The sequence below is a fragment of the Hippocampus guttulatus genome, chromosome 7, assembly GCF_054856545.1.
Source record: "Hippocampus guttulatus isolate MCC_2025c chromosome 7, RoL_Hgut_1.0, whole genome shotgun sequence".
NCBI classification, from domain to species: domain Eukaryota; kingdom Metazoa; phylum Chordata; class Actinopteri; order Syngnathiformes; family Syngnathidae; genus Hippocampus; species Hippocampus guttulatus.
In genome coordinates this window covers 2,197,188-2,262,576 of record NC_141267.1, presented here as the reverse complement: position 1 = coordinate 2,262,576, position 65,389 = coordinate 2,197,188, and the positions used below count along the sequence as shown (strand labels likewise).

Sequence of the window (65,389 nt, the reverse complement as noted above, 5' to 3'; positions counted from 1 at the left end):
TAGAATAACCAATACTGTTTCATAATATTTTTCACAGCGATTAGCCTACAAATCTAATGACCAATTTGCCTCGTAATCGTGCCTCGCGTCGTATTTCGCTCTCGCGTTCTGTGCACACGTCACAGGTGAGTTTAGTGATACGCCCTTTGGACGATTCATACGAAAAATCAGACAAGCATTCCCATTTCTTAAATGTCGTAATTAGTAGACCTTGGTGAGTTTTTTTCGCCGCCATCTCAAACTTTCATCCGCGCGATTCCTCAGTTTGCGGACTAAAATAACAACCCGCATGCGCACATAACATCATCTGTTGTGTCCCCCCCCCCCCCCCCCCACACTGAAAACAAAACAAAACGAAAGTAAATTAGAAGAAACACACTCACGCACCACATCACATCACAAAAACACATACAGGCGCAGTGAAATCGCGTGGATCACACAGTCAATTCAAGTGCGGTGACTTTTATAATTAAACTATTTTTCGGTACCGTGAAAATGACGCCACGGAAACGACACGGTACCGGTCACGATTGTTACTGTGAAATCCTCAGGCTTGGCGTAGTTTATTTGTTTTGCCTGAGAAATTTCCCTGCGTCCCAAAAACGCACATTGTTTGGAACTGTGCGTCCCGTGGGAAAATTATGCGTCTAGAACGCGGGACGCGGAGGTAACGAGATGGCTGAATCTCTAACCATTCTCTGAGTACTACGATTATTACCACTACCACTAATACTACATTAAATTAATACCTTCAACTTCACAATAATAAAAATAAATAATTAAATCAACCATGATTTTTAAACTATGTATTATCAATATTCATTATTCCAAACATGAGAAAGCATTCAGCAAACATAACAGGAATCGAGCAAAAGGACTTCAAATCCCAACGGCCAAACCCAGAAGTGAACTGCCGACATTATTGACTCCAGCTGTAATGCAAATTACTTGGTTCAAACAAACATTCTAGTGCGACCGCACAAACGTGACGACTGTGCAAAAATAACTAAATAAAAGACACCACTGTTCCAGAAAGGCTTACACGCTATTTAAACTGCCGATCGCGAACGCAACAAACCGTGATTGAAACTAACTATGCCGCTCTTTATATCTTGCGCTAACTGTTACCTATCAGTGGCAGACCCGCCCCTGTTAAAGCGACAGCGTTAATCCATCAATATGGGTTTCTTACAATGGAATTTAATTGATTCCTTCGCGATTTTTGCGGTCCTTATGCAAGGGATTTAAGGCTCTAATCCCTCATTGTGTCCGAGGACCGGCAATCCAAGGCCAAGGACTTGACCCTCGAGGCCAAAGACCAAGGACTTGACTACGAGACCAAGGACCGCCCCTCGGTCCTCGAGCCGGTCCTCGACGCCAAGGACCGGCTCGAGGAACACATCTCTGTCACCATCCCATCGACATGTTCTGGAATGGTCCCCCCCCCCCCCCCCTGCTGGACAAAGAACACACACACCTTTCCATTTGACGCAAAAGATGTTCAATCGCGTTTGCGATTCTTTCTGTGGTGGACATGTTGAATTCCAAAAAGCCACATTCAAGTCAACCTGGGCTGTACGGCGGCGGAACAGTGGCTCGTGTTTTTGCGTTGGTCTGATTTTTGCTTTCACTTGCCTGGGTGAATATTTTGGGGTGAGATGAAAACCATCCATCCATCCATTTTCCGAACCGCTTGATCCTCACTAGGGTCGCGGGGGGTGCTGGAGCCTATCCCAGCCGTCTCCGGGCAGTAGGCGGGGGACACCCTGAATCAGTTGCCAGCCAATCACAGGGCACACAGAGACGAACTGTCCACGCCCACACTCACACCTAGGGACAATTTTAGATTTAGAGCGTCCAATCAGCCTGCCATGCATTTTTTTTTGGAATGTGGGAGGAAACCGGAGCACCCAGAGAAAACCCACGCAGGCCCGGGGAGAACATGCAAACTCCACACAGGGAGGCCGGAGCTGGAATCGAACCCGGTACCTCCGCACTGTGAAGCCGACGTGTTAACCACTGGACTACCGGGCCGCCCTGAGATGGAAACGTTTTGTTATTGTTCCAAACGTAAAAAGTACTCTTTTTCTTTTTTGAGCGAGGGGTAAAATGAGAAAGAGATTTGTCCGTGTCACTCTGTAAGAATGTCCATCTTAAATGAAATATGAAGCAAGTAAGTGACTCCCAGGATTGCTCTTCAAGTGAAAAAAACCTTTTTTCCGTCTTGTTTCCTTAATTGTAATCGCCCGACTTGATTCCTGCGGTGGTGTCATCATTTTGTTTAGCGTTTTTTTTTCTCCATTCCATATGACTTGCGGCGCGTGGGCGCTGGTTTGCGATTTTTGGCTCGGTGCCGAGGCGGCCTTGCGGGGCGGGGGCCGGGGGCTGCTGATTGCAGGCACACCCGCCGGTCCGGAGCACGCAGCTGTCTCGCATTTGTGGTCGCGCGCGATTGGTGGCCCGAAGCGCCCGGGCCGGCTAAAGGCTGCTCGCCTCGCGACTCGTCGTTACTTTACACGCAAGTTGTCACGATGCCGGCTCAGCTGTTGGCGGCGATGCTGTTTTGCGCCTTGGCTCCTCGAAGCCTCCTTGGGGAGTCGTCGTCGTCCTCGTCGGCGGTGGCGGTCACGGTCACGTGCGACCAGGGCAGCGCCGAGGCTGCGGCCAGCCTCGTTGTCCGACACGTCAACCGACATCACAAGCACGGTTTCAAGTTCAAGCTGCGCCAGGTCCAGAGCAGCAAATACCAGCAGGTGAGCGCGCACCGCCGACGGATCCGCTTCAACAGACTCTCTGGCAGAGAGGGGGGGGGGGATTTTATTGATGATCTTTTGTCGATGCAGATGCCCGGCGGTTGCCGCGTGGACGTACACGTGAAGCTGGTGCAGACCAAATGTCACTTCACCAACCCCAAACCTTTTGAGCAATGTCAGCCTTTTGAACGGCTCGAGCGGGTAAGACGTGGTTGCCTTGACGGCCATCTGTGCAGCGTTTGCCGTCGAGGTTTCATCAAGGCCTTTACTTACTTTTTTCTGCATGGTTTAGGGTGCAGTGGCCACCTGTTGGGCCAGTCTTCGGGTCACGTGGGGCGCGGCAACAGTGACGAGATACGACTGCGCCACCAGACCAGGTTATGACCCCCAACCGGTCCTTACGCGCAATCAAAATGATGGGGGGGGGGGGGGGGTGGAAGCGAAGTGCAGTGCTCAGTTTTTTTTTCCTTCTTTCCTCCTGGGGAGATTTAAAAAAAATTGGAATCCCCCCCCCCAAATTGAAGAAGCACTCTTGAGTTAACACTCGGCCGACTTGTGTGCAGACCCGACGAATGAGGATCTGCTTAAGACGTGCGCCAACTGCTCCATCTTGCTGCCGCTGAGCGAGCCGACGGCCGTCAAGGCGGCGCAGGAGGCGGTGGGCAAGTACAACCGGGGGGGCGGCCACCCCAGTTACATGGCCCTGCTGGAAGTGGCTCACGTCATGACTCGGGTGAGCGTCCGGCCGACCGGCTGCTTGGTTTGGTGGCACGACCGCTTGTCGCTCTCCGGCCGGGTGCGCGAGGCTAACCAGAGTGCCATTTGCGGGCGTTCCTCTTTTGTTTGGGCGTGCAGTACATGCCGTCGACGGGCTGGGTGACCTGGCTGGAGTTGGCGCTGGTGGAGACCAACTGCCCCCGAGAGGCCGCGCACACCTTTGCGCCCTGCACGCCCCTCTGCCCGGATCGAGCGGTGAGCTGGACTTCACGCTCGCGGCTGCTCCCCACTCGACTTTTTGATCGCTGGTTCTGGCTTTCTGCTTTTGGATTTTGTGGCGTGCTCTCAGTCCAAGCTCCAACGTCAACAATGAGCCGTGACTGCATTCTTTTTCTCCTTTTTCAGAGTCATGCCTATTGCAAAGTGGCCTATTACTACAAGCGGAAAGCCATGAGAGGCCCCGAGTGTGAAACCTATCCACGAAACGTAAGTTGACTGCAAAACCGACTCGGGCGCAGCGCACGCGTCGACCCCCTTTTGGTCCGCAGAATTCTCCTCAACTCCCGGCTGGCGCGGCGGAGCCCACGTGTAGCTTGTTGTACCACGAGAGTCCGGAAGCGAGGTCGTGCGAGGAGCGTCTGGCCGACCACCAGCCGGCCGTCCACCCGATTTGTCCCTTCCCGCCGGTGGGGCCGCTGCAGCGCCAGTGGTATCGGTGGCGGCAGCAGCAGCAATGGGTCAAAGGATGAAGGGGACGCCCTCAACTCATTTGTCGTCCAATAAATGGCTTGCTCTTGTTGAATCTTTCTCCCGCTCGATACCTTGACTTCAAAACGTGTTGGACTCTGGAATTGTTTTTCTTCCCAAATTTCAGTCTTGCAATTTCTTGCTTTCTTTGAGAACACATTTGAAATTCCCCTCCTCCAGGCTCTAACGTTCCCGTTTTAAAATGTTCATCTTATTTAAATCATCGAGGAACTATTTTTCAAGACTTTAAAACCAGAGGGGTTTTTTTTCCTTGATAGTAAAATGCCACAAGAGGTTTTACACAATTGCAACTTTTCTTCCCACATTGAGTTTCAACAGTGACCACCAATCTGGGTGTGCGTGGGCCCGCTCTTGTGACTATTGCATCGTGGGTACAATGAAAGTGGAATGCGTATCGGTTTCCATCCGCCTGACGGCGCTGCTGCAAGCGATGTCAACGCAAAGCCGAACAAGAGAAGAGGCGCCACATTTCTCCATCCGTTGTCTGAGCCGCTTCTCCTCAGGCGGGGGGCACACCGAACGGGTTGCCAGCCAGTCGCGCTCACAATCACCTCGGGACGTTTTTATTTTAACTGCTGTGTTCCATCAACGTATGATGCATGTTTCTTGGGGTGTGGGAGGAAACCGGAGGACCCGGGAAAAAAGCCAACCAGGTCGGGGATGGATGCGAACCCACCACGTCTGCCCTGTGAGGTGGACGGGCGAACTATTTGAGGTCATTTTCCATCAACAGCAGACAGGGTGTGGCCGGAGTGGCCAAATCTGCGCAACTCGTCGGCCAACATGGTACTCTTCGAGTACGATGGAGCCCCCTCACGGGTCACACATTTGCAGATTTTATTTTATTTTTGGGGTTGAAAACTTTGATTAAGGTTTGAAGCCAAAGAGAAAACTTAAATTCGCATTTCCAGATCGGATTAGGGCTCCGAATTATGTTTGAATCAAATTACATTTCAAATGAAGTATTTCATCCTCGATTTGCGTTTTGTTTCGGGCTTCAAGTCTGGGCTCGGGTTCCAAAGTGTTGGCGCTTAACCAGGATTTGAAAATAAAAGTTTGAAATCGGGTCTCCAAACCTAATTTTGCCCATTTGAAATGACAGTGAATATTGGGGTTGACGTCTTGAATCGAGGCTTGAAGCCAAGGTTGGGGCTTGAAATGTGGAGTCGGGTTTGCGTTTGGAAATACTGTCGTCGTCATGAATGTGCGTTTGAGCGCTCTCGAGACTTGAATGGGTTCCGGCAATCGACGGCTCGATTTTATTTTGGTGGGACGAGCCAGACGGAAGCGACGGCCAATCAAGGACCTCTGCTTTTTCTTGCGCCCACTGGAGAGCAGCGCACGAGACGAGACGCCAAGGTCCGCGAGCCAGCAGAGCAGACGGCGCGACAGGCTACAGGACCTCCTCCAAGGAAAAACTCGCCCAGGTTAGCTTGGCATCATCGTTCAATCCGTCGTGAACCTTTTGTGAGGGCACCTTCCGAAGAGAGCGCCGAGATTCGACTCAATTGCAGTTCGGTTAGCAACTAGCCACCTACGTCCCTCCATATTTTGTGTGTGGAGAGTCGAAATCTCGCAAATGAACAAGAGTGTTCTTCAAAGTTAGACAAGAAGCTTCAGTGTGAGTGAGTTGTTTTTCGTTTTTTTTTTATAAACCTTCAGTGTGCAACTGACTGATTAAAAGAAAAATGCAAGTCAGCATCACTTCCTCTTCCTGTCTCCCGCTCGTGGAAGGGTGTTTTTTTTTTTGGACCTGGTTGGACAAAGTGCATCATCTGGATTTTCCTTCCCTAAAACGGCTTCATGAACCGATTTATTTTCATATTCATTATCTTGGTTAATTGGCTTATTTTAAGTCACGTAACTACAAATCTAATCGTAAAATAAACAATTTGACATCGATTTTCCCAATGAAATAATTGCTTCATTTATTTGAAGAAATTCATATGATCATTCGTCTAACATTTGTGTCATGAATATTGCACGATACATTTGGATTGGGTTTCATTCTTCGGTCATCGACTCCTCTTTGTGTTTTTTGATGTCATTGCTTCATTAGAAACCAACCACCCCGCCCCAAAAACTAGAATGAGATGTTTTATATCAATAAATTATTTGACGTCAATTCAACATTTGCTGAAATTGGTCAGGCACGTAGAAGTCGATTTTTTTACATTTTTTTTCTTCTGCTGCTTCTTCCCAAGAAGAACATTGGCTCGCAAGTGTGGCTGTAGATCACATCTCTGTTGTGCTCTACGTTCCAAAAGATTTTGCAGATGACTCGGGTGACAGCGATGTGTCGATGACGATGAATGTTGTCATTGATTGTTTGTTTTTTTTTCTTCTAAATGTGAGGACGTTGTGGAGCGCAGCGCGAGGATGAGCCAGTTCGCCGTCCTCCACACAGGCCAGAAGATGCCGCTCATCGGACTAGGCACGTGGAAGAGCTCGCCAGGGCAGGTGAGGCCAACGCCCCGAGGGGGAACCGTCAGCTTTTTAACAATCCGGCTTTCAATATTCGACGAGGGTTTTAAATATGGCTCTTGAGACGGCCTTTCGAGTCCAAATGGCGGTTTGCAATTTCAAACCCGGGTTACGCTTTTGGAAATGAGGGTTGAGAGTTAGGATGAGGGCGTCAAACCCGGTTTGGGATTTCAGCACGGGGCTCGGCTTTCAGAGGATGGCCTGAAGGCGCGGGTCGGTTTTGGAGATGGCGCGAGGAGCTTGGCATGAAGGTTTCAGGCAATGACTCGCGCGCTTCCAAATGAGGAGTTAGCTTTCCAATTCCAGGGTTCCGGCCCAGGTTAGTGTTTGAAAGGAGGGATCCCGGACAGGGTTTGCAATGGGGCTTTCCAAACGGGCCGAGGGCTTCCAAGTGGCGTTTTGAAAGAAGACCGGGTTACCAAAGACCAGTTGCGAGAGCGGCTCGGGGTTTGAAACGAGACTTGGCCTTCCGAGCCTCCAAGAGTTGGGGCCTGATGAAATCGGGGAGTTCAAAAGCCTGCTTGAGAAAATATGGCCGAGCTGCTCAAATTGGGGCCGCAAGACAGGGCCGGGGATGGGAATCGGGCTTTTCGGCACCCGCTTCGGGGTTTTCCACGTGAGGGTCGGAGGGGCGGCTTCACACATTGTGCTCGGTCGCCTTGTGTCTGTCAGGTGAAAGAGGCGGTGAAATGTGCCCTGGAGGCGGGCTACCGCCACATCGACTGCGCCGCCGTCTACGGCAACGAGGCGGAGATCGGACAGGCGCTCGGCGAGACCTTCGCGCAGCCGCACGTGAGTCAATCGCGCGCGCCGGCGGAAAGCCGACATTGGCTCAGTTTGTCCCTTTTGTCAGGGCGTGCGGCGGGAGGACGTGTTCGTCACGTCCAAACTGTGGAACACGTGCCACCACCCCGAGGACGTGGAACCCGCCCTCCTGCGCACCCTGCGCGACCTTCGGCTCGACTACCTCGACCTCTACCTCATCCACTGGCCCTACGCCTTCCGGTCGCTCCCACGCAAACACATATAATGTTCTATTATTATGAAATCCAAAACCGGAAAAAAAAAAATCAGGAAACCAAAATAAAAACGAATCAATTTTAAAAAAAACTGCAAGAAAATCTTAAAAACATAAAAATAAGTACAATCAGAAAAACATATTTTTCTTCTTTTTGAAACAGGGAGGATTATTCAGACAAATTGAAAAACATGGTTATTCTAGTAAAAAAAAGCAGAACTAATGTGTCCAATAACTATTTAAAAAAAATGTAGGATCCCCAAAATAAACATTTAAAAATCGGATAAATATATATTTAAAAGACCACAGGCAAATTATTCAGAATAATTGAGAAAAAAAGGTTATTTGAAAACAGAAAAAAAAGTCCTAAACAGGGGAATATATTCAGAAAAACATTTTTTCGAGAAACTGAAAAAAGACTGGGGGGAGGGGGGGAATCCCAGAACAGGGAAAAACCGTGAACTAAAATTTCTGAAAAACAAAAAAGGATGACAGAAAGCATGGAAAAAAATGCACCCCAGTTTTGCAATAAAAGGGCATCACTTCCAGCCATATTTGACTGTTGGTGGGCTGGCCCGAGGCTGATTGAACACTCTAAATTGTCCCGAGGTGTGAGTGTGAACGTGGAAGGTTGTTCGTCTCTGTGTGCCCTGCGATTCGGTGGCAACCGATTCAGGGTGTCCCCCACCTACTGCCCATTGAGGCTGGGATAGGCTCTAGCACCCCCCGCGACCCTAGTGAGGATCAAGTCCTCCAACCTTTTGCCCCACCAAGAGCAAAAGGTTCAACTTTAGGTGAAAGAAAGGTCTGCAGTTCACCATTGGCTATCGGAAAGAGTCTGACTTTGTGACGTTGCATTTTTGTCGTTGTCGGTTGTCAGGCGCGGGGAGGAGGCCTTCCCCAGGGCCGGCGGGGACGGCCCGCTGCTCTACGACGTGGTGGACTACCGGGCCACCTGGGGCGCCATGGAGCAGCTGCTGACCAAAGGCCTGGTGCGCGCCATTGGCCTCTCCAACTTCAACAAGCGCCAGCTGGATGAGGTCGTGGCCGCCGCCTGCGTCAAGCCCGCCGTCCTGCAGGTCGCGTGCCGGCCCGGCTTATCGGCGTCAACCAACGGGGCGGGGGGGAAGGGAAAAAAAAAACAATGCGAATAATGGCCAGCATTTCAAAAAAAATGTGTGTAGGTGGAGAGCCACCCGTACCTGGCGCAGACGGAGCTGCTGGCGCACTGCCGCTCGCTGGGCGTGGCCATGTCGGCCTACAGCCCCCTGGGCTCCCCCGACCGGGCCTGGAAACGCCCCGACGAGCCCGCGCTCCTGGACGAGCCCGCCCTGGCCGCCTTGGCCGCCAAATACCAAAAGTCGCCCGCTCAGATCCTCCTCAGGTCAGCCCTCCCCACCGCCGATTTTGCGGGGGACTTTTGTTTTGTTGGCACCGTTGTCCAGCCCTGGCAGCTGAGCGCGCTTCCCCCGTGTGCAGGTGGCAGACGCAGCGCGGCGTAGTCACCCTTCCCAAGAGCGTCACGCCCTTGCGCATCCGACAAAACCTGCAAGTAGGCACCGCGCTCCGCACGCCCCAAATGGACATTGCGCTCAGTGCGCCCGCAAAAATGCTGCAGCCACGACGAGCGTGGTGCGAGGAGACGCGTGACTCAAAACCATTTGATCCGATACCCGAATCGCTTGAAATCCAGGAAAGCACAGAGAAGCTTTTCTTTCTTTCTTCCTTTTTCAAGATGTCCGCGTTACAGCGACGGCATTTGTGTCACCATGCCACCGTTATCCATCTTTGATGCATCTGCCGCAGCTGTCGGCGCGCTTTGCGCAACGCTTGACGTATGCGAAAGAATATGAAAAATCCACACGTGTTTCAGAAACATACAGTGACATTAAGAGAAAAGAACTTGGAAAAATACACTGCACAAATATAAAAATAGACAAATGTTCGCAACATAAATATTGATGAATGTTTTTGAAAAGAAATACACAAATAGTCCAAACAGAATTTGAGATGGAAAATATACAAACATTCAGCTGTGTGCGTTGAATGATGATGACGGAAATGTATCATTATTTATTGAGTGATCAACCGTCTTTTTTTCCTGGAGGTGTTTGACTTTACGCTGTCGGCGGAGGAGATGAGCGACCTGGCGGCGCTCAACAAAAACTGGCGTTACATCCTGCCCGTCATTCAAGTAAGTCAGCCGCAGCACTTTCCTCCCACCCGCCCCCCTTCTGTATGCGGACACTCGAGCCCAGAATAGCTTGCCGTGGTTCCGTCCCGGGCATCCCCATGTCAATGGCCGTCGGCGTTGCGCTCCCCGGCCACCAGGAAGCGCGACAACCTGTCGCGTTGTTCATAATTGGTCAGCCATCTGTTTTCGGATCCGCTTCTCCTCACTCAAAATTGGTCAGTTAAGACAATTTTCTTGTAACAACAAAAAGGAGGGCAAATTTCTGGTGTCAAGTGAAGACTGCCATTCTTTTATTTTCAGAAGCACAAGCTGACCAGCACCCGATGTAGTTTTTGATATCACCCCCCCCCCCCCCCCCCCATTTTCCCTGGCAAACATTTGCATCTGAATGGAGGTCAATAAGATGTGGATTTTCGCTTATTGAACGTTCCACTGTATTTGTGCAAATCGGGCCGGTGCGTCAATCGGCCCTGAAAGCAAACGAGCAGCTTGTCGAAGGCCTTCCTTTTGTTACAATCGGGTGCGCGTCGCAAAGTGACGTCACCTTGGCCTTTTGTTGCTCAGGTGGATGGGAAGCCGGTTCCCCGCGACGCCGGGCATCCTCATTACCCCTTTAGCGACCCCTACTGACGGGCCGCGTCAATGCCAACATTTGTGCCTTCGTCCAGCCCCGTCCAACCACAAGCAGCGGTGACAGCCTTTTATGTTTTGTTTTTTTCCTCCCCGAAATCAATAAACAGGTGGCCATCTGATTGCGTGTTTGAATTTTGAGTGAGGCACTTGGCTAACATTTGATTTTGGTGCCGCTTCCCACAAGCCAACTCTGCTCATGTTATGGTGTGGCAACGCTGCATCTCCGCTTGACCTTTTGGCTATACCACGATTGTATATCTCAGAGCGTCACTTGAAAAGGGCGGAAAAGGGCCTTAACCCCCAGGAGGGAAAACAAAAACTTGAAGGGGCCGCAGAGGGGAGGACGACCGGGCAAACATTGGACCCAACCTCGTACGATACGATGATATCAGAGTCCATTGAACAAGATGGAGCCGCCTTTGGAAAGACGGGGCTCCCTCTCAACCCGGCCGGCCCCGTTGGACGATGAAGAAATCTTCACAGCGGTCGGCCCGGCTCAGTCGGTAAGGCGATGATGATCTTCCAATTGAGAGTGGTCGTCCACGGCAAACAATCACGTGTGTGTCTCGCGCAATCTGGCCGCCTTTGTTTTACTGATGAGCTGTGTGAGCAAAAGAAGAGTTGAACGTGAGCAAGGGAGTGAAACTGCACGTGTGTGAAAGTGCGGGAGTTAGTGCGTGTGTCTTCTTGACCTCCATGGTTTGGCGCAGGGTGGCGTATGCGTAGGCGGGAGGCCCCAGGCTGCGGATGAGGCCGTCGCGGCGCCTGCGGCCGTTTCTCGCCACGCGGCGCACGGCGGCTAGCCGCTGCTTCAGCAGGTCAGTTAGCGGCAACGACGGGGGCGAGCCCCACGTGGGCCACGCGTCGGCGTCCGTCTGTGCCGCCGCATCTTTCAAGCGCTGGCCAGGCGGCGGCGAGGGGGAGGATGACGAGGACGCCCGCCCGAGAGATCTGGCGGGCGGCGTGGGGCGGCGGGACGGCCGCGAGGGCGCCGTGGACGGCCGCGGGGTTGCGTCCCCGCCTTCCGTCCAGGCCTCACGCGGCGCCGACCCAACCGCTTCTTCTTCCTCGCCGTTGCCCGGCAGGTGTTCCGACACCTGAGTGCAAGAGGGCGCGCATGACTCTCTGAGGGTCGAGGGATGTGTGTGAGTGTGAGACTCAAGGCCAGTTCACGCAGCAAGATTTTCAAATTGTTGGCCCACTTCCAAACTCTTCAAACAATTGTGCTAGTTTATGGATTATTTTTGGCGGGGTCGTGAGCGGCAAAACGGTAAAAGAGATGTTGGTCTAAAGGACGGAGACGGCGCCGCGACGGACAGCGCCTGCTACGGCCGTATGATGTTGCTTTGGTTCCCCCCATAGAAATGTCTTGGAATGTTGTGCAAAGATTCCCGCCGGTGCCACGTTTCACCGAGTTGTTCGTCCATCTCTGACGTCCATTGGGTGCACATCGCCGTCAACCGAAGTCGAAGCAAAGCAATCCGAGGTGTTGAATATCCCCAACCTGAGATGGGACGACCTCGCGAGCGGCTGGGATCAGTCGGAGCGCAGCGCTCAGGGCAGGATTATCTTTTTGGAGCAATTACGACAATGTGTCTGTGAGAGCGGAAGAGTACGTGAGTCCGTCGACATATGAGTGCGCGCGTGTTTGCGGGCGACCTGTCCGCTGCTACCGCAGCGACCGCTTTCCGTCCACCCGGCGCTCTCGAAGTCACTTTGGTAGTCGGCCGTTGGGACCCAGATGCCGCGTAGCTCGTCCGACCCCTGCGCGCACATCGGCACATGTCGTGACCACTTTGGGAGCCTCCCTCATCAGAAGGTCGGTTGGGATGGCAGACTTACAGAATTTGCGTCGTCAACCTGCGTCGGTTCTTCTGCTTCCGTCCTGCCGCCGGCCGAGCCAACATCTTCCAACGTCTTCACGTTGACCCAAAAGCGCTCTGTGACACGACGAGACGCATCAACAGGGTGCGCTGCGGGTGTCGCTGACTTTTGTCTCTCTCATTTTCGTGCGCGATCAATCGTCCCCTGATTGTCTGGTACCCGGGCGCGTGTCTCACCTTGTGAGGACGCTTGGCTGGCGCCGCATCCAAGCGGGAAAAGTTCTTCCAGCGAGAGGATCTCCTTCGGGGCCGACCCGGACGAGCACGTCGGACTGGGGGCGCGCCGGGGGGAGAATTGAGACCTCGGGGGGTCGAGCGGAGCTTCCGGTGGGGGGCTAGCACGGGCGGGGGAGGCCATGCGGGAGGAGGATGAGATGGGGGCGTCTCCGCGGGGCGGAGGGGACGCCGACCTCGGGCTTCTTTGGCTGAGCATCTGCCCAAAAAAAAAACCCTTCAAACAACAAAGCGTACGTAGGAATTGTTGTTAACAGTAGTTGTTGCAATTTTCTGGCATGCCAAACCAGGAATTGAATTGTCATCCCTTTTATTGGTGCGTTTTCCGCACTGCCAATTGCAAATAATGTGCTGTTTATGGATAAAGAAATGGACAGGGAATGTTTTTCATACCATCGAGAAGTAAAAGCTAGAGTCAATGATTTGAAATGGCTCTCAAGTCTGACGGCAAAAATAAAAGAAGAAGGTACCGAGCCCGCTCTGCTCCCGGACGACGACCCGCTCAAGTTGCCGTCTCCCACCAGCTTCATCACCTCCTCCTCATCGCTGTCCGCGCTTTGGCTCCATCCGAGCAGGGAGCCGGACCCCCCCCGGGGAGACCCCGCAGCTTTCTTCCTGACCGAGCGCGTTGCCTCCCGACCGGCCGACGACGGGGGTCGCGAGGCCGGCGACGGGTCCGAGCTCGGGCTTCGGGTCCAGGGTCCCGGCCCTCGCTGACGGTCGTGGACGCGGCTCTCGATCTGGGCCAGCCTCCTCAGGGCGGACGCTTGCGAGCCCGGCTTGGACCGCGACGGCAGCCTGAAGAGCCTAAGGAAGAGAATTGCCAAAGTTGACCAAAATCCAACCAAAAAAACAAAAGAGCCAGGAGAAGAGAAAGAGGAGAAGAGTCAACGAAAAACGAGGACAGGAGCAAGACGAGCAAACTCAACAAGGAGACAAACATTTGAGAGAGAGAGAGAAGGATGAAGGTGGGAACAATTAAGGAGAATGAGCAAAAGTGGAGGAGTGATGGAGGAGAGGAATTGAGGAGTGTCAAGAAAAAAAGCACAAGAAGAAGAAAGAGAAGTAAACGAGGAAGAGGAGAAGGAAATGAGGAGAAAGCGAGTTGAGAAACACACACAATTCAAAAGAGCGGAGTATGCCATGGAGGCGAAAGGGCAGAGCTCTTAGCCCCGCCCACCTCGACACACCTGTCCTCGCGCGACCCCGCAAACTTCTTCAGAAAACGCGACGGCGAGCGGGACCCTGCCGCGTCTCCTCGCTGTCCCCAAGACGAGTCGAGCGGGGACAGGTTGCTCGAGTCCGACGAGACGTCGCTGCCGCTCGGAGGAGCCGCTCGGCTTTGGGCGTCCTGTCGACGACACAGCAACGCACGCTTGACGAACAGAATCTCGGACGCCTTCAAACCCGAACCTTGTGTCGAGTCAGGGCAGGTAACCTTTCGCCATCCGTCCATCCATCCCACAGTGAGGAATACCGCAACTTTGTTCTCCAGTTGAAATCCTAAACCTTTTTTGAAACGCTTATTTAACAACCTCCGATTGAACTTGAACCCAAACATGAAACCTTGAACCTCGTTTCAGCCGTCGGATGTTGAAAGCCTAAACGCGACATTAGACGAGGTCACGCGAGGCTGATTGGATGGCGACGGCCGCCTGACTGACCGCATCGGCGCCGGCTGCTCGTCGGTCGCTGTGGTTTTTGTTGCTCTTGGCGGCCAGCAGCGCCCGAGCCCGGTCGAGAGCGTCGCTTGTGCCCGCTCGTCTCCACATCTCGTCGGAGCCCGCCTTGGCTAAGCTAACTTCTGCTAACTGTCGTCTTCTCGTCGCTCATTGATGACGTTGGCGCCCCATTGTTGCTTAGCCCGCATACTAAGATAAATGATTGCGTTTAAACACGTCATTTATCCTTTCGACCGCACCACCGCCGGGACACTTCCGTAGGATTTTTTTTCTTGATTTAATGAATTAAACGAGGACAAGTCCAAACGTTTGCCTCCTTCTTCGCCATCCAAGTTTTCTTCTTCGTCCACAACGAGACTGTTGTTGCGGTCGGCGGCTTCTCGCCACCGTCTGCTCCGGAAGGCGAATTGCACGATGGCCCATTGGACATTTGCAACCAAAACATTGTCTTGAAAGCTGCATTTCAGGATTGAGACCCCATTTTGAGAATCTGCTTTGACACCCCAACGCTATCCTTTCAACCCAATTTCAAACCCCTAACCCTATTTTCACACCATAATTTGAAACTGCATTTGATCCTGGTTTGAAACCCAATTGTGAAACCCTGACCTAGACTCGAGAAAGCCTAACCCTAGTTTGAGAACTACAATTTAACTTAAAATTCCAACTTTCTCGTCAAAAAATTCAATTCGGAACGTGAACCAGAGTTCTAAACCCACTCTTCGAAGCTTCATCCTGGCGACGATGACACCCCTCCCCCCACTCCCCACCCCGGTTTGAAGGTAAAACGTGTAAACTCACATCCTCCTGTGGTCTCGTTTGATAACTACGGAGCGGGTCATCTTGTGGTTCTCGCCTTCCCCTTCATTACATCGTCATGAGATTGCGGTGACGCTTGGACGCCATTGGGGCGCCCGTGGCCTTGGAAATTGGAATGAATGAGCGCATGCTGTCATGTCATGTTGCCGCTAATCTAATCCTGTGTAATCCCGGCCCCATCGACTCTGAGCCGTGGGGAAATATTGGCAAAAGGGGCGGGATTAGCAAGAGGAGCGTCTGTGTGTAGCAATTGAGAGAGAAAAAAAGCCATCCAAAAACAAAAAATACTTGCACACGATAACGTGCCGCTTGCGCAAGTCCGCGCGCGCACTCGCTGCCGTGTGGTGCGGCACATGAGTGTGATGCGGTCTTGCGTGTTTCGGGGGAGACCCAGGACGTCATTCCACCTCCACTTGTGCAACCTAACAAAAATAACTAACCCTCATACGACCCTCCCAACACACACACACACACACACACACTCTCTCTCTCTTTCTGTCTCCGTCTCTCTCTCTCTTTTGAAACCCTAACCTATGGTTTAAACCCTCATTTGAAACCATAGCCCCTGACTTGACATTGTAATGTCAAACCATCCATCCATTTTCTGATCTGCTTCTCCTCACAGGGTCTTGAGCCTATCCCAGGTGTCTTCGGGCATGAAGCGGGCAACTCTGAGCCGGTGGCCAGCCCATCGCAGGGCACAGATAGACGAGCAACCATCCGGGCTCACAATCGCCCCAAGGGACAATTTAATTAATGCGCCATGCATGTTTTTGGAATGTGGGAGGAAAGCGGAGTAACTGGAGAAAAGCCACGCAGGCCCGGGGAGAACATGCAAACTCCACAGAGCCGGAAGCAGACTCTGCACCTCTGCGCTGTTAAGTGGACGTGCTAACCATTTGACGCCTGTACCACCATTTTTGGAAAAGGCATACATTTGGAAAAATGTATGCCTTTTATTATTGCCCCTCGACATGTGTATCTGCAGCACTTATGTGTGAATATTTGTTAATTCAAGGAACGTCACTCCTGGAAGTCAAAGCTAATTTCCTACTAGCATGTCGATATCATTTTAAATTGACTTTAGCATTGGCACCGGTAACCATTCTTTTTGCTGTGGGTTTCATTTTACGGTCAACTCCAACTGGGATGTCACAAAACTGTTTCAAACATACCCCGGGGCGGCTGAGTCGCCGATAGCGTCTGATGCGCACTTGCTGCGCAAGCGACATGGCACTTTCACGCTGTCTTCGCAACATAGGAATTGAGAGTAAGGCGCAGTTTGATGCGCTCCTCCAAGTGCCCGTTCATTTGATTCATCCTTTCAGCAATCGAGCGCCTGTGTTGGGGAGTTAGGAATGAGGGAATGCTTGCACTCATCATTTGCGCATCCCCAATAGCTATACTGTACTGCAAAGACATTTTAAGGGAGACACCGGGAGAGTCCCAATAAGGCACAGTAGCCGGGCGAACCTCTTTGTCCGCTTCCGTTTATTTATTTTTTTGTCCACGCCATGTTAATCCATCCTCAGACCGTTGGCTACAGCGGCCGTATAACAGGATTGGACATGTTAACCCGCGCGGACGTGGCCGCCAGCTGTTGATGGATGGATGGAGCCCAGCCAGGCGGGGCTAGGGCGGGCGGGGATTGGTCGGCACGGGGTTAGCGCCCGGCTCCGAGAGCGCCAGCTTAGCGCAGAGTGGCGCAGCAGCCCGTGAGGATGCGCGGGATGCCGAGGCGGGACCTGGAGCTGTAGAAGCGCCGCGCATCAGCGGGAAGTCGCTTTTCTTCGCTTCCCGGTGGCGTTTGGGGACCACGTCGCTCGCGTCTCGGAACCTGCATGGCGGCCTGAGGGAGACGAAGGGCGGGGGGGCCAGGGGCGGGCCAGGTGAGCAGGCGACCATGGCGGTGGTGCTGGAGGCCGTTTGGCTGAGGGTGAAGAACGTCTGCAAACAAAATGGTCTCCTGATCATGTCCGTGCTGGCCGTGGTCGTCGGCTGCCTTCTGGGATTCTTCCTCAGGACCAGGCGGCTCTCCGAGCAGGTTGGCGCCGTGCACACAAACGGGACAGATAGTTTGAAAAACCTTCCTTCCTTGCTTCCTTCACTTTCCCAAGCGCTTGGCCTCACCAGGGTCGTTCATTGAAAACTTCCTCTTCATGTCATGACAAACATAACAAGATAGGGAATGAGAATGAAAGTCTCGATTGTGCCGAATGGAGCATTCGTATCCGTGACTCATCGATCATGCCAAACGCTGCCAATGGCACAACTGGGCTGAATGTCTTTGAACATGACATTGAATTTGAGTTTGTGACGGTCAATTCAGTCCCAACTTGACCGTTTCAAAGTAAATGCCAAACGCAAATGAAAGTCAAAGCCACATTGACGTCATTTGGAGAAATCATTTTGAATCAAAACATTTATTCGGACTGAAATGAATTTGGTTCAGTGAAACATTTTGCATTTCAACTTTGAAATGCTTTCAAATTCCAAATGAAATAGGTGTGTGTGTTTTGTGTATCAGGGTGTGTAAATATGCGTATTGGTCAAAATGTGCACGTGTGTGTGGGTCGCTGATCCGGCTGTCACACAGCAAAACTAAGCCGCCGGCGCTTAGTGGCTGCTGGCAAAGCGCTTTAGCAGCCATCCATTAGGCCTCCTCCTCTTCCTCATCCTCCTGCGCCAGCTCGTCTTGCCGTTTCCCTCCTCGTGTCGCACCGACTCCCTTGACGGTGGCCATGACTCCCAACGTTTCGCGGTTTCGATACGGTCCAGATGGCAGACGGTACCGGGGCGCGTCCTGGCTCAAACGGGAGGTAGAGGTGGTCCCGTTCTGACGCGCGTGTATTCGCCAAGTTCGACGGACTCTCTTTCTTTTACAGCAAACATACTTTCGGAGTGAAGAGTTCCAATGAGAATATGACTATGATCATGTTCAAGCATTTCAGGACTCAGACTTGCTCTCTCTTCGCAAGAGTCCGGAAACTCTTGGATAGGGATTCATCGAGTGCGTTCATAAAGTACCGCGAGGGGAGAAACTGCAGTGCGTGACACTAACGGGGCGAGACATCACCTGGCCGCGAATCAGAAGTGAGGCTCGTCGTCAGAGTTATCAATTAGACCGGTCCTGGGTGGTCAGTGTCCCGTATGTTTTCCATGTCTTCCTGATCCGAATGATCATCTCATCAGCAAGCTCTTTCGGAGCCCCGATCACGATTCTGATCATTCGGATCAGATGCGTCGCAGCCGGGGAGGTGGAAAACATGCAGGACAGCGGCTCTGGAGGATCGGACTTGGACACCTCTGAGTTAACGTCCATCGCGCCATCCTTGCGCCAGTTGCCACACATCTTCAACGTTGGCCCAAAGGACATCAGTGCCTCCACTGCCACATTGGCGAAGGATAGTTGCTGGTCGGTGATAAAAAGGTAAATTGTGTGAAGCTATATCAAAGTCAAAAGGAAAAGCAATTTTTGCTGCTCAAAGCGGAGAGGGCATCCGAAGGAGCATTTTGCCTTTGTGGCCGGCAGCCAGGACCTGCAGGCCAACCCCACCCCCTCCTCCCTCCCCCCGCCTGCCCCAAACTCAGCCAGCCGTCATCACGGCGTCGGTGGCGCCGCTTGGTCCAAGTCGAGATGGCAGCGGCCCAACATCATGAGGGCTGATAGAGAACAGCTGCAAAGTCACGTGACAATGCAAACAGAGGCCTGCATGTTGCGTGCGTAGCCGCAGTTTCCTGCTGGCCTGCCCCAGTAAAACGAGTGCGCTCATCTGAATGAAGGACCGGTCGGACAGAAACTTGTACTAGCTCCGATCTGGCGTACTTACTCTTGACTAGCCCTGCCACTCTGAACACTCAATGTCATGAACGATGCGAACCGTCCCTGCCGATACTAGTTGGTACTCAAACTAGTTGTGTGGTATCAACTCGTACTCGACTGGTATTAACAAGTACAGTACCGGTAAGTCACGTGATGTCACCGCGATGACTTGACGATGTCGATCCAGTGACGTCAAAGCGACGACGAGTCTCGTGGCTTCTCTTTCCCCAAGTTTAGTTTTCCTTGTTAGCCAGCTAACACTCGACTTGGGAGTTTTCGACGTATGAGGCACCGCTGTGCCGAAGTTTTGCTCTGACTTCCAAGCGCAAAGTTGAGACGCGAGCGCCGCGCGGTGGCAGCCAAGTCAGTTCGGTCGATGACAAGCGGCAGTTTGCCTTCGGAACGTCCCTGCTGGCACATCGTGTAACAAAAGCGTCGCTAGCAACGGCCAGAGATGGGAAATCCGGGTCCGTAAAGCCCCCGCTGCGATTTGGCTTCAGCCACCGGTGCTTCTCCTCAAGCGGCAGGTAAATGAGCAACCGGAGTAGAAGCAAACTCTGGCAGGCTTTTGACTTTCTGGACCCGAGTTTCCCGTCTCTGGTGGCGATGCGCGCAACCGCTCTTTCGAGACAGATGACGGAGCGTGACCAAGTGATGCTGCCCCCCGGTGGCCAAGACAGCCAGAACGAAAAGATTGGCACAACCAATCGAATGGCAGCATTCGATCAGGATGCAAACTGGTGAATTCTTCACATTCTGTAGAATTGTGTGACGCTTCCACCACGTTTTCATCAAATACGGAACATTTTTCTCATGACATAACACAAGCACATCATTTGGCAGCTGTGACGGGTGAATGGCGTTTGCATTGGCGGCCATTTCAATGGGGAAAGAGAATTGCGAATGCGAATCCTTGTCGTGTAGCACCTAGTTTACTTATCAGTCATTTCATGAAACATATCTTTGCTTGTCTGTCATCCGATTTTGGCGGGTGACTTGAAAGGCAGCCGTCTGCAAAGCCTTTTCGGACGGTCAAGTAACAGGAAATAGTGAAGGCACCTTTTCTGTGCTCTCCCCCCCCCCCCCCCCCCCTCCCCAAACAGGAAGTCAAATATTTCCAGTTTCCTGGCGAGCTCCTGATGAGGATGCTGAAGATGCTGATTCTGCCTCTGGTGGTGTCCAGGTACTCTTAGATTCTGTGTGCGTGCATGTGCGTTGTAGAGAGGGCCGTGTGCATTGAGAGCACACGCCACTAAGCCAACACCAGGACAAAATGTAGCCCCAACCGAGTCATCTTGCCGCCTTAGCGTCGCCGGCATGCGACGCCGTCTTCAGCCTGCCTTCCTTTGACTTTGTGTCGCCGCCTTCATGCTGCCAACGTGTTGCCTTCAAATGACCTTCACGTTACCCCCGCGCGCGGCGTCTTGCGTTTTGCCGTTGCAGTTTGATGTCAGGCCTGGCCGCGCTGGACGCCAAGTGCTCCAGTCGGCTGGGCCTGATCACCGTGTCCTACTACCTGTGGACCACCTTCGTGGCCGTCATCGTGGGCATTGTCATGGTGTCCGTCATCCACCCGGGCGGCGCCGCCCAGAAGGAAGACTCGGAGGACAGCGGCAAGCCCATCATGAGCTCGGCGGACGCTCTGCTCGACCTGATCCGGTGAGATTTCTCCCCCGTCACGGTTTGTTCCGAGCGGGTGACGAAGATGCGGTCGGCCGTGCGATCTTCTCGCAGAGGTTAGAAATCCCTGCGAAATTGGCTCCAGTCCCGCCTCGAGGGCAGAAGTTGGCCATCGTGTCTCGGACCAAATGGCTTTCGCCCGTGGAGTTCCCCGGCCGGGGCTCAAAGCCGGGACCGGAATTGTTCCGTCCATACGCGCCTCCATGACGCCAGCTAATACGCTCGCAATTATGCGTCTTACCACACGTGCGCACGGGTCCAGTCTCGCTCCCAAGTACACCTTTGAGGAGAACGGGATTTTTAATTGATCCCCTTTATCCCGCAGAAACATGTTCCCGGCCAATCTGGTGCAGGCTACCTTCCAACAGGTGACCCAAAGGGAAATCTTGATCACCATCACGTCTTTCGTCTCGTTGGCCATCTGTTCCACCACCGTGTTTGGCATCTGTGTCCAGCATCTTTTCACCGCCGTGTCACCCATCCACCCGCTCCATCAACTTGTTCACCATTCTGTCTCCTATCTTGTCGGTCACGCGGTCCCATGTTGGCTGCCGTCTTGTCGGATCTTTTGCACCCTAGCGTCTTTCGTCCATCTTGTGGGTCACCTGGTCTTTACGGTCGTATCGTCCATCTTTTTCATTCTCCGCTCCGTTGTCATGTTGGTCGCCTGCTCAATCTCGCTGATCATCTTGTTCACCCAAAGTTGGAAACGACAAAATCTGGCACCATGATGTTTCTGTTGCTGGTATGGCCTTGCATCACTCTTTGACGGTGGATTTTTGGCAAAATTGTTGCCGGGGCAGCTGCAACCTGCTGCCTCAGCCTGGCCACCCCCGAGCGAAAAGAAAAAAACACGCAAAGGGAGACGTGTGTGTTTGAGCTAAAGCCTATGTTCAGCAAATATGAATTCAAGCAAACCTCTGCATCATTCCTTTCACCGGATGAATAATCAATCTCTTTTGTGGGACGCGGGATGCTCACCAAAGCGCGACCGTATGTTGTGGTCATGTTGCGAGCCCATTTCTTTTCTAGTTCACGGCTTGGATTGTCATCAAATCTATGCCGTGCAGTTAAAAATATCCTTTCCGTACGCTACATGTTGGGAGCGTTTCCCAACATAATCGTCCGAATCACGCGACCTTGCTTTGTTAAGAGGAACAATATAGCGGCCCTCCCGTCGATGCCCAGACTTTTTTTTCTCCGGCTCCGTGTTTTCCATCGTGAGTTCCATCTCGTTGCACACACAGTCCATCCTTTCCGGCGTCGTGTCCGTGGCGGCGTCCACCATGGCGCGTTGCTCCGTGCTTTTGGACAGTATCGAACCAGCAGCCAGTACACGGTGCAGACCAAGCCCACGTCGGCCCGGACGGCGTCCCAGTCGGTCACGCGGCCGCCGCTCATCTATGGCATCCGGGACGACAACGGGAGCGACGTCCAGAACTTCTCGCTGGACCTGACGCCGCCCCCCGACCTGCTGGTCAAAACCAGGGAGGGGACCAGCGACGGGATGAACGTCCTCGGCATCGTCATCTTTTCTGCCACCATGGGTAACGCTTTCCAAGCTCGGGATTAAGATTCGGCAGCAAGATGGTGCGTGATGTGGTGTCGTTGCAGGCATCATGTTGGGCAGGATGGGTCCAAACGGCAGCGCCTTGGTCAACCTTTGCCAGAGCTTGAACGAGGCCGTGCTCAAAATAGTCGCCGTTGTCATTTGGTAAGTAGACGGCGCTCCTTCCGATTGGGGTCGACGCCTCAGACATCCTGGCGCATGCGCCTCCGTCCCCGAACTGACCCATGAGAGTACCCGGTGTGAGTACCGTCCCCACGCCGCAGGTACTTCCCATTTGGGATCGTGTTCCTGGTGGCGGGCAAGATCCTGGAGATGAGCGACCCGTCGGCCATGGGCAAGAAGTTGGGCTTCTACGCCGTCACGGTGGTCCTGGGCCTGGTGCTGCACGGCCTCTTCATCCTGCCCGCCATGTACTTCTTCATCACCAAGAAGAGCCCCATCGTCTACATCCGCGGAATCCTCCAGGCGCTCCTCATCGCCCTGGCCACCTCGTCCAGGTAAGCGTCGGCGCGCGGCCCGACTCGTCGCGCGGCGCTCGGGGTCACCGTCCGGGCGGCTGGTGTGGCTCTTTCGCCCGTAGCTCGGCCACGCTGCCTATCACCTTCAAGTGCCTCCTGGAGAACAACCACATCGACCGGCGGATCATCCGCTTCGTGCTGCCCGTGGGCGCCACCATCAACATGGACGGCACGGCGCTCTACGAGGCCGTGGCCGCCATCTTCATCGCGCAGGTCAACAACTACGAGCTGGACTTGGGACAGATCATTACCATCAGGTCAGTGGAACCTTCCTTGCCGCTCCCTCATGGCTCATTTCTTACCTCTCGGTGTGCCCGAGCCCACTTCCGACTTGCATGTTGTGCGGTTCAAGGCAAGGCTCGGTCCCCGGGACTGTTGGGACCGGTGTTACTGATGCTTCCTTCCTTCTTTGGCAGCATCACGGCCACGGCCGCCAGCATCGGCGCGGCGGGCATTCCCCAAGCGGGCCTGGTCACCATGGTAATCGTGCTCACCTCCGTCGGCCTACCGACCGACGACATCAGCCTCATCATCGCCGTGGATTGGGCGCTGTAAGTGGCTCGCGTGTAGAATGTCTGCGACGCCTCGGTGATCCGCGTTGCCTTTTGGCCTGCGCAGAGACCGATTCCGTACCATGGTCAACGTCATGGGCGACGCCCTCGCCACCGGAATCATGGCGCACATCTGCCGGAAGGACTTCATCAAGGAGGGAGGCGGGGTGAGCGCTCGCTCGCGCGACTTGCCGTCCTCTCACTTCCCGTTGCCGCCTGTCTTTCGTCTTGACTTCCTGCCTCAATTCTCACCGTCCTCGTTTGCCCTTTCTCCAATTCTTCTTTCCCGCTGCCGACGTCCGCTCGCTGTCCTGTTTACTCACTTCCCGCCTCCTTCTTTCTCGTGTGATGACGGCGTGGTTTCCTACTTTCCGCGTCCTTTTGCCTCACCTCCCATGTCCTTGCTTCCCGTTCGTCGGCCAAGTCTGTCATTTTCTTACCCCGCGTTTCCCGACTCCTTGGCGGTGCGCAGGTGCCACTGGTGTGCGAGAGCCACGCCGGCGTGGCGGCTTCGCTCATGAACTGCCACGACACCGACGGCGACCACCGGCCGCCGTCCAAGCACGCGCCAGTCCCGCCTGAGGTGGTGCGCCTCATGCGGCTGGAGGAGGGCTTGCGGCCGCCGCCCGACAGGAAGAAGCCGCGCGTCCCCCCGCGACATGCCAAGAGGAAAAAGGACCACTCTGCGGCGGACGTGAACGGCCTGGAGACCAACGTGTGAGGGACGGTGACGACGCCTTTGCCTTTGGCCCTCAGAATTCTTTCTGATCTGCGGGCGGACCGGAACTAGAACCGCGTCCGGACCCGTACCGCTGTTGCTTGGACGGAGCCTAAGAATTACTCGTTTGATTCTGCCTCAAGACTCCTGGAGCTGCGATTCACTCACCGGTCCCGTGGACTGTTGAACGTATGCCACTCATCCGCGGCCATGGGATGTCTCAACCGACCAAAAACAAAAAAAAACAGTTCAACGTCACGGCTTGAGGACCAAAACTCTTACCAAGCGCCCGATGGAATTGCTCCGTCAATGCATCCGCCCATCCATCCGTCCCTCGATGGCCTCCGGGAAGTCCGCGCATCGGCTTTCTGCCTCTGTGGATCACAAGCAGCTTAAAGCTAAGCTTTGAGCTGCCGCCAAAATGTTCTCCACGGTCAAATGGCAGCGGCCCGGCGGTCGACTGGTCCTCCTCAAAGTGCAGAGGTGAAAGGTTCGATTCCGGTTTGCGTGTTCTCCCCAGGCCTGGGTGGGTTTTTTCCGGGTACTCCGCTTTCCTCCCACATTCCTAAAACATGCACGGTAGGTGAATGGAACATTGTCCCTCGGTGTGAGTGTGGGCGCGGATGTGGTCGTTTGTCTATAATAATAATAATACATCACATTTGCAAGCGCCTTTCATAACACTCAAGGACACTGTACAACCAAGAGCAATAGTAAAACACAGATAAAATAATAGACAAAGAAAGAAAGATTTAAGGCGGGTAGGCAAGTCTGAATAGGTGGGTTTTGAGCTGGGTTTTGAATATGGAAAGAGAGTCAATATTACGAATGTTGGGAGGAAGTGAGTTCCAGAGTTTGGGGGCAGAGCGACTGAAGGCTCTGCACCCCATTGTACTGAGACGGGCAGAGGGTAGAAAACGGTGGAGGGAGGATGAGGACCTGAGTGAGCGAGAGGGAATGGAGATTTGAAGATCTGACAGATAGGGAGGCGCAAGGTTATGGATGGCTTTGAATGTATAGAGAAGTAATTTGAAGTTGATTCTAAGTTTGACAGGAAGCCAGTGGAGCTGTCGGAGGATGGGGGTGATATGATGGAAGGAGGGGGTTCTCGTGATGATCCGTGCTGCTGAATTCTGAACAAGTTGAAATGGAGGAATTTTTGATGGACACCGAAGAGGAGTGAGTTACAGTAGTCAATACGGGAAGTGACGAGACTGTGAACAAGGATAGCAGTGGTGTGAGGAGTGAGTGAGGGACGGAGGCGGTTTATATTGCGAAGGTGGAAATGAGCGGACCGGGTAATGTTATTGATGTGGGAGTGAAAGGATAGTGAACTGTCAAGGATGACACCCAGACTCTTCACCTGGGGGGAAGGAGATATAGTGGCATTATCAATTATGAGGGAGAAACTGTCGGCTTTGTTTAGAGTGGATTTGGTACCGACGAGTAGGAGTTCAGTTTTATTGCTGTTTAGCTTGAGGAAATTATGGGTGAACCAAGATTTGATTTCTGAGAGACAGTGAGAGAGGGATGAGGGTGGGAGAGAAGCGTCTGGTTTCCTGGAGAGGTAGAGCTGGGTGTCATCCGCAAAGCAGTGAAAGTGTAAGCCAAATTTGCGGAAAATGTTTCAGAGCGGAAGGAGGTAGACAATGAAAAGGAGCGGACCTAGGACAGAACCCTGGGGAACACCAGAAGAGACGGGGAGGGATTGTGAAGTAAAAGAATCAAATTGAATGAACTGAGAGCGGCCAGTGAGATATGAGTGTAACCAACGTAGAGGGTGTTGGTGATGCCTATGGTAGAGAGTCTGTTGAGGAGGATGGGGTGAGAGATTGTGTCGAAGGCTGCACTCAGGTCAAGGAGGATGAGGATGGAGATTAGGCCAGAGTCTGCTGCCATGAGAAGATCGTTTGTGATTTTTATGAGGGCTGTTTCAGTACTGTGACGGGGACGGAAGCCGGACTGGAATTGTTCATAAAGACTATTGTCGGTGAGGTGGGAGTGGAGCTGAGAGGCGACAGTTTTCTCCAGAATTTTCGAAATGAAGGGAAGATGGGAAATGGGGCGTAGGTTATTGAAGTCATTGGGATCTGAACCGGGTTTTTTCAGGATTGGGGTGACAGCTGCAGTTTTTGTCTACGTGTGCGTCCTGCAATTGGCCGGCAACCGATTCGGGGTGTACCCCGCCTACTGGCCGAAGACTGCCGGGAGGGTCTCCGGCACACCCGCGACCCACGTCAGGATAAACGATTTTTGTCAGATCATGGATGGTCGGATGGATGGTCAAATGGCTTTTTATTTATTTTTTGATTTTTTTTGAAGATCACAGCACTTGCTAGACCTGAGGTAGTCGTCAGCATTTTGGGAATACACTGATGCATATACAGTATGTCATGAGTTTTGATGTGAATGGTTTTTTTTACATTTTATGAAAGCCTCAATACAAAAGGAGCATTTTTTGGACAACGCTTGCAAGGAGCTGCTGTAGGCCACAGCTTACGCTTGGATGCTCACATGCAGATTAGCGCGCCTGATGTCAGGCCTCGCTCATTGAATGTGCAATTGTGATCCTTTCTCAATCAGGTTTATTTGTCTACATATGGTGCCGTTTTTCTGCATTCTATTTTGCACCCCCCCCCCAAAAAAATCTTTCTTTTCATGGCAGCTATACCTAGTGTCAACTGTTTGCAGCCAGGTGAGCAAATAATGGGAGTTCACTGTAATGTGTCCTTTGTAAATTTCCCCAGTGTGGGACAAATAAAGGATATCTTGTTAATGCAAGTAAACCGAGTGATGAGCTCGGTCGGGGTACTGTTGTAACATTGTAGTCGCTCATATCGCGTTAAAAAAAACAAGTGCAAGTGCGTGGCAGTGGTAAGTTGCCGTGTTGTTTATATCCTGCCAAACAAAAGCAAAGGCACAATACGTGATATACAGTTCATGCGAATGCATCCACTTCCACGTGGACATCGAACCAGCCCAAGCTAACTTTCATCCGGTATCCCGCACCAGGAATGTCTCGGGAGCGCCTCGCCGCTTCAAGTCCCGCAAAGTCACTCGGGCTGCTCGTCCTCCTGCTCCTCCTCCTCCTCCTCGCCGTCAGTGCCCGTTCTCGCGCCGCCGCCGATGTCCAGCACCTGGAGCTGGCTCAGGTGAGCCAGCGAGCTCTCATCCACCGCTGACGCCGACAGACGGTTGAACCTTCCGAGTCAGGTCAGACGCGTAAGCTGTCGTTCGTATAATAGACGGGAGGACGGCAGCTGGCCATACGAGCAAAAGTGTTGGGACACTGCAGATGCATAGCTGCGGCTCTTTAGCAATGCTGGAATGAGGTTGCTGCACTTTTGTTTGGGTGGAGAGGGAGTCACTTCCTAGTGTCCAAACGCCACTGATTCTTCATCATTTCCATTTCTTGCAATTATCCCAAAACATCTGGACAAACTCATTGCGTTTTCTTCAAATTCCGCTTCCTGTAGGTGTCCCAATACTTTTGTCACGACCCCAGATTTTTGGGGCTTGTATTTATTTCATGCAGGTGTCGCTATACTCTTGTCCAAACACCACAGTGCTCGCATTTCCATCCCAGTGTTGTTTCCAAACTTTTTTTCTCTCACTTTTCACTTCCCTTGATCCAAACTTGACACTTTTTTCACTCTTCACTTCCTGTCGGTATCCTCATACAATTCTCACTTACTCTACTTTTTTGTATGTCCTGTGGATGTACTTTGATCTCAACGAGACATTTTCATCACTTTTCCATGTCGCAAAACTTGACCAGGCGATCTCACCCCCCCACCCACTCCTCACTTTGTCCAAAGTCTGCATTTTCTTTCCATTCTTTTGTCGATACGGTGCCCGCGGTCAGATTCAATGCTAAAAACCGATCGCAATGCCAATTGACCTGCTCGGGATTATCTAGAATAGTTGCCATTTTTCAATCGACCAATAATGGAGCGACGCATGTGGACCGATCACGTTCATCTACGATTTATCCTCGACAAAATTGACTTATTGAGACACTTCGAGTTGCAGTCGTAGAAGAAGAAGTCGACCCTTCTTCCTTTGTCTGTATTGCGCTGCCTCTCGGTCGCCGGGATGGGCATCACAGAAGGAGCGGCGCAATGAATTTGATTGCGGCCTTCTCTCGCCGGGTGCCGGCTTTTCACTTGCTGACATTGGATTTATCTTGATGACGCTGCGTTTTTACAAAGTGCTCAAGCCACCCAAAGCGCTGGTGTTTGGGAGGCAAAGTCACGCGGTGATCGTTGCGAATGGTTTCATGCGGGCGTGGTCTTACCGCAGGTATATCCCTTTGAGATTGGGAGTGCCTTCAAAGGCGGAGACGGGAATGCTGGCGATACGGTTCCTCTGGAGGTAGAGGTACTCCAACGACTCGGGCAGGTCGGCCGGGACGTGCGACAGCAAGTTGCTGGACAGGTCCAATGTCTACAAGGATCATCAGAGAAACCACAACAAAAGCCTTGCGACCCTGCCATTTTTGGCCATTGTTCTGCGCGAAAGGGGAGAGCACAAAGCCAGGACTGCGGTGTGAAGCTTTTCACGCCAAGTACCCCACAATACCTTTTGTCAGCTCGCTGCGGTGAAAGCATTTGTCGGCTGCCAACATCTACTTGCTGTAAAAGGTACAGATATGGAATGGGGGGTAGCGGGGGGGGGGGGGGGTGATCGTTTTCTGGATTTTTGCGGTTGTGTGAAGAGGAGAGGCGGAAAGCTGGGACCGAGTTCTGAAGCTTCGATTACAGCAGGGGCGTCCAACCTTTTTGGACCAAAGATCCACTGTACTTTTCAAGCAGCCAATTTAGCGCTTCACAAGGGCTAAGGCAGCTGTGTGGATAACAGGGACTGCCCAATCATGTCCCGTGTTGCCCCCCCCCCCCCAATTGACACTCACCGTGAGCGCACCGAGCTCCATCCAGGCCCCCTGGTAGACGGAGTTCAGCCTGAGCTGGTTCTCGCTGAGGATGAGCTTCTGCAGCTTGCCCATGCCCGTCAGCGCTCCGTCCGGGATGGAGGCCAGCCGGTTGTTCTTCACCTCCAACACCTTCAGGCTCCGAGGGAGGCCGACGGGCAGCGAGTGCAGCGCGTTGCCCGACAGGTGCAGCGTCTCCAGGAGGCGCAGCTTGCGGAAGGCGTCGCGGTGCAGCTTGGCATTGCTCAGCTGGTTGTAGCTGAGGTTGAGCTCGGTCAGCGTGTAGAGGAGCGCCAGGTCGTTGCGGCCGATTTCCGAGATGGCGTTGTGGAGCAGCATGAGGGTCTTGGCCCGCCGCGGCAGGCCCCGCGGAACGCGCTCCAGCTGGTTGTTGTACATGTGAAGCGTGTGCAGCTTCTTCAGGCCCTAGGAGGGAACGGAGCGAAACCCAGTGGAGGAGGCGGCGGGCGGGGCAACTCTGATCGCGGCAGTGGGAGAAAGCCGGGTGCGCGAGTCCCACGCTGCCGTCGGCAAAATCGAGCGCATCGATGGCGACCCGGCCTAAATTTCAAGTCGCATCGGCGACCCGGGCCATGCGATTGGCATTCCCACCGGCCCCGGCTCAAGTTTACCTGGAAGGCGGAAGGGTGGATGAAGCGCGAGCGCAGCTTGTTGTTGTGCAGCAGGAGGTACTGCAGGTTGCGCACGGAACCGAGGGCGTCCGCCGGGATGCTGCGGATGGAGTTCTTCTCGAGGTGCAGCAGCACCAGGTTGCGAGGCAGACCTTTGGGCACCACGCTCAGGTTGTTGTTGGACAAGTCCAAGCACTCCAGGCTGTTGAGGTGGCTGGAAGACACCGGGACACCATCAGACCGCGCCTCTCTGGGGAGGCCGTGACCGCGCCGCGCTGCGCCCCGACCTGAAGGTCTCGTTGTCCATGCCGTCGTTGCTCAGGAGATTGTTTTGCAGGTAAAGCTCCCGCAGGTTCCGCAAGCTGTCGAAGGCTCCAGCCGGGATTTTCTCAAGCTTGTTGCTCTGTGAAGGGACACGGCGACGTCAGTGCGGCTCTCTCCGCCGATGACGGAAGGCGTCCCGCCGGCGACCTTCAGGTGAAGGCGGTACAGGCTGGGGGGCAGGTTCTTGGGTACGGTCCGCAGGAAGTTGCTGGACATGGTGAGGATCTCCAGGTTGTCGGAAGCGTTGAACGTGCCTTCGGGAAGCCCGCCGTCCGTCAACTTGTTGTTGTGGAGATAGACGGACCTGGAAACATTTTGGTTTGCGGGCGTCAGGGGCACCGTCGGACCAGACCTTGATGAAGAGGAACGTACTTCAGGTGGGGCTTGTAGCCAAACGTGTATGGGAAGATCTTGGTCAGCTGATTGGCGGCAAAGTCGGCACTGACCAACGAGGGCGGCAAGGTTTTGGGTGCCGAGGTGAGCTGAAAGAATGAGAGGACTCCTACGTCAAGTGGCTGAGGAGAGGACAGGACCACGCTGCGCGCGGTGCAAAGGGGAACTTCGGGGAAGCGCTTGCAACTACCTGGTTGTTGGCCAGGTACAAATACGCCAGCTCTTCTAACATCTCAAAACCTTCGTCTTCCAAGCCTGCAAAGAGAGCATCGAGTCGTTGCCTTCAAGGTTTCCACTTCTCACAGCCGCTTTCTACTGCAATTCTCCTCGTGAGGATTGCGGCCAAGGACCATAAGTCGCCGTGTCTGTCCATCAGTCAGTCAGTCAACGACTTGGAGTAGCCACCCATTTCATTCATTGGCTATTCAGCTGGTGGTCAATTACTCAGCCTGGTCAGTAACCCTCCCCTAAGCTTACCTAGCTAGTCAGTTGGTAGGAAGGTAGGTGAGCTCGGTCCATCTACTGGTCAGTCGCTTCGTTGCTTTCGAAGCCAGTTGGTTTGTCAGTTCGTCGGTGACTTTGCTAATAAATTGTCAGTTAGGTGGCGGGTCGGTCGCTTCATGAGTTAGTCGCTCCTTTGTTAGTTGTTGAGTTGGTCAGTGGGTTTGATGCTCAACAGGCAGTTCTTTCCGAGGTTTTTTTTCATTTTCAGATGTGACATTCCACTCTCATTGGGAGCAAGGCAGTGGTGCACCAGATCCGACAGATGGTGCTGTACCAGGAGGGAGGGGGGGGGGGGAACCCCTTGCTGTGTCAGTTTAGATCTGCTTTGTAACGCGCACTACTGCCACCTACTGGACTGGAGTGGAATGGGAAGTCGTCATTTCAATGTAAATTCCTGACCGTCTGTTGTGAGCCAGTTGTTCTGCAGGTTGAGGGTCTCGAGCAGATGCAGGTGTGACAGGTGCTCCGCCCGTATCGCCTCGATTTTGTTGTTCTGCGGTCGGGGGGGGGGGGGGGGACAAAAGACAGTCGGTGGTTCCGCCCACAGGCGCAGGTAGCTATGCTGACGGGTTTGCACCTGTAGCGCCAGCTGGCGAGTGGTCGCCGGCAGCCCCGCGGGGAAATCCGTGAGGTCCACTCCGGCACAGTCCACCGCCCCCTCGGCCGTGCAGCTGCAGTCCGCCGGGCATCGGCCGTGGTCCGGCTTGGCCGCGGCGATCTCCGGCGGCCCAATCGGCTCCTCCCCCCGTGCTCTCGCCGAGATCTGGCCCAGGACCAGCAGTCCGGCCAGCGCCAGCACAACACTGGCTGTCCGCGGGATGGAATGCTCGGAAAAGGCCATGCTCGCCACCCGGGGCCCCTGTTTGTTCAACATACTTTACTGGAAACCCAACTTTTTTTTTTTTTTTTTTGTCGTCCAACAAGACTCGTGTTCATGGGAATCATCTACGCGGTATGCTGATATCCACATCCTGATCCTGACTCACTGACTCCAGGCAGGCAGGCAGGGGGGATTTCCCAGCATGCACGACTCCAGAATCATCCCGATTGGCCAAGTATGTTAAAAACATACAAGGAATCTCTATTGATCCCCTACCCCCACACCCCCACCCCTGAAATGTTTTTTTTTTTTGTTATTAGTCATTGTAAGTTGCAGGCCGAGTTTTATTGGCGCAGCTGTCCCCAGATGTAAGGAAGCCCTTTTTCACAAATGACAGGCCAGTCATTCCGAATCGATATTTTTGCACCCCGGGTTTGAGAAGCACCCATTTAGGAGGTACGGTGACTGCCTATCACCTTCCATGGCGAAACCGTCGTACTACGTTAACGTGCTCAGATGATTTAAGAAGAGATTGGACCTGTCACAGCATGCCCGTAAACATGCAATCAGCCCCCTTTTGGGACCGTACTTCCGCTTGACACGTGACGTCACAAGCGCGTGACACGCAGGCACACACAAGACACGAGAAGAAATGGACTGACCCACGGCGGTAGTCTTGCGGCGGACGTCAGACAAACTTGCGCAAATGCTCCCGTCCGCACGCAGCAGCTCGTCCCATAGCAGCAACAGCAGCAGCGGTCTGACGAGAGCTGCGCAGCCTCCAGATGTCTCTCACACACACACACAGACACACCACAGGGTGGGCGGGGGGCTCACACACCCCCAAGCCGCCAACCTCACTGGGCAAAGTAAGAGGAGGAGACGTGGACACGGTCCTGTTGATTCAAGCGCTCCTTCTGGAGCCAATGAAAAGTCGGTGCGGTCCATCTTGGATCTTGTCGACAGTTGGACAGGAAAGGCGTGACGGGGATTATTATGGGATGGATGTGATTACGCGGCACATAGTGTGTGCCATTAGTCACGGCGCCCCGCCGCACGCTGAGAAGCTCACGCCGCCGCAGCCCATTATTTGCCTTTTCGAGCCGTTGTTTTGAACCCACGTAGCCTTTGGGAGCGACGGACCGTGGGAACACCCCACGAAGCAAAGTAACAAACGGCCATGATCGTGACCCTTTTCATTCTTGTTTTTGCTTCCGTCAGTCGTCACTCGGTCGGTGAATTCGATCCTTGTGGTCGGCTGATGGGCACATGGATGGTCGCACTCTTTGCTTTGTCCATTTCTGAGCCAGTTGGTCGCACGGGTTGGGAGAGCGCTGCTTACAAGCCTGGGAAAATTGTCGCCTGTCATGTCGCCGTCGCGTCAGTTTGGGCCACTGAACGCTGCAGCATCGGTTGTTGTTTGGCCAATTGTGCTGCTGAAAATCGGATCGGAACTGCGGGGATCATCCGGTCCGAGCTCAGGCTTCCAGTCGATGGCTGCTCTGGCTCCGTCATTTACGGCCCCGCGTGCGGATTCTATCGGCGCCTCAAACAACAAGGCGTGCGGCGGAACACTTGATGCCGTTGTACGATTGTCAATCTTTGACGGTGACCATAAAAAATCTGTACGAGACTTTCAAACATCGCTTGAAATGTCATCTAGACAAAAGATAAACTCTGGAATACGTCGCTAATTCGACTCGAAGAAAAAAAGAACCAAAAAATTTTGGCACAGACAGAAATTCCACCAAAGGTTTCTCGCCGTTTGGTCAAATCCGCAACAATGAATCGTGGGTCATCCGCTTGGGCCGAACTTTGGAAGGAGGACGCAAAAGGGGGCGACGCGGCAGAGACCCGGGGCGAGCCGACACACTCGCGACCTCAAAGGGAACGCGCAAGCGAGGTGCACAAAGGCAAGTGCGTCTGACGTCTCTGCCTGCTCACGCGCGTCTGAGCCAACGCTCGGCGCCAGAAGAGAGGAAGACCAGCGTGGCTTATTAGCGCTGCCGGGTCTGTCAAGTCGGCGCCAGACCAATCGCTGACGTGTTGCATAACGCACAATGTTACACAACTTGATGATTTATCATCTTTGTCTGTGGCGCAGTCGCAGGAAAGCGTTTTTCTGATTAGAAACAGATCTCAGGATGATGCAAGACAAGCTCAATCGCAAACATGTCGCCGCTGTTACATTTCGCCAGTCGCACCGTTTGTAAAAAGACAACTTTTCCATCTCGGTTGCCCGCTTTGGAATTACTTTGTCAATTGTTAGTTTTGGCAGCCAGCCGGTCAGTTTGTCAATTGGCTGGTTGCCCGCTCGATCGGCGGCCACGTGAGCCGATTCACATGGCCGTTTGTCCGTCGGCCGGTCCATTCGTCCGCGACTCACTTGGCCAGTCGGCGCAGCTGGTCGACTGGTCCTCAGATTCGTACGCCCGTCGTTTGATGGTCCCGGTCAGTCATTGGCCTGCCAGGTCCATTTCATGACTAGGTCGATTGGTTCGCAGGTGACGACGTGGCTTGGCCATGAGCTCGTCTGTCGCTCGGTCGCTTAGTCAATTAGTTGGCCACTGAGCGAGTCGGTTGGTTTCTCAGCCGGCGAGTTGGTCGGCTAATTGGTGGGAGGAAAGCGGAGTGCCCGGAGAAAAGCCGCGCAGGCACGCAGACAACTCCGCACGGGAAGGCCGCAGCCGCAATCGTCTCTGCAGCACGGGGCCGACGCGCCGCCTCAAAACAACCAGCCGCGATACGTTTCTTCGATTCCTGATTCGTATCAACGAATCTCAAGAGCACTTGGAAACAGTCCTTCATACCTTGGTCACATCTCGGCCGGGTGACCGGAACGCACTTTACCGTGGAGTCAGCCAATCCTCCACGAAGCATCTCGGGTTGGTCTAGAACGCTGCCGCTCACCTCTTGACTGGCCCCCCTCGCTGCCCATCATTTTCGGGCTTTGGCTTGGGACTCGGCCCGAGACTTGATTTTGAGTTGGACGGTTTTTGTGCTTTCGACCGTCTTGGTTGTTCTTTTGTTTGTTGATCGAATTCTATTTGCCCCGCGTACAGCACTTTGTGTACCGCGGTGGATATTTTCAAGTGCTCAAGAAACACACTGGAGACTTGAGTTGACAAACGCATGTCGACATTGTAAGCCGCTTTGATTTGTATTCATTGTGTGTGACCAGAAAAATGAGTTGAGTGTCCAAAGTCGGCCCCCAAAAATATTTCTGCGGCTGTTTACTGTCTGTGTCAACAGCAACTGTGGAGGCCACTTCACAGATCAAGAGCAGCAAGGGGATGGTTCAAGAAAAACAACCCAAAGCAGAATTCCAATGAAACCACACCAGTGTCCAAAGTGGCGCACTTCCAGACAACCGCGGTTACTTGCTCAACTTGAATGCCGATGCTGGGAAAGCAAACTGAGCGATTCAGTGAGTGACACACAGACACACACACACACAAAATCCAAAAAACTGCAGGTGATCTTACAAATGTGGGGATGTGAACATGTTGCGGTGTGTCCTCCGCACACGCTCACACCCTTTTTTGTTGTTATGACACAAATCCCGCTGGGCTCCAACACGAGTAATCCCGATGTGAGCACCGAGCAGAAAACTGGGTCACGTCAACAACACGAGTGCAGCGAGCGCGGCAATCTGGAAGCTTGTTTCAAAAACTGGCACGCAGAAGTGGCTCAAAACACAGCAAATTCTTTCTCGTGACGCACCATTCGGTGTGAGCTACAAAAAAAAACAAGCACCATCGCCCGTGTTGTCAGAGAGCCGAAAAAACGTCCAGATGATCAAAGGTGGAAAAGAAGTAAATTAATACGCCGCTCTGAAACGGAAAACACGTGTCAAAGTCCATCTCTGAGGCCCTCCTGCCTGCCTGAGGTGAGAGGAGGGCCGCATATGTGCAAGCCTCGAGAGGCTCAGCTGGCCCAAGTTACTACGGTTTTAAAAAAAAGCAGGTCAACTCATCATTTGGCTGAAGAAAGTCATACAGTCCTGCTCAGTCCCGCAAGCCATCTTCCTTAAGTACGACAACTGCTGGCCCCGCCCCACCAAAACAGAATGGGGGGGGGGGGTTAATTGACTTTTTTTAACAAGTCATTCTTCAAAGAACGCTGAAATTTCATCTGTGCTGTGTTACACATACGTACAGCACATTTGACAATAATAGAAATTTTACATTGTCATTTTTTGGGTATTATATATATATATATATATATATATATATATATATATATATAGATATATAGATATACAGTATATATATATATATATATATATATAGATATACAGTATATATATACACACATACGTGACTGTACAGTAATAGCTAGTTTATTTTCTCAATAGATAAAAACTGTAAAATAGCGACCATAGTAGGGTTGCAATTGTTAATGAATCAGATTCAAAGCACTTTTATTCACTTTATTGCAAAGAGGACATGATTTCAAATGGCCGGCGCATAAAATGCAAAAGCATGCATTCCGACGGCGTTAGCAAGTTGGTCGCAGTGGCACGCGCCCATCGGTTTTCTCAAGCGCCGCATCCTCACGAAGGGCCGCGGGCGCGCCGGCAATCACGAGGACGTGCAGGCCGGACTCTTCCATTCACCTCCCGTGCTTGTATTTGAAATCTGTCGGTCCTTGTTTTCCAGAGTACAGTTTGGATGACACCAACGATAAAGATGGTTGACACCTTGCAGACAACTGAGGCCCACGTCGTCTATGTACATTTTTGTTCCCTCCTCAAATGTGGCGGCTTTTATTCAGCTGGTACTCGTGGGACCGGAAGTGGAGTAGAGTCGCGTGACCGCCGTCCCTCCCCCGCCTGCGGGCGGCTACAGCTTGGCCTTGGCGGGCTGCAGCTGAAGGTTCTGCAACTTCATAGCCAGGCCCATGTTGCCGGTGATCTTCAGTTTGCCCTGGAAGAAGGCCTGCGCGCAAGCAAAACAAGGCCAGAAAATTGCCCGACAACCAGTAAACGGCCATTTACAGTTGGAGAGCAAAATGTCGACATCTATTTTTTTTTTTAGACGGATATCTTGACAGCTCTCCATAGTATATATGTCTGCACGCATACCGTCTGAGGGTTGATCTTTCCCGTCATCAAGGCGAGCAGGTCAGAGTCAGACATGGCAATGGTGCAGTCCGCTTTCTTGTCTGCCACACAAAGATTCATTCATGCGTTGTACTTATTTTCGCATTTTGAGTCAAAAGGCCATCTTTACGAGGTCAACTAGGCGGTGGTGGTGAGGGGCGGGGGCGGCACCTGTGTCGTTGTGCACGCATCCTTTGCCGTTCTTGACATCCACCAACCACGTCGCCTCCTTGCCGCCCGGACCATCCTTCACCTTGAATGCAAACACGCCGCCGATCTTCTTCACATACGCGTCGCCTTCCTGCTCAAACATCAAGTACACGTCACATCCTGGAGTGACCTTTCACCTTCACCGCCTTCCTTCTCACTTGCTGCAGCTTCTTGTTGATCTCCTGGAACACGGCGTGAGCCTTGAAGCCCTCCAGCCCGTCGCTGGCTCTGCACCACGCGGCCACAATCCTTCACAAAAGCGTTAGGAACAGAAAGAAACCGATTGCAATGAACTAAAATAAAATCACTACTCGTCATGCGCATGCCCACGCAGCACGGAGGGCTGGCACTTGAGTTCCAACAACCTCACGTCATGCAATGATAACCAAGAATTTCCAACAACTGATTGCAAACCAGTTGGATCGTGACAACTTTTCTTATCACCCGAGATCAATTAATGCCACCACCCTGTACGTAACAAGTGTGTTATAATACAGGTGATTTCGGTGAAGAACACATTCAAGCAATGTGTAACCTCGGCGTTCGTACCTCAGTGGTGGTAGTTGGTGGTCGGGCATTTTGGGGGCAAAAAACTACGTAATGCTGGCAAGAAGGAGAGTTAGTCAAAAGTCTCTGAAGCCGTCGGCGAACTTTGCTGCCGCAGTGTTTGCTAACTGCGCTTCCGGGTTGGCTCCGCTGTCTGACGGCGCGATAAATCGACGTCAGAGTAAGGTCACGGTCAGCGCAGTTTTCAACAAATGGATTAAGTGGTTCAAATAACGGATAGATGAATTTCGAATGTACGGGCCTCACATTGTCGGTTTGTACTCTCCGCGTCGCGATACAATAACGTCCCGCGATGGCGTCATGACGTCTTGGTGGATCCATTTGTTATTGAAAAACCGAAACTCGATCGACTCGAAATCCACGAGAATGGATCAAAAACCAGGCGCAGCGCGCACAAGAAACTGCAACAATGCAACCTACTGGCCAAAAGGTCGCACTGCGGTGGTCATATGTTGAACTCGTGCTCGCACGAATAAAGTCTAATTTGACGTAATTATTTTATTACTTATTCTATTTAAAGTTTTAAATGTGAGAATTCCGAGTTGACCGTTAACTCATCATCATCGTCATCAGACATGCGTCCATTAAACACCATTTCCAGACTCGATCCAGCCCGTTCCAGTGGGCTTCTTGGCAGCAAGTTTGTAGCTGTTAATGATCTGTTTGCCCGGTCTATTGTCTTGAAATTGAGTACTGCAACTGTTTGTTTTATGATGGCTCACCTATTTGGTTCTTATTTTTGTCATCGTTCTTTTAAAGTTTGATGTGTCTCACTGTGCTATTTTAGAAACCTGCCTTGGGACTACGGCTGAAAACTAACGTTTATGTTAAATCCGGGCATTCATTGTTTATTCTTGTGTTGATTAATGTGCACCGCCCCCCGCCCAAAAAAACCCCAACAACAACTCGGGTGTGGTCTTCGGAGCATGACGTGTTGGTTTATAAAGTCACGTGACATGAACGGACTCGTAACTTCCTGAATCTCATTCGTATCCCCTCCTTTTCCCCTCCAAAGTGTGAAGAAAGTAAATTTAAGAAAGAACATAAAATATGAGTGTCAATGTGGGTAGAGTCCAGTGTGGGAGTCATCTATGTGGCAAAGCTTTGCAACAACGTTAAAAAAAGCAACGAAAAGGAAACATTTGAGCGCTCGCAAGCACCCTACGGAAGCCGGTTGCTTGGGAAATTAGCCGTAGTTGCTAAGGAGTTAGCTTCAAGTGACAGTTCTCACGCGTCCTGTGAGTCTCTTTGTCAAACAGGTCTCTTCGTGTGTGTTTTTCCCTCCTTCACGTTATGGCCAAAGTGCTCTCCGTGGATACTTTGAGGAAACCAGCCGGTTTGATCCATTCGAGGTGGTTATGTTGGGCGCTGAGCAAGCGAAACTACGAGACGTCGTCGTCGTCCTCCTCGGAGTATTTGCACAGAAGCCTTGTGCCAACGATGCACTATCAGAAGAGTTTACCAAGGTGAGAACGTCACTTTAACTCCCCACAAGGTGATACGTTCAACGCTTTCGTTGAGTGTAGGTGAAAGTGCACATTGGAAATCACCCAGTGGCCGCTAGAGGGCCACTGGGTGAAAACAACAAAAAACATAACATTTTTTGCCTAACTCAAATTATCCGCAAAATGAGGGTAGTTCGAGCGTGTTTTTTTCTCCCCCTCTCCCTCCCTTGTGGTTTCTTTCTGACTTCCGTATTGAGTGAACGCTGGCGCGTTTTGGCTGCCGCTGCTCAACCCGTATTGTTTTGTGTTTTTTGTTATTGTAAAGTGTCCTTGGGTGTCTTGAAAGGCGCTTATAAATAAAATGTATTATTATTATTATTTGTACCTTCTCTGTGCCATTCCAGAGTTCGCCAGGGGTGCCCCAGTCCGGTCCTCGAACTACCTGTTTTAGCTCTCTCTCTCTCTCCTCGGATCGTTGTCAGACTTTTGCAAAGCTGGCCGATGAGCCGATCATTTGAATGAATACAATTAAAACAGGCAGGAGAGGGGCTCTCGAGGACCGGATTTGCGCAGGCCAGGTCTAAATGTTACCTTGAAATCGACCTGCTTTTGCCTGGTCCAGGTTGCCCGTTCCTAAACTGGAGGACACCATCAGGAGGTACTTAGCCGCTCAACGGCCTCTTCTGGACGACCGACAATACAGGTTAGGATCAAATGAAAAAGGTCATCAGCATGGACAGTTTTGGTGAAAATCCAAATGAAACATCGTCTTTGTTTTCCTTAAGCGACACAGAGAAGGTGGCCCAGGACTTCCTGGCCGGTGAAGGCGAGAGGCTCCAGGAGGAGTTGCTGGCTCAGGACAGAAAAAACAAGCACACCAGCTACATCTCAGGTGATGCTCCAGTGACCCTGGATTGAGAGGAAAGCAATCAACTCCAGTGGTTGAAAAGTGTGGCCTTGTGACCAGGCCCTGCCGCACCACTTAATGGATGAGAGTTAGGAATTGATGAGAAGTTGACGATCAAAATAACGGACAAATTGTCCAAGTCATCAGCACTTCAGCCTCATAACGGGAAATATTCTCTGATTTGTATTGCCCAAAGTGGCTGGGGAGAGGAAAGCCTGGGGGTGTTTTTTTGTAGCCGGCCCCTGCCCCCTGCCCCCTCACCCGCGCACGCCGGTGTGTGTTTCAGGCCCGTGGTTCGACATGTACCTGTCGGCGCGTGATCCGGTGGTGTTGAACTTCAACCCCTTCATGTCATTCAACGACGACCCTAAGCGCGAGTACAACCAGCAGCTGGTGCGCGCCGGCAACATGGTGTGCTCGGCCGTGCGCTTCATGAAAACGCTGCGCGCCGGGCTGCTGGAGCCCGAGGTGTTCCATCTGGACCCGGCTCGCAGCGACACGGACGCCTTCAAGAAGCTGATCCGCTGGGCGCCCGCCCGGCTCGCCTGGTACGGCGCCTACATTGTCAACGCCTACCCGCTGGACATGTCGCAGTACTTCCGCCTTTTCAACTCCACACGCCTGCCGCGGCCGGGCCGGGACCGGCTCGTCACCGACCCCGCGGCGCGCCACCTGCTGGTCATGAGGAAGAGCAACATGTATGTCTTTGACGTGCTGGACCGCGACGGCAACATGCTGCCCCCGGCCCAGATATGCGACAACTTGAGGTACGGCCGCTCTCCAACGCGCTGCGATGGCACCTGGCTCACACACAAAGAGCTCTCGCCTGTCCTCAAAGTCCATCGCGCTCTCTCTTGCGCACCTTTCTCCGCCCCGCAGCTACATTCTGTCCGACGCGATCCCGCCACCCGACTTCCCGCTGGGGGCCCTGACGACGGAGAACCGCGACGTGTGGGCGGGGCTGAGGGACAAGCTGGTCGCCGAGGGCAACAGCAAGGCCCTGACCACGGTGGACAGCGCCCTCTTCTGCCTGTGCCTGGACGACGTGGCGCTCAGCGACGCCGTCGCCGTGTCGCACAACATGCTGCACGGCGACGGCGTCAACCGCTGGTAGGCGCGCCAGTAGGCTCCTGCTCCTCATTCCTGAGCCGGTCCGACGCACGAGTTGAACAGCGACTTTTTCCTCCCGAACTCCTTCTTCAGCTAAATATCAGGCAGCTGCACGAAGCGCACAGACGGCTTTGAACTAGTTCCGGCACAACGCGCAAGACAGTTCGGCACACCGGGCGGTCTTTAGGCTCGCATGCCGAGTCGTCGTACTCGTGAGTGCGCCTTCACGACCGCTCAACTCCATTTGGTTTTCTTCCCCCGCAGGTTTGACAAGTCGTTCAGCATCATCGTGGCCCAAGACGGCCACGCCGCCATCAACTTTGAGCACTCGTGGGGCGACGGCGTGGCCGTGCTGCGCTTCCTGAACGAAATCTACAAGGACACCACCCGCAAGCCGCTGGTGCACCCCGGCTGCGCTACTAGCGCCCGCTCGGCATCCCAGGTGCGGCGGCTGAGTTTCAAGCTGGACGATGAGCTGCGGGCCGGCATCAAGCGGGCCAAAGCCGGATTTGACGCCGCCGTGTCGCAGCTGACCATCGGCGCCATGCACTTTACAGGTAACGCCCCCCTTTTATCAGGAACCAAATATTATCTATTCATTTGCTCAGTTTGGGTCCTGCCGCGGGCCTCCGAAAAACAGAGGCTGGGCTGCAAAGGGCCCCTGGGCCGTAGTTTGGACACATCTCACGGATAGTAGCAGCAGCGTGCCGATGTCAGTATTTCCTCACCTGAAACATGTTTGACTATTGTGCAGAAATGCACAACGATGAACTACAAACAGAACAAGGTGCCACTAGGATCCGCCTAAATAAAAGCAAAAATGTCCGGAGCACGACAATCCCGTACACAAGTCGACTGACGTGCTGGTCGCGTTTTTTGTGGATGGGCTGCAATGACACGAGTTTTCCCTTTAGGTGGCGGTAAGGAGCGTCTGAAGAAGTCCAAGCTGAGCCCGGACGCGGTGGCGCAGCTGGCTTTCCAGATGGCCTTCCTGCGGCAGTACGGCCAGACGGTGGCCACGTACGAGTCGTGCAGCACGGCCGCCTTCAGGCACGGCCGCACGGAAACCATCCGCCCCGCCAGCGCCTTCACTAAGCGCTGCGCGCGTGCCTTCGTCGGCGAGCCCGCCAGACACTCCGCCGACGGGCTGCTGGACATGTTGCGCCAGTGCTCCGCCTACCACGGGCAGCTGACCAAGGAGGCCGCCATGGGTGAGGTTGACCCCCGGCTTTGCAAATTCACTAGCACGCCACTCTGTGGCTCCTCCTGCCGCCGCCCCCTTTTGCTGGTGGCTGGGGTTCGTTTGTACGTCGCGATGATCCAAGTTGCTCAGTCGTCTGGGCCCCCTTGGCAAACGGGTCCGGGGTGAGGGACCAAAGGAAGCGCGGCTCCAAGGAGCCCACGGAGGAGGACAAACGTCGCGACGTGTTTCCCCACACCCGGGCGCGGGCCAGCCGCAGGTGGAGCTCGAAGGCAAGCGCCCGGTGGCCTCCGAAGTCGAGGCGGCGCAAGCCCTGAAACCGTTGGCGCAAACCGGTGAGAAGGCTTGCCGTCAAGCTGAAGAAGTCGTCCTCTGGGACCTTTATGGCCTGTGGAACTCCTGCGGCTAGCAAGTAGAATGTAGCTTTGTTTCACAAAGTAGCTGGGGGGCTCTGGGCTTCCCATATGGGGGGCAGCAAAAAGCACTTTGAACCGGAAAATTGGTTTTGATTGAAAAGATGCAAGCGCACCGAATCCAATTGTTCCACTTGGATCTTTAGCGTGAGATACGCACGGAATCGCCTTTGTGGGAGAGGTGTCTCCTCCAAGGAAGCGGCACATCGACTTTCCTGACTCGACTTGAAGTTTGCTCCAATATAAGCAAAAAGTCATCGCAGGGCACCGTCTCAAACTGAGCCGCACCACGTGGAACCCAATGCTCATCTCACTGAATCTTGAGACTTCCAAATCCAACCGTCCTGGAATTGGTTATGAATGTCAACATCTTTTGAGTCGAGATGCGCAGCGCCGCTTAGTCGGGATGAGCTCTACTGCTCGTCTTTCGGTGTCCCCACCTTGACCCCTCCCCGTTTGTTTTTCAGGTCAGGGCTTCGACCGGCACCTCTTCGCCCTGCGCAACCTGTCGGCATCGGCCGGGCGTCCGCCGCACGAGCTTTACGCCGACCCCGCCTACGCCGCCATCAACCACAACATCCTGTCCACCAGCACGCTGTCCAGCCCGGCCGTGCGGCTGGGCGGCTTTGCCCCCGTGGTGCCCGACGGCCTGGGCGTGGGCTACGGCGTCCACGACGACTGGATCGGCTGCAACGTCAGCGGCTACCCGGCACACGACGTCTCGCGCTTCTTGCGGTGCGTGGAGCGATCCCTCCGGGACATCTTTGCCGTCCTGGACGGGAAGGCGCTCGCGTGACGCTGCCGGCCTTCCTTCCTTCCTTCCTTTTCGAGCTGGCAAACATAACGGGGTAAGTGGAAATCATGTGATTGTATGTCCGGCCACGTTGCCACTTGTTACTGGCAACGAATCATGCCACCCAACGTGTGTGAATAAAATGTATCCATTGATTTGTATAAAAGACTGACAGGCGCAATAAAAAATGAAGCGAAAAGTATGTTCTATTGATTATGGAGGATTATTGGGGCCACTGTGAGCAGAAAAAAAAGACTCCTTGAAGTTTGTGTTGTTTCAAATTTAATGAGACGGAGATATTTCCCCCTCAAAAATTCTAGTCTTAAGAGGAGACATGGGAGGGACAAAGGCTCGCTTAAGATTTTCTGGTAAAAGGCCCTTTAGGTGGTCAATTTGAGATTCATCAGTCTACTTTTTTCAAAGTCTTATTGTCAGGGTAAATAGGTCATTGTTAAGGAGAAATTTTTGTTGTGTCATTTTGGGGGGGGTCTTTAAAAACAAATTGTTCTTTTTCAAGATGAGTCGGTTGTTTTCAATTAGTCATATCCCAGAGAAATCTCAGTGTAATTGTACATGTACAGGGGGGGGGGATATATTTGACAAAGTTGTTTCATTCAGAGGGGAAAAAAGTGCATTTTCAAAATCTTGCACAAGTGGTCATGTCACAAGAGCGAAGACAGCCAACATGAAGCCTCTCCTCTCCCTAAAACGTTGCTTCTTGGCTCCAAGATACGACTCGGAGGTGCCAAAAGGATATTTTCGATCTTGGATACGACTTTGGCCCGAGTGCAAAAACTAGTCGGGGCGTGAGCTTTTCCACCAATCGCCAAGCCACCACGTGTGCAAAAAGGGGCAAACCTGCAACTCTGCGGGGAAACGCCACCCTGCCTTGTCTTGTGTGTGTATTTGCAGGACCAGCTGGATGACGATGCGGTTCCCGCCTTGAACTCCTGCGCTGATGAAAACGGCGGCGACGCGGCGGAGGAGGCTCGTTCTGCAGACACCGGAATGGTCCAAGGTTCAAGCAAATTTGCCTCCTGTAAGACAAAGTACCACCTATAGTGCTGACCACTTTTCGGACGAGATCTCATCGTGGTTTTTTCCACACACAGGCGCCACCTTCATACTTGACAGTTCGAAATAGTTCAAAGTAGAGGAAGCGGCAGCGGCGTCGTGACCCGTCTTCTCCTGTGCACCATAGAAGGAGGCTGTGCGGACCCAAACTCGGCGAGCAGCTCGGGCGCCCTCGCCGACGCCAAGAAGGGCGCCGGGGAGGCGGAGGTGACGCCGGGGACCCACGGGGCGTGTCTGACCCTCGGTGACCACGACCCCATCCGCCAGTTCGTCCAGGAGTTCACCTTCCGAGGCCTGCTGCCTCACATAGAGAAGAACATCAGGCAGCTCAATGACCAGGTGCTCAACACGGGCGCTCAGCTATTGTGTAGGCCGCGTTCCCTCCTCCGGGGCTCACCGACACGTTGAACCCGAGAGCTGCTTCTTGGGTACTGAATAGGGCCACCGGTTTGATACGCGCTTGAGGAAATGGCAAACATGCTTTTATTGTGAAACGTCAGCCGGGAAAGCTGCTGCGGGAAAGCTGACGAATTTGCGAGATTCAGCTTAGTCTTTGAACTGAATCCAACGTTACAAAGAAGAAGAATGGTTGCTCATTCCTGAAAGCTCACGCCAAAATGCACTTGGAAATGCTGCTTGCGCCGGGCCCTCTCCTTCCTCCGCGCTCGCCGGTCCTCCTCCTTTTTCTATATACTGTAGCTATCTAGATCTACATATTTATAGATAGATAAAATGTGTGCATGTATATGTGTTTAAATATCTAGATGGATGTGTTAGTCTCTCGCAGATTTTCACCAATTGCATGTTGGTCTTGAACACATTTTTTTACTATGGGAGAAAATTTTGCGAGGATGAGAGATTAGCAAACGGCGAAGGCAAATCACGGCGGGTTCAACGCGGCGTCGCGTCATAGTCCTGCGTCCCGCCACGAGTCCGAGGGGCTGTCTTCTTCTTCAGATGATCTTGCGGCTGTGTCCCTCCCAGGAATATGGTGCTGGCCGAGCGCTGCGCTCTTGTCAGCACAGAGATTCTCAAGAGTCAGGGGAAATATTCGGAAGCTGCCACGCTGCTTATCAAAATGACCAGCGAGGTAAGGAATCCTCAAGGTTGTCATCAAGTAGTGTCGCAAAATGAAACGGGCTTCAGTTTCACGCGGGATTACTTTTGCTTTGTCCTTCCCGACCAGGACTCGGACCTGCGCAGCGCCCTGCTGTTGGAGCAGGCAGCCCATTGCTTTATAAACATGCGCACGCGCATGCTGCGCAAGTTTGCCTTCCACATGATCCTGGCGGGTCACCGATTCAGCAAGGCGGGCCAGGTGAGCCACCGATGCAGTCACATGAAATCGACTCGAGACGCCAGTTGTGGGACTTTGTACTTGCTAGGCTAAAGGGTCCGAAGGGCTCCGCTTGAGTGTCGCTTGAGCTATTTGACGAGGCGAGTCTCGCATCCATTTGAAAATCTGTCATCGGATCGTTCACTTCACAGACAAAGAAGCAAATGTGTCAATATATGTTGTGGCTTGGCAAGACTGGGAGACAACCTTCAAATGTAGGGGAGGGCTCCACCTGACTTGGATGATAAACATTAAAATAAACAAAAAAAATCGACACACCCCTGGCCAAATGGTAACTTTAGATCAAGTTTAATAACAGAAATGAGACCAAAACCATTCAACTTTTTTTTTCTCCTGGACCATAAATTCCTTGGGGGGGAAAAATTCTTCTCCTGAAGCAAAGTGAGGGTTAACACCAGTGTGAAATGAATGGTGTGGTTGTCCTTGTGTGGAAACTGGCACGTGGTTGTGTGCAGGATGAGCCAATCACCATTCAAATTCATGTAAAACAGGTCAATGTTCACACCTGCCACCATTTAGAAAAAAAAAAAAAGTTTGGAATGATTGATCTCGGTTGTCTTATTTTACAAACTTGACGTCAAACAATAGTGCATGCATGCGTGTGTGTGTGCGTGTGCGTCGACTTGCTTGACTCCCCCTGTGCTTCCTGCTGCGTTTGACTTGGGCCACAGAAGCGGCACACGCTGCGCTGCTACTGCCAGGCCATGCAGGTGTACAAGGGCAGGTCGTGGTCCCTCGCCGAGGACCACATCAACTTCACCATCGGCCGCCAGTCATTCACGCTGGGCCAGCCCGAGAAGGCCGTGCAGGCCTTCAAGCAGATCCTGACCAACGACAGTCGGCAGACGGCCACGCAGCAGGGCGCCTTCCTCAGGGAGTACCTCTACGTTTACAAGGTGACCGCTCTCAGTCGGCTACGTGTTCTTTCCCCACAGCGAGCGCCGTTTGACACGGGCTACATTCGGTATCTCCGCGTCTGTCATTTTGTTTCCCGTTATCCTGATTCGGGCTGCTGGCCGATTAAAACGATCGCGATCAATTTCAGGTTGATTGCGGTGGTCAGCCGCGTTGACTTGAACAAATGTGCGCAACAGCAGCCGGTCACAGTTGACCTATTCCTGCTCCACTTTGGTGCGTGTGATGTGACATGAAAATGTTATTTAATTTGACACCAAAATCGAATATTTGTTCATAATGTCACATGGCGTGTGGCTCTTTGCTTTGAGAACGCCAGCGAGCCTCTTGTATGGCAGAAAATGCTGCCCTCTGTCAGTCGGAGTTAGACATTACAACCAATGACACCTTGTAGCCAAACTCCCCTCCCGGCCATGCCCGCAATCAAGTCAAATTCGCCATATAGAAATACGCCGTGTACCCCGTCCCGAGGCAGGCTTTTTAAAACATTAATTGGCACACACTTTTGATACAATTCAAAGACATTTAAAAGGCAGATCATATGTTGAGAGAGTAATAAGAATGGATAAGAAAAACAGGACTGTAAACGAGGCGTTTACAGTCAACAAATCCCGTTTCTTCCAAACAAACTTCTCTGACAACACACTGTACATCAGTCCTGCCCAAAGATGTACATGACAAAATGAACCTCTAGCCATTGCTTTCAGGAGGTGTAAAAAAAACAAAACAAAAAAAAACAGGGCTTCAACTTCAATAATCGTCAGCGGAGGCTGGGCCGAGCCATGCCATCGGCACTACACGCGGGCCCATCGCATCACACATGCCGGCTTTTGAACTTTTCTGTTGTTGTTGTTTTTCAATGTACAGTACTTTGTAGCTTTACAAACGGTCGAAGTGCAACAAGCACGTCCTCTGACGACGCTTGCCCTTTGTGTGTGTTCTGCAGACCGTGATCAGCCGGAGTGGCGTGCGCCTGCCTCACCTGCCGCTGCCGTGCATCCACAGCGCCGCCACCAGGGTCTACTTCGGACACGAGCGCCGCCTGGCCGAAGGTAAAGCGTCGCCCGGCAGCCGGCTCCAGCGGGAGCTGGCGGACTGCTCGTGATGTGGGCTGGCCCGGCGTTCGCAGGTGAGAAGCAGGCCGCCACCCACGTGTCGCTGGACCAGTAGTATGACGCGGAGCAGGCGTCCATGTGGTGCAAGCTGGAGGAGCAGCTGGTGGCTGCCGCCAATCGAGGGGGGGTCCCCGCTAACTTCCAGCCTAGCCAGTGCTACCTCAACAACCAGACGACAACCAGCGCCACCCGCCGGCCGTTGTAGAAGGTACGGCAGGGATAGATTGACTCGCCAGTTGAATTGCTCAAGGAGCGTGCTCGCAAAGCGGAAGCGGTTAGGAAATAACGTCAATCCAAATAATGATGGCGAGGACGGCAGGGAGGGGAGAGAGGGGGGCAGCACTTCCCTGAGTTCTATCGACAATTTGGAGAAATAGCGGCTTCCCATTGCCAAAAGTCATGCCTTCAACATAAAAGCATGCTTTGACCACACTTTTGTTTGGCCGGCTGTTGGTCTATGGAGCAGCCGCACTCAATTCTGTGCTTCTTGAGGTGTGACTGCCGAGGATGCCGCCCCCGCCATGTGGCCTTAGGAAGTGTGCCCAAACTCTTTTTGTACTTTGTACTTTTGTTTTGAAGGTCTGACTTTCGACAGGTTACCCATAGTTGCCGTCAGTAGAAATAATAACGATTTCATCACCGTGAGCCAATGAAAGAAACGGGTACCTCAATCGGACCAATAAACAGAGAAAAACGAGGTTCCGCTCTGAGTCGTCTGTTGCGGGGGTGGGGGGGGGGTCTGGAAAGTAACCCCCGCTGGCAGATGGGAGATTACCGCACGGCTGACTTTCCGCCGCTCGGTGAAAAAGTGCTGACGCTCTTGCGGCTTGCTGGTGCGCAGAGCCGGTGGTGGTGGAGGTGATGTTCAGGAACCCTCTGAAGGTTCCCCTGGCACTCTCCCGCCTCTCGCTGCTCTGGAAGTTCGCGCATTACGGCCACGCCACTGACGGCGGGGAGGATGCCAGAGAGGAACTCGTCAACAACCTGGACGCCTCGGAGCAGGAGGTGGGCATGCCTTTGTCCTCACGCGACGACTTGTCCAGGACAAGATGTTTGTTTCGTGTCTATTTGCGTGTTGGGCTGCATCTTTGTGTTTTTTTCTGCCTTGTTTGTTTCTTCCTGTGTATGCGCTTGACTGTGCTAGTTTGACTTTCTGTATTTGCTTGTTTCCTCTTTTTGTTGGCGCATGTGCGCGCGCACTCATTTTTGTTTGTATTTTTCTATGCGCGTCGTATGTGTTGCTGTTATCCGTTTGTTTTTGTGTTTCTGTGAAGGTGTGTTTGTTTTGTTTGTACTATATTTTAGTTTTGTGGTTGGTTGGTTAGGCGCATTTATAACAGTTTGTGTGATGGACTCTTTCGCCGCGTTTGCCTTTCCAGACGACGCAGAGAGACGACCTGGTCACCACCGAGACCATCCTGGACTTTCACTTGGCTCCTGAAGAAACCAAAACGGTGAGTGGACGGACGCCACCCGCTTCGCAGCATTAGTAGCTCGGTCAAAATCTTGACAGGCTCGCGTTCAAAACACCAATTATCTTCAGTAGCGTCTTCGGTAGCATTTGTGTACGAAACATCTCGAAGGTAGCAATCACTGTCAGCGCCTCGAACATGCGAATCTTGCCGAGGCCTCGAGCATCACACGGTTTGCGACGTCTGATCTCAGGCTCGGCTCAGGCTGCTGCCGCACCGGACGGGCTGCCTGAGTATCACGGGCGTGGTCTACGACCTGGCCGCCGCGTCCTCGCCAGAGACGCCCGACGACGACGGTAACCAGAGCGGGCCTGCCCTCGCCCATGTCCACCGTCAGTTACCTGACGCCTGGCGCGCCGCTCCTCTCGCAGGGCTGCAGAAGGCCGAGCTCGTGGTCGTTAGTGGGAAACAGGACCTGAAGATTCGAGGCCCGCGACTCAATCACACCAAAGAGGACAAAATGTTTGTGCGTTACGGACCCGACCGGCGCTTAGAGCCCATCATCACGCCGCCTATGCCCCTTATGGAGGTAATTTGTCTGCACGCGTGGACAAAAAACGGACTGGTCGCCAGCCCCCGTGACGCGTCCCGACTTTTGTGGGCGTCAGGTGTTCTTTCTGCAGTTCCCGACGGCCCTGCTGTGCGGCGAGATCCGTAAAGCGTACGTGGAGTTCTGCAACGTGAGCGACGTGTCCCTGTGCGGCCTCCGCGTGGCGTCCACTCACCCCGACTTCTTCACCTTTGGGAGCCCGTCGGCCGGCACGCCGCTCAGCCCCGCCTCGGCCGAGAACTGCTCGGCCTACAAAACCCTGGCGGCGGCGCCCGGGTCCGTAGCGGCCCATGAGACGCTGGTGTCGGCCGATGACTTCGGGCCTGCGTCGGACGTGGTGGACATCCCCGTCAGCGGCGTGCTGCAGCCGGGACAGTCCGCACAGCTTCCCCTCTGGCTGCGAGGACCCGACCAGGAAGGAGTCCACGAGATCAACTTCTTCTTCTACTATGAAAGCCCCGAGAAAGAAACCAAGATCAGGTCGAGACCGCACGTTGGCCTTTGCACTCGGGACCTCGGTTGCTAATTGACATTGATCTGTGGACTGTCTACTTCCACACTTTGTCACCTCTCGCTGACTGCACTTTAATTATTCGAGTCGCATCGCAACCTCCCTGTCCTTTTGTTCTGGCGTTCCCCACGGCTCGATCCTCGGTCTCATCCCGTTCTTAACTCATTGACCCCGGTGGACGTTTGGTCGTCAACTGTTTACTGCCAAGTGTGACGTTCAACACGTCAACATGGAAGAGGGTCTCATTGGGCCCTTGTCTGTCAAATTCCGGTTTAGAAACCACAGAGCTGACGAACAGAGGCCAGTACATGGCGACGGCAGAATAAACTGGACCAGACGCAACTAGAATTAGTCTGGTCCAGTCCAATCTCGTCAGGCCTAAATTGTTCACCTCATAACTCTGACCGTGCGCACTCGATTCAATTCTTTGCCCCCCCCCCCCCCCTGCATTTTTTCCCAAAGGTTCTATCCTCGATCCACTTTTGGAACATTCACCATTTTTTTTTCTTATTTGGTTGACTTTGGCCTATTTTATTTCTTCAGTCAAAAGTGGTGGTAGTAATAGTCGTGATGGTGGTGGTAATGATGAGTGCACGGCGCTCTTTCTCCTCAGCCACTGGGTCGTTCGCCACTCGGTGTTCATCTGCGCCAGTCGCTCGCTGAGCATTCAGGCTTCAGCCCGTGCCAGCACCATACCGCCTCAGCGAGGATCTGATCAAAATGGTGGCGGCACGCTGGTCTTCATCGATGTGGAGAACATCAATACGGTGAGCGTCCCGGCCCGCGGCGCTCGGGCTTGGCTCACCCCGCGATGCCACCGCTCACATCCGGGTTTCTTTGGCCTCCCAGAGCGAAGCTGGCGTGCGCGAGTTCCACATCGTCCAAGTGTCCAGCGGCAGCCGACACTGGAGCCTCAGCAAGTGCGTCAACCCGGCCAAGGAGAAAGGTAGGAAGTGGCGGCTGGCGCCCGCGCGCCCCTCGCGACGCCGACTGGCTAATGTTTAGCAGACAGCTGCTAACTCGAAACCAGGGGTCAGCAAAATTCAGGTCCCCGAGGCCCCCCTATCCTCCCGTGTTTTACACGTTTCCCTCGTCCAATACACCCGATTCAAATGACGAGCTGAGCATCTCAACGCTCATTTGCTGACTCCCGCCTCAGCAGCAGGCCAGGCGCCGCCTTCGACAGCCACACGAAGTCAGTCACGATGTGGAAAGTGAGAATGACAACTCCAAGTGGATATTAATCATCATCATAATACCTGCACCTTGCACATTTGGTTTGGCTAATTGGTAGAATAATCCATTTGAAAAAAAGTATCGGGGAGCTGCTGTCCGATATCACTTCCTGGTTTACGTGAACATTGATATCCTGTACATTGCTACACGCAGTTCTAAACATTGGCTTCTTGTTAGCATACATGTTAAGGTTTGGGTTGAATGCGCTTCTCTGGTAGATTTGGTCAACATGTTGGGCAGCTTTGTGTATTCTTGACTTTTTCAGACTGCAAAGTGAGCAGCAGAGAACGAGCCAAGCTTTGTTTCAGAGCCATGCCGTGCAAACCTCACCAAGGTGCGCCACCGCCGCCTCCGTGCGCGAGGCCGACAACACACTTGGGTCATTTGACTGTTTCTTGCGTTTGTGTCTGAAGCTACCTCGGAGGACGCCGACATGTTCACTTTTGCGACGTCCACCTGGGCGGCGAGCGGGTATGATGCCGACTTTGGTGCACGTACTGTACACGCAACTCCGTTTAGGCTGCCGGCGTAGGGTCCACACTTGCCCACGATGTTGGCCGCCTGGCCCGTCAATCCAGATAGAATGCAAAACGTTATTTGAATGCTAAATGGTGTTGTTGATGTGGCTGCAGATCGTCAGTTCGGCCACGCCGTGCGGCGACTTTTTCTTCCGCTGCCGTCGGACATCCGAGTCTCGGCGAGCCGACGCCTGCCCCTCGGGGCCGAGGACGCCATCGGGCGCCAGGAACCCCAGCCTGGACGCGAGCAAGGACCTGCTCCGCACGGTCGACGAGTGCGACCGGCTGGACCTCGACATCATCGTCATCTGGAAGGTCAACTCATCTGTGCTTGTGTACGCGCGTGTCTGTTAATGTGTGCGCTTGTACGAATGAACATGTTGTTCGTGTTTGTTTTGTCATCTTTTTTTGTTGTTGACGTCGAGTGTGTGCGTGCAGGCATACGTGGTAGGGGACAACAAGCAGCTGATCCTGGAAGGTCAACTCCACGTGGCGCTGCAGGCGGTGGGGAAGGAAGCCACTTCCCTCGCGCCAAAATAGGTGACATCTTTTGATGCCTGTTTTTTTTTTCTTTCCCCCTCCCTCTTTCTCTCTATGACAATTCAGTGTGCTCTTCAAACAAAATGTAGAAACAAACCATTTTGTGCATGAGTGCCGCTTGAGGTGATCTGTCTGCTTCTGCCCTGCGCACCTTTGCGAGTTTGAGCCTAGCGGGTCTGGCTTGCTTTTTGCTTGCTGCCTTGACCCTGATGCCGCAGTCGGTCTTTCAATGGAGTGATGTCGCACACGCCCACGTCTCGTGTTGCTGTTGTGTTGTCAGGAAGCTCAGGAGATGGTTCTACTCAAGTTCGAGTCGGACCCGCCTCCTGCCGCCGTGTTGCCGGCCACCCAACTGTCGCGACTCATCAAGAGTAACCTGCACTACTCGGAGACATACGCGCACAACTTCACGCGCGACAGGTTGCACGCACACACAGATAATGCAGACGAGTGCAGTTGTAAATTATTTACGTCTTTATTTGTTTATTTATTTGTGTAGTGTTTGTGTGGTTCCTGTTTCTTTGGTTTTGTCCAACTGCTACTGGACTGACGTGGACGTCACCGTAGACCTCAGGCACAAAACCAGCAGGTGTGCGCGCTCGTGCGCCTGTCAAACATACAAGAACGTGCAGGCTAATCTTTCTCTCCTCCTTTGTCGCCTGTGCATTTTTTCCCCTCTTTTGTAGTTCAAAGTGGAGCGAGTGCGCATGTAGCTTCGCTTGGGTGGGCCAGACTCGCTACCGGCTGTCGCTTTGTCCCCGTCAGACACGTCACCTTGAGCTGCGAGCCTGCTTCCTCGCTCCCGGCGTCTACAACATCAACACGCATGGCGTGTGCGCCGCGCCCACTCCACGTCAAAGACCGCGACAGCGCCACCCAGGCGGAGGTTGCGCAGCACAGCGCCGGACCGGCGCTTATTGTCATCGCAGACAGCGGCCATTGACTTTGCCGTGGCGCGCGCCACAAAGACAAAAGAAGAAGAGACCAAGGAAAGCAAAGATTGAGGCGCCACCAAGCCGGGAAGAGCCAAAGCGCAACACGGCACCACAGCCAACAGGTGAGCCGCCATCTTGAACAGAACACGTCAGTCTAAAGCTCGTGCACGGGCCTTCAGCAGGCTGAGGAGCTCGGCGACCAATCGCAGAGGACAACTAACTGACACCTGGCTGCTAATTGGCGCTGGGCCGGCTTTCAATCGGTCACCATGGCGACCCCTCTTTCGCCTCAGCTGAGCCAAGGAAATGAACCGGGCTCTGATTAGGAAAAAGAACCTTTTCTGAGTGAAACTTCTTTTGTAAAGACGGCATCAATACTTTTTCAGAAAGAAATAACAGCCCTGAACAACAAAAAATAGCCCAAATTGGAAAATAACCCATGCCCCCTCTTAATGAATAGTCTTTAAAAGCTAAAAAAAATCTGCCCCTCCACGTGATCCCAAACATTGATTTGACATACTTGAGGGGGGGGGGGGGATCAAAAACAAATTCAGACTTCTGAAAATTTCAGTTTTGATATTTCACTCAAGTTGTCAGATGTGTGCTCATGCATGACAGCTAAAGTTGCAATTGAGGTGAAAAAAATCCAATGAATTGCAATGGGGGTGGGTGGGCTGTATAAACCCTAAAATAATGCAAACACTGAAAACATAAGCTGGTTGAAAAACTGGCTTCTCCCAAATTAAAAAAAAAAAAACAATTTAAGCCAGACCTGCATACAGGCAGGGCTCAGCTTTAAAAGCATATTTCCAGTTGGGGGGTGGGGGGAGAGAATCGGGTGGCATCAAACGCAGCACACTTCCTGGCACCCTCTCCTTATCCTGCCTAAATTAACTTGGAGTTTCAAACTCTCAGCCCCATGCCGAGTGGAAAAATAAGGGTGGAGCTGGTCAGGAAATAGTTGCCCAACCTCAAATTTTGGGTTAGAGTGTAATGTACCCCAAAAAACCCCAAAACACAAGATGAGCAGCATTATGGTTTTTTTATTTCTGCAGGAGTCACTTGAGCGGGAAGGGACAAATGTGGTGGAGGGACGGCTCGGGACTCTTCAGCCTGTCCTTGCAAACGCAAGCTTCCGGACTTTGGTGGAACAGCGGCCTGCAAACGGGCTCCGGCTCGCCAGCTGGGAGGGACTCCAAATTCTGTGGAGACCCGAGAGGAACGGTGAGGCGCTCCACCGCCTAAACGGATGCGGTGCTGTAGCTGCCGACTTACCTTGGGCGGGTACGTTTCGCACTCGAGTTCTCCCACTTGTCTGTGGGAATTGTAATAGGAGGTTCGGCAGTAGACGTGATACTTAAAGGAGAGAGGAAAAAAATATTAAGTACCAGCCGGGTCAAGAATCAATTGCCAGAAAGCCGTCAAGCGTGGCAAAACTTATGCAACCCCCGTGGAAGAAAGACAGTCAAGCAGCAAGTTGCAACTCACAGCTCGGTCGGGGCAGCGAGGCGTGCAGGCGGCGAAAGTGGCCGCGGCCTCCCAGGGACACGCGGTCTCCACCAGGGCGAACTTGAGCTGGGTGATGGTGCCGATGGTGACGACGTTCTGTCACAGGAGAGCGAGCAAGCGTTTAGAAAGAAGGCGGACGCCAGGCGGCAAGCCAAACAAACACTCGACAAAGGATCTTCACCGCGCTCGTGAGCTGAGCCACTTCCAGCAAGGCGAAGTAATTGGGCCGCTCACTCTCCCGGTTGAACTTGAGCACCGCGTCCCGCACGGCGCCGACGCCCGTCGGGTCATCCAGAGGCAACAGCTTGGGGCACGACGGACAAATCAGCAGCAGCTCCTCGTCGGACGGCTCTGCAAACAAGGCGGCGGCGGCGGCGCCCGAGCTTCGCCATCAGCTCTCACCGCAACAAAGCATTTCACAGACAAGCACCAAAGCAGCGGGGCTCTCACGACCTGGTCGGGTGGTGCATTCGTGGCGGGTGACTTTGGCCGCGCCCCACATGACCCAAAACTCCACGCTGCAGATGGCCACCGCGCCCTGAGCCACCCAAAAACAACACTGTTTGCACATCAGACAGAAGCAGGACCCAAAGGACGCTCACCCGCTCATTCTGCCGCCACAGCTCGCACAGGGCCTCGGGTTTGGGGTTGCTGAAGTGACATTTGGTCTGCAGCAGCTTCACGTTGATGTCAATATGGCAACCTCCCGAGACCTGCGTGGGCAGAGCCGCCAGACGAGCGCATCTCGATCATCTCCCAAGGAGCAGCTCGGCCGGCCGACTTGCTCACCTGCCGGTATTTGCTGCTCTGCACCTCGTGCAGCCGGAACTTGAAGCCGTGCTCGTGATGTCGGTTGATGTGCCGGACGGCCACGCCGGCCGCCGCCTTCACGCTGTCCTCGCCGCACGTGACCGAAGAAGGCAAAGACTGAGGCGACACCAAGCCGGGAAGAGCCAAAGCACACCACAGCGCAGCAGCCAATAGACGAGCCGCCATTCTAACCGGTGACGAAGGGTTGCAAATTGAACACGGCGCGCTTAAAACCTCCCGCGCGGGCTTTAAAGCAGGCTGAGGCACTCCGGCGACCAATGGCAGAGGAACACGAAGGGCTGACACCTGGCTGCTCATTAGCGCCGGGCTGGCTTTTAATCAGTCACCATGGCATGCCTCTTTTGCCTTTGATCAGATATATTTTTGAGGAGAAAATATGTCATTGTTTAAAAAAAGGGGGGTGATTATTTTTCTATTTTCACATTTGGGGGGGGGGGGGAGAACATTTTACAGTTCTTGAGGAATGTGTTTTTCAACCAAAAAATAACTAGGAGAAATAAATATTTCTGGAAATTCAACCTGTGACTTTTGATGAATCACTAATTATTGTGTGTGTTTTTTTAAATCCATCAATGAATCGGGCGAAAAACACCTTTTATTTTCCATAACTTTATGTAACCAGGTGAACCTTACTTAGACGCTTGTAGTGAAGGCTTCCTTGTTTAACAAATGTAGCACTGTCACTTTAAGAGCCACACTAGATCAAAACACGCGGGAACATATGCAGCGTGTGAGAATCAGACCTGTAAGGGTGACATGCACGTGAAGGAGGGTCGTCGCTGAACTGTGCCCACTGCTTGTCCCAACTTCATACACCCATGATCGTCGTCGTAACCCTGGCGATATTCAGGTAATTGGTAACTAGTTTACCATGACGCATGTTAGGTGTTAATTTTGGACAGATGATTAATTAGTTGAATGGTATTAGTAGAGCACAATATCTGGAGTGGTTTGGTTTGGAGTTTGAAATCTACCACTAGTGAGTCGTGTGAACAGCTGTACAGCGTAAGTGTTCGCAATGTTATAAGATGTAAATATGTTTTTTTTTGACTGTGAAATTATATGAACTGTGTTATCTGTTCTTTAGAGGGGAGATCATTTGTGTTTGTCCACGTGCTTTGTACACACCCAACACACCGGAACATATCGAGTAAGTGTGGCTGCATCTCAAAACATTGGGTTGTAATGATTATTTGTTCTGCACTAAGAAGTATTGTGGCTTGGAAATAATGTATTTTTATTTCTGTTTCCCTCTGAAGCAAGCCACTGGTGTTGTCTATTGTGGCGTAATTGTCTTTAATCTGTTAGATGATTTTCTTTGATCTCTTAGATCCCTTTTCGAACTCTTTTAAAATTCAGTTTACATCTCAGACTTTCATCTTAAAGCTGTACAATTCCTCATTGTTCAGTCGGGAATAAAGCCCACATAAAAATTATTTTGTGTCCAGTCTAGTCCTTCCAGAGACTCGGCTACATTTATTCAAAAACAGAAGATTACTTGAAATTGACAGTGCAGATAATGCACAAACTTCATTTGAGTATGTGAGATGAAGTTCCACCCGAGGGATTAAAATGAGTGTACAGTACTTTATCAAAAAGAATGTCAACTCACTCAACACGTGCCTTTCCTCAAAGACACACGTAAACATCATTTTTCTACTTTCAGCCCGACAACAGCGAGTGCTCAGCTGGCAAGAAAGAGCCCGAATGCTCCACTCCCAAGGAGTTCGCCACAACACAGTGGCGCACCCGCGGGTCTCTCCTTAGGCGGGCGATCACGCGCACTTTGCCGACAGAGCGCCGAGGAAGCAGCACGACGAAAAAGAACATCTCACCAACGAAGAAGAAATACGATTCGTTTGGGCGCTCCACCATGGAAGCGATTTTCAGCGAAGTCCTCAAAGTCGTCATTAAATGTCGACACTGCGACGAAAGGTACTCGGCAACTGTGACTCCGGACGAGACGTGACTCAACACGATGAAGTTCCGATTTCAGTTTGCCATCAGAAGCCCTTTACTGTGCCTGTTTTGGGAATGAAATCTTTGAGATGGAAGCTCATTGCCAATTGAATTGATTCGTATATTTGTCTTGATTAAATGGAAACGAATTACTAACTTCGCCGAACCGATTCTGAGAGTGCCACGTTCGAAGTCGGATTTATGCCATTCGATTTGGCCCGGTTGCGACTTCATAGCCCTCAAGGCGAATGAGGACAACAAAGACGGCTGATTTCGATCAATTGTTGTTCTGGTTCACCACAACATATTTTGACCGCCAGTGAACGTCTTCACAATTTCCTCCCTGTATAGAAAGAAAGGAATTTCACCTCATTTCATCCGTTTCGCCAAATAATTTAATGCGGGGAGATGGACGGCACGTCTTCGTGCAGTCATCACACGTCACGTTATGGTACAGTACGTGTTTTTTAAAAATCGCTGAACGAATACAATCATAAACAAATAGAGCTGAATCTACGGTGCAGAGGTGCAGGGTTCGATTGCGGCTCCGGCCTTCCTGTCTGGAGTTGTTGTGTTGTCATGGTTTCCTCCATTCCTGCCTCACAATCAGCCGAAAGAACAAGTTGGGAGCTCAAAGGAGCGTTCCCTTGCTCATACTGTAGTGCACCGAGCAACCCGTGGTGTAAAAGAGAATCCTTTCTCAAAGGCCTGACCTGGATGAATAAAGATGACATCAAAAACGGAAAAGATTGGAAAAAAAACCCCCCACAATGGTTTTATCTGTATAATGACGTATGTTTTCATTTTACAGAAAAGAACACATCCGCGTCACGATTGAGCTTTATTCGAGCACTGGTGCCATCCGCAAACGAGTGAGTATGGCCTGCGGCCTTTTTTTGCCCCTTGCAGTTTCCTGTCTTCACTCCTTCAAGTGGTCTCGCAGGCAGACATGGCCCTCTTCCGCCGCTCCGTCCGCGACCTCGGTACCCTTCCGTCATCGTCCCTCCGTCCTTATTCATATCATAATTGTCCTCCGTCCGCGTCCGTCCTCATCCTTTATGTTCTCTGACTTTACGCTAGGTGTCAATGTTGCTCTAAAAATACTATTGAGATGAACGAGCCCGTTAAGAGAAGGCAGTGTTTGGCTACTCTCTGGCTTTGTTATTTTGCCTCCCGACACCACTAGGGACGAGTAAAGGGATGAACGAAAACCCACTTCCATCCTTGCTTAATATGTCCTTTCCAAAAAAAGCTTCTCGTCCTCCGTCCCAAAATGGGCGTCCGGACAGACGGACCGTTCAGTCCAGGGACGGATTGCCCATCTCTGCTCCCAGGCATTCATGTCTGCCATCGTCACTGTGTTCTGCGGGAGTAATGATCACTGGAGATGAGTTGGGGACCCCTTCTCTGCCTCTTCTTCCCGGAGACAGGCTGAGTCAATTTGGCGGGAGGTGTCAATCAAGCGATTTGAAATCCAATTTCTCTGCTCCTCAGGATCTTCTGGTGAGACTAACCAATGACGCTGATCCACATTTTCTCTTTAGCCTCACAATATCAGAGGAAGACTTCCAAAGGTTTGCTAAAGAAGAAGTGCAATTTTCTGTGTCGGTGTGATCATCATGTTTTGATCATCTTGCATGTAGTTTGAAAGTCCAGCAGTCGCTCTTGATTGAATTCACGTCGTTCCCCGAGATGCTGACGCAGCTTCTTCGTCAATGTCAATCGGAGCAGAATTGCAGCCATCCCAGGTACGCCGCCGGCCCCTCCTCCTCCTGACGTCAACATGGATCACTTGCATTTTCTCAAACGCGATACGACATGTTTTGTCATCACGAAACACTACCCGTGTAGAACTAGGCCAAGAATGACCCTTGCTCGGGTTTTCTGTCACCCCATTTGGTACATATAAGGAGTGAAAGGGGCAAATATTTCTGTGTAAACAAGAGCCCATTTGTTGATGCTTCAAATAAGCCCCCCCCCTTTCTCAAATAAGCCAAAGAATGTGCGTTCCAAAGTTCAAGAAGAACCTTTCTGTTCCTTTGACCAGTCGCGCTATTGTAATGCTCAAGTCAACGATCCTCAGTTTGTCTTCATTTTAGGACACAAAGGATGGTGACGAGTTTCAACAGTCACACGATTCGTATCCCTCAAGCCACAAGAGGCTGTAATCATACTGTACGTGCGACGGCTTCAGTGGTTTCTTTGTAGGCAAGCGCAACATCGGCGGCCGCTGTTCCTTTTCGGAATGCGCCGGCCCGCCGTCTCTCTTTGCGGGATGGCGGGCGGCTAACCGAGCCGACAGCGTTGACGCGGCGGCGGCGGCTTTCTGTTGTTTGCTTTCTCTCTTGTGGCCCGCAGGTTCCAGCTGCTGCTGTCGTGTGACTCGCCGTCACTGGATGGCCCGGCCCAGCTGAACGTGCTGGAGAGCAGCTCCTTCAAGCACCTCAACCAGCTCTCTCTGCAGCTGGCGCAGGCCTCGGACAAGCACGTCAAGGACTACCTGGCCGCCTGTCTGGCCTCTCTCAAGGTGAGCCTACTCGAGCCGGGCCGGCTTTCAAGGGGAAATCGGGTGGGCGGGCACGCTTGCGCCAAGATCGGCTCGACGTGCGTCCGCGCCGGTTTTTGTATTTTCCTCTTTCAAATTCTTCGCGTGGGAAGCACTCGAGCAGTGACTTCGTCATCTGTAAAAAGCCTGTCGCGTTTCAGGCCGACAAAGAAGCGCTGGAGGTCAAACTGCAAACGACCGAAGATGATCTGACCAAGCGGCTCCGCGACGCCGAGCAGGTTCGTCGCTTTCCCGCCCTGTTCGAAGCGGAAAAGGCACCAAACTCCGGCGATTGACAGGCCGCTCATCAACCATCAAACCGTTCGACGGCCGTCCGTGATCTTTGTTCGGCCCCGGCGCTAAGAGAGAGTTTTGAGTTGCGTTCCCCGTTGCGATGTCTTACCAGGCGCTGTCGGAAAAGAGCACCGAGATGGAGCGTCTGCATTTAGAATGGACTCTTCAGAGGAGCTCTCTTTCCAACGAGTTGCGGTCCGAGCGGGAGAGGGCGGCCGAGGTGAGGCCCCCCCCCCCCCCGCGCCCCGAACGGGCCGGCGCCGCCGACGTCCGAGTGACGACGGCGTGGCGGCCACGTGTCCCAGTTGCAGGAGCGCCAGTGACAGGAGACGCAGCAAGTCCGCCGAGATCTGGAAAGCGCTCACCAGCGCGGCAGCCAGCAGATGCAGAGCCGCCTGGCGCAACTGGAGACCTCCTGCGGGGAGCTCGGCGACAGCAATTTCAAAAACGAGGCCGCCCTCCAGGACCTCAAGTCCAAGCTGGCGGGCGCCGAGGAGGTACGTCGACCAATAGCGGCACCGGGGTTACTTGACGATTACATGCCACTCCGGAGACCGCAGCGAAAAGTGTGCTCCGCGTGACGCAGCGGGTCGGCTCGCTGCGGCGCGACAAGGACTCCGCGGACGCCGAGCTGCATGCCAAGGAGCGGCTGGCCGAGCAGCTGCGGGCGCGCGTGGCCGCCCTGGAGCAGGAAGTCCAAGACAAGGAGTGGAAGATGAGTCGAACGCAGGAAGCGCTGACGGCGGCGCAGCAGCAGCAGGTTTGTTGCGGCCCACTCGGACACCGGCGGGCCGCGTCACGCCGCCCTCTCTTTATTCTGCAGGGATCCCTCAGGAAGAGCGTCGACGGCAAAGAAGTTCAGCTGCGACAATGTGAAACCCAGGTCGAGGTTTTGGCACCAGATGTCAAAAAGGTTGGTCCCCCCCCCCCCCTCCTTTTCTTCTTGACAGTCCCGACAGGAAATGCGCGTGGCCGCGTTAGGTAACCGCTAAGGTGGTTGTAAAAGTTGGCTCGTCACGCTAGAGCCGCGTCATCTCGATCGAGTGGATTCAGAGCTCCATCTGGTGGACAAACGGCGCAGCGGCACAATTTGGAGGAACTCCCAATGGCCGAGTGCACGGCGAGAATAATTCTCATGAAAAGAAAAGGGCCGACGTCGGATGAATCGACGGCGCCCGCGATTAAGATGCGAAGAGGCTTTGAAAGCTGCTGCCCGTTGACGTGACGTCTGGCGGCGTTGCCAGGGCAACGAGATCATCAGGAAGTTCCAGTGCGAGCTGCAAGTTCAGCTGGACAAGAGCAAAGACAAGAGCGCGGTGCTGGTGATGCAGGAGAAGATTGTGCGCGACACCTCGGCCAAGCTAGAGCGAGCCCAGCAGGAAGCGCAGGATGCTCGCCGACAGCTCGACGACAGGGACCGGCAGGTGAGCGGCGCGCGCCGGTCGCAACGTGGCTGCGCGCGGGCTCTTGTTCACGGGCCTGTTTCCTCTCGTGTCATACGTGGGCGTCGGTGTGGATTTTTGCGTTTTGGTCCATCTGCGCGTGGGTTTTTGACGGTCAGATCGCAAGTCTGAAGGAGCAGCTGGAGTCGAGCGTGAACAAGCTGTCCGACGCCAAGGAGACGTTGCAGAAGAACGAGAGAGGTGAGGAGCGTCCGTCTCGTCCCGAGCGCGCGGTGGCGTGACTCGGCGCGTGTCGCGCTTGTCGTCGTCAGTGATCGACTGGCTGAACAAGCAGCTGAATGAGAAGCAGCTGCACGAGAAGTTTCCGGAGACGTCGGAGAACGCCCCCCTGTCGGCGGGACCCCGAGTAAGCGAGAGCGTCGCCGCCGTCGTCTTTGTCGACGCCGCGTACCGGACTGAGCGCCTGACGCCTTTTGTTCTTTCCCCGCCCCGCAGGCACACTTTTCTCCGCACGCGACCGCGAGCAGACCAAACGACTTTGCCGGCGGGCTGGATGCCAGATACTTTAAGAGAGACGACGGCATCCCCGTCTCCGGCGCTCTCATTCCCAGAGGTAACTTGACACAATCGCAACGCAACACGCCGTCCCAAGCGCACGACGATGCGAGACACGTGTAGAACACGTCGCCCACGTGGATGGGCCGATTCCTCTCTTTCCTCGTCAGAGTTGCCGCCACGCCACCACGCAACAAAGCTTCAGCCTACTTTCCCAGTTGAAACGCACGCACCGCACGCTGTCGATGTTTTTGTTTGCACGCCTGCGTTCTGGTTGTTGATTGTTCATTTTGTTGTTGTACCTCTCAGTTCCTTAAATAAATCATTCCCACTTTGTCGGAATTGTTTTCGTCAGATTCGTGTGGGAGGACGCGAGAGTCTTTGCGATCGAGGGCTCGATCAATAAATCGCGTCTTTGCCAAAATGGACTCGAATTTGCACACAAACACAGTGACGAGCGGCCACGCTAATGACGGGCCGAGGTCAAGTGGCTTTCAGGCCGCCGCTAAGTCGTGGTCGGGGGTCTTGCCCGGCTTGTCTGAAATTGCAGTTTGGAATGAAGAGCGGATCAGCAGGGTAAAGGAGAAGCCTTTCACCTGTCATGTTCCGTATTCGGCAGCAGGTGGCACGCGTTCACTTCTGCCGCCTGCACACCTGCTGCCTATTTGTCAGTGATTGCACCTGCTATATCCAGGCGCTCCGGCGGTCGACTCATTGCCGGAGTATTGTATGCCATGCCACTGCTGTTGCTCATGATCATAGATATTGTTCGATACCTTTCGCGGTTAGTTATATTGTCGTTGTCCCAAGGGAATCTTTATATAATCGTTGCGGGAACTAGTACTTGTGTTAACCTATCTTCCTTGCCGTTTTTTGCAAGCGTTTTCTGTTGTCGCGTTTCTTTATCTCCTGGTTCTCGTTTTGACCAGCGTTTTCTGTTGTTTATTAGGCGGGATTTTTTGTTTATAATAAATATTGTTTTTACAAAGTCCTTGTCGGTGTCTGCTATTTCGGGGATCCGCTTATTTTCGTTTTCTCGGTTATGTACGAAGCAGTTCCCTTTTCCTGCTTCGTACGTAACGTGACAGAATACTCCGGCCACCATGGATCCTGCAGACATTGATAAGGTTTTGTCGGCTCTGTCCCGTCAAGAGCAACTTAGGAGTCAGCAGAGCCAAACCATATCAGAGCTCCGCGGCGCGGTCTCCATGCTGGCTCACAGGCTCGAGGATTACGAACCTCGCGTAAATTTTTTAGAAGGTCGGAGAACACATTACCCCGGAGGTACCCGTCCCGTCTCCTACCTTTAGTAGGGAACCGAGGCTTCCACATCCTCCACGCTATGGAGGCGAGCATGGTCAGTGCGGGCACTTCCTCCACCATTGCTCGCTCGTTTTTGACCAGCAGCCTTCCATTTATGTCAGTGATGACGCAAAGGTTGCATATGTCATGAGCTTATTGACTGGTCGGGCGGCGTCATGGGCAATTGCAGTGCGCGAAGCAAAACCGAACCTTCGGTCTTCCTTCCCCGACTTTGTGGCGGCGTTTCGTCGGGTGTTCCATCATCCTGTGCGGGGAAGAGAGGCTGAGGGTCGGCTCTTAGAGCTCCGCCAAGGAAGACAATCCGTGGCGGACAACTCGATCGAGTTTCGCATTTTGGCCGCCCAGAGTGGCTATGGCGACCGGGCGCTGTGTGGCTTGTTTCGTCGCGGGCTTAACACGGCGCTGAAGGATGAACTGGCCACCCGCGACAATAGTACCGACCTGGAGGAGTTGATTGATCTCTCTCTGCTCTTGGACAACCGCCTGAGAGAGAGAAGCCGGGAGCGCGGTGGTGGCTGGTTCCCGTTCCGGCACACAGCGGACCAGGGTGCATCCCCCGAGACAACTCGGACAGCTGGGTCCGGGGAGCACCCCAGCGACCGGAGGGCTGCCGCCAGGGAGGAGCCGATGCAGCTGGGGGGCGGAAATTCCCGACCGGAGGAGAGACGGCGCCAGTTCGAGGACCAGGCTGGTTCCAACCGCGACCTACCGAGACATCGGGCCGCTCCCTGCCCATCGGGACCTCAACCACCTACGAGCGTCGAGTACTGTGAGTCACGACCCCGCGCTGAATCTCGAGAGCCTCGGAGAGTCGACTCTCGACTGGGACGCACCAGTAGACTTGAACTCGAGGGTGAGATCTACGGGGCGTCTCGGGCGCGTCAGATCTGGGCTCTGATAGACTCCGGTTTCGATGACTGTTTTCTGGACACCGACGTTGCCTCGGAGATAGGCTGTTCGAGCGAGGAACTAGCCGAAAAGAAACGTGTTCACGATCTCGACGGACACCTTCTGGCGGTGGTAACACGGATCACGGAACCGCTGAAGCTCAGATTGTCAGGGAATCGGTGTAGAACACAGACGGTTTTATTTGATGCATTCCCGAGCCGTTCCGGTTATTCTCGGTTTACCCTGGCTCAAGACTCGGGCCGCCCGATCTTACCTCTGCTCCGGCGGGGCCAAGCGGGTGGCATCCGTTCGGTCCCGGACCTTCGTGCTGTTTGATTACCAAGTTTTTCTTCCCTTTGATCGCACACCGCGACCCCCTGGTCCTCAAAGCGATTTCCATCTCTGGCGGGGACGTCGGCACGGCGCAGCTCCGGTTCGAAACCAATTTTTTGGGGTGTAAT

At 53.1% G+C, this 65,389-nt stretch overlaps 7 protein-coding genes and 2 pseudogenes across 13 annotated transcripts; 6 read left to right on the top strand and 3 right to left on the bottom strand.

The window, feature by feature from the left end:
• Positions 1–2,298: 2,298 nt before the first annotated feature.
• Positions 2,299–4,218, top strand: LOC147201968 (alpha-2-HS-glycoprotein-like). Its single transcript, XM_086115853.1, has 6 exons — positions 2,299–2,753; positions 2,844–2,954; positions 3,046–3,130; positions 3,317–3,486; positions 3,609–3,725; positions 3,876–4,218. Exons 1-6 carry the CDS (start codon positions 2,532–2,534, stop codon positions 3,963–3,965), a joined length of 795 nt encoding a protein of 264 aa, XP_085971979.1. The 5' UTR covers positions 2,299–2,531; the 3' UTR covers positions 3,966–4,218.
• Positions 4,219–5,496: 1,278 nt separating this feature from the next.
• On the top strand, positions 5,497–10,686 carry akr1a1b (aldo-keto reductase family 1, member A1b (aldehyde reductase)). The gene is made up of 9 exons (XM_086115487.1): positions 5,497–5,665; positions 6,594–6,698; positions 7,395–7,514; positions 7,576–7,727; positions 8,621–8,819; positions 8,925–9,124; positions 9,220–9,292; positions 9,848–9,934; positions 10,499–10,686. Exons 2-9 carry the CDS (start codon positions 6,618–6,620, stop codon positions 10,562–10,564), a joined length of 978 nt encoding a protein of 325 aa, XP_085971613.1. The 5' UTR covers positions 5,497–5,665; positions 6,594–6,617; the 3' UTR covers positions 10,565–10,686.
• A 334-nt stretch (positions 10,687–11,020) lies between these two features.
• c7h19orf44 (chromosome 7 C19orf44 homolog) lies at positions 11,021–14,685 on the bottom strand. 2 transcript variants are annotated; one of them, XM_086115485.1, is made up of 8 exons: positions 14,349–14,685; positions 13,875–14,035; positions 13,155–13,491; positions 12,628–12,883; positions 12,410–12,507; positions 12,227–12,331; positions 11,260–11,664; positions 11,021–11,168 (listed from the first exon to the last, which is right to left on the bottom strand). In XM_086115485.1, the coding sequence occupies exons 1-8, from the start codon at positions 14,454–14,456 to the stop codon at positions 11,121–11,123; spliced, it is 1,518 nt and encodes a 505-aa protein (XP_085971611.1). In that variant the 5' UTR covers positions 14,457–14,685; the 3' UTR covers positions 11,021–11,120. The 2 variants fall into 2 exon arrangements, with proteins under 2 accessions (XP_085971611.1, XP_085971612.1); XM_086115486.1 differs by lacking the exon at positions 13,875–14,035 and having other exon boundaries at positions 14,349–14,477.
• On the top strand, positions 13,977–26,821 carry LOC147201965 (excitatory amino acid transporter 5-like). Of its 2 annotated transcripts, none has more exons than XM_086115482.1 (12): positions 13,977–14,117; positions 15,811–17,229; positions 20,112–20,191; positions 20,452–20,667; positions 21,014–21,056; positions 22,004–22,235; positions 22,303–22,402; positions 22,522–22,755; positions 22,839–23,033; positions 23,193–23,327; positions 23,395–23,494; positions 23,800–26,821. In XM_086115482.1, the coding sequence occupies exons 2-12, from the start codon at positions 17,089–17,091 to the stop codon at positions 24,046–24,048; spliced, it is 1,725 nt and encodes a 574-aa protein (XP_085971608.1). In that variant the 5' UTR covers positions 13,977–14,117; positions 15,811–17,088; the 3' UTR covers positions 24,049–26,821. The 2 variants fall into 2 exon arrangements, with proteins under 2 accessions (XP_085971608.1, XP_085971609.1); XM_086115483.1 differs by lacking the exon at positions 13,977–14,117 and adding an exon at positions 14,793–15,148.
• podn (podocan) lies at positions 24,427–34,183 on the bottom strand. Of its 2 annotated transcripts, none has more exons than XM_086115480.1 (11): positions 32,311–34,183; positions 31,406–31,687; positions 31,228–31,321; positions 30,515–30,579; positions 30,304–30,413; positions 30,079–30,235; positions 29,895–30,010; positions 29,608–29,821; positions 28,958–29,401; positions 28,343–28,491; positions 24,427–24,610 (listed from the first exon to the last, which is right to left on the bottom strand). In XM_086115480.1, the coding sequence occupies exons 2-11, from the start codon at positions 31,667–31,669 to the stop codon at positions 24,427–24,429; spliced, it is 1,797 nt and encodes a 598-aa protein (XP_085971606.1). In that variant the 5' UTR covers positions 31,670–31,687; positions 32,311–34,183. The 2 variants fall into 2 exon arrangements, with proteins under 2 accessions (XP_085971606.1, XP_085971607.1); XM_086115481.1 differs by lacking the exon at positions 24,427–24,610 and adding an exon at positions 26,921–27,246 and having other exon boundaries at positions 32,311–33,940.
• A 1,883-nt stretch (positions 34,184–36,066) lies between these two features.
• scp2b (sterol carrier protein 2b) lies at positions 36,067–37,691 on the bottom strand. Its single transcript, XM_086116330.1, has 5 exons — positions 37,512–37,691; positions 37,121–37,211; positions 36,924–37,053; positions 36,735–36,814; positions 36,067–36,588 (listed from the first exon to the last, which is right to left on the bottom strand). The coding sequence occupies exons 1-5, from the start codon at positions 37,538–37,540 to the stop codon at positions 36,493–36,495; spliced, it is 426 nt and encodes a 141-aa protein (XP_085972456.1). The 5' UTR covers positions 37,541–37,691; the 3' UTR covers positions 36,067–36,492.
• A 231-nt stretch (positions 37,692–37,922) lies between these two features.
• On the top strand, positions 37,923–44,437 carry LOC147201962 (carnitine O-palmitoyltransferase 2, mitochondrial-like). 2 transcript variants are annotated; one of them, XM_086116329.1, is made up of 10 exons: positions 37,923–38,169; positions 38,833–38,995; positions 39,597–39,677; positions 39,760–39,866; positions 40,168–40,648; positions 40,761–40,991; positions 41,256–41,548; positions 41,906–42,202; positions 43,073–43,453; positions 44,311–44,437. In XM_086116329.1, coding segments are annotated over exons 1-9 (1,983 nt in total). In that variant the 5' UTR covers positions 37,923–38,168; the 3' UTR covers positions 43,402–43,453; positions 44,311–44,437. The 2 variants fall into 2 exon arrangements, with proteins under 2 accessions (XP_085972455.1, XP_085972454.1); XM_086116328.1 differs by having other exon boundaries at positions 37,923–38,995.
• A 225-nt stretch (positions 44,438–44,662) lies between these two features.
• Positions 44,663–57,397, top strand: LOC147201961 (trafficking protein particle complex subunit 8-like; annotated as a pseudogene). Its single transcript, XR_015101440.1, has 21 exons — positions 44,663–44,811; positions 45,457–45,562; positions 45,659–45,790; positions 46,501–46,725; positions 47,691–47,796; positions 47,874–48,067; positions 48,701–48,864; positions 49,239–49,313; positions 49,525–49,627; positions 49,703–49,860; positions 49,940–50,361; positions 51,006–51,159; positions 51,242–51,338; positions 51,894–51,962; positions 52,042–52,099; positions 52,261–52,461; positions 52,585–52,686; positions 52,967–53,106; positions 53,186–53,275; positions 53,373–53,743; positions 54,677–57,397. The product of XR_015101440.1 is annotated as a trafficking protein particle complex subunit 8-like (transcript).
• Positions 57,398–57,909: 512 nt separating this feature from the next.
• LOC147201960 (spindle assembly abnormal protein 6 homolog) lies at positions 57,910–63,276 on the top strand (annotated as a pseudogene). The gene is made up of 14 exons (XR_015101441.1): positions 57,910–58,792; positions 59,415–59,494; positions 59,564–59,668; positions 60,279–60,447; positions 60,627–60,704; positions 60,872–60,979; positions 61,065–61,256; positions 61,346–61,519; positions 61,583–61,672; positions 62,004–62,183; positions 62,321–62,402; positions 62,474–62,568; positions 62,658–62,775; positions 62,888–63,276. The product of XR_015101441.1 is annotated as a spindle assembly abnormal protein 6 homolog (transcript).
• Positions 63,277–65,389: the final 2,113 nt, after the last annotated feature.

What these genes read in the sequence shown, in the direction of transcription:
- LOC147201968 (XM_086115853.1), top strand. Translation starts at nt 2,532, where the DNA reads ATGCCGGCTCAGCTGTTGGCGGCGATGCTGTTTTGCGCCTTGGCTCCT. An exon ending in AGAGCAGCAAATACCAGCAG is followed by an intron (nt 2,754 to 2,843) that starts GTGAGCGCGCAC and finishes TTGTCGATGCAG; the next exon opens with ATGCCCGGCGGTTGCCGCGT. An exon ending in TGGCTCACGTCATGACTCGG is followed by an intron (nt 3,487 to 3,608) that starts GTGAGCGTCCGG and finishes TTGGGCGTGCAG; the next exon opens with TACATGCCGTCGACGGGCTG.
- akr1a1b (XM_086115487.1), top strand. Translation starts at nt 6,618, where the DNA reads ATGAGCCAGTTCGCCGTCCTCCACACAGGCCAGAAGATGCCGCTCATC. An exon ending in GGAAGAGCTCGCCAGGGCAG is followed by an intron (nt 6,699 to 7,394) that starts GTGAGGCCAACG and finishes TGTGTCTGTCAG; the next exon opens with GTGAAAGAGGCGGTGAAATG. An exon ending in TCAAGCCCGCCGTCCTGCAG is followed by an intron (nt 8,820 to 8,924) that starts GTCGCGTGCCGG and finishes AAATGTGTGTAG; the next exon opens with GTGGAGAGCCACCCGTACCT.
- c7h19orf44 (XM_086115485.1), bottom strand. Translation starts at nt 14,456, where the DNA reads ATGTGGAGACGAGCGGGCACAAGCGACGCTCTCGACCGGGCTCGGGCG. An exon ending in GCGGGGTCGCGCGAGGACAG is followed by an intron (nt 13,492 to 13,874) that starts GTGTGTCGAGGT and finishes TCTCTTCCTTAG; the next exon opens with GCTCTTCAGGCTGCCGTCGC. An exon ending in CCGGGAGCAGAGCGGGCTCG is followed by an intron (nt 12,884 to 13,154) that starts GTACCTTCTTCT and finishes TTTTTTGGGCAG; the next exon opens with ATGCTCAGCCAAAGAAGCCC.
- LOC147201965 (XM_086115482.1), top strand. Translation starts at nt 17,089, where the DNA reads ATGGCGGTGGTGCTGGAGGCCGTTTGGCTGAGGGTGAAGAACGTCTGC. An exon ending in ATAGTCGCCGTTGTCATTTG is followed by an intron (nt 22,403 to 22,521) that starts GTAAGTAGACGG and finishes CCCACGCCGCAG; the next exon opens with GTACTTCCCATTTGGGATCG. An exon ending in TCATCAAGGAGGGAGGCGGG is followed by an intron (nt 23,495 to 23,799) that starts GTGAGCGCTCGC and finishes GGCGGTGCGCAG; the next exon opens with GTGCCACTGGTGTGCGAGAG.
- podn (XM_086115480.1), bottom strand. Translation starts at nt 31,669, where the DNA reads ATGGCCTTTTCCGAGCATTCCATCCCGCGGACAGCCAGTGTTGTGCTG. An exon ending in TGTACCGCCTTCACCTGAAG is followed by an intron (nt 30,011 to 30,078) that starts GTCGCCGGCGGG and finishes GTCCCTTCACAG; the next exon opens with AGCAACAAGCTTGAGAAAAT. An exon ending in CTCAAAGGGATATACCTGCG is followed by an intron (nt 24,611 to 28,342) that starts GTAAGACCACGC and finishes TGCATGTTTTAG; the next exon opens with GAATGTGGGAGGAAAGCGGA.
- scp2b (XM_086116330.1), bottom strand. Translation starts at nt 37,540, where the DNA reads ATGCCCGACCACCAACTACCACCACTGAG. An exon ending in ATGCGTGCACAACGACACAG is followed by an intron (nt 36,815 to 36,923) that starts GTGCCGCCCCCG and finishes TTTGTGTGGCAG; the next exon opens with ACAAGAAAGCGGACTGCACC. An exon ending in GAAAGATCAACCCTCAGACG is followed by an intron (nt 36,589 to 36,734) that starts GTATGCGTGCAG and finishes GCTTGCGCGCAG; the next exon opens with GCCTTCTTCCAGGGCAAACT.
- LOC147201962 (XM_086116328.1), top strand. Translation starts at nt 38,823, where the DNA reads ATGGCCAAAGTGCTCTCCGTGGATACTTTGAGGAAACCAGCCGGTTTG. An exon ending in GGCGACGGCGTCAACCGCTG is followed by an intron (nt 40,992 to 41,255) that starts GTAGGCGCGCCA and finishes CTTCCCCCGCAG; the next exon opens with GTTTGACAAGTCGTTCAGCA. An exon ending in GACCAAGGAGGCCGCCATGG is followed by an intron (nt 42,203 to 43,072) that starts GTGAGGTTGACC and finishes TTTGTTTTTCAG; the next exon opens with GTCAGGGCTTCGACCGGCAC.